General features: G+C 44.4%; 5 protein-coding genes across 9 annotated transcripts in view; 3 read left to right on the top strand and 2 right to left on the bottom strand.

Moving 5' to 3' along the window:
* The window catches only part of LOC307230261 (RNA-binding protein 38-like), a 9,538-nt gene extending 7,267 nt beyond the window's left edge, over positions 1 to 2,271 (bottom strand). For both annotated transcript variants that reach the window (XM_080000507.1, XM_080000508.1), the window contains exon 1: positions 1,854 to 2,271. In XM_080000507.1, the coding sequence (XP_079856633.1) occupies positions 1,854 to 2,066 (213 nt within the window). In that variant the 5' untranslated portion in view covers positions 2,067 to 2,271. The remainder of the gene's footprint in view (positions 1 to 1,853) is intronic.
* A 1,774-nt stretch (positions 2,272 to 4,045) lies between these two features.
* rae1 (ribonucleic acid export 1) lies at positions 4,046 to 10,346 on the bottom strand (the record flags this gene model as incomplete). Of its 2 annotated transcripts, XM_080001624.1 has the most annotated exons (13): positions 10,258 to 10,346; positions 9,359 to 9,461; positions 9,064 to 9,168; positions 8,789 to 8,881; positions 8,593 to 8,679; positions 7,861 to 7,947; positions 6,571 to 6,642; positions 6,221 to 6,328; positions 5,864 to 5,970; positions 5,572 to 5,647; positions 5,270 to 5,464; positions 5,107 to 5,192; positions 4,046 to 4,426 (listed from the first exon to the last, which is right to left on the bottom strand). In XM_080001624.1, coding segments are annotated over exons 2-13 (1,107 nt in total). In that variant the 5' UTR covers positions 9,449 to 9,461; positions 10,258 to 10,346. The 2 variants fall into 2 exon arrangements, with proteins under 2 accessions (XP_079857750.1, XP_079857749.1); XM_080001623.1 differs by lacking the exon at positions 4,046 to 4,426 and having other exon boundaries at positions 5,103 to 5,192.
* Positions 10,347 to 12,376: 2,030 nt separating this feature from the next.
* On the top strand, positions 12,377 to 31,014 carry LOC307230127 (LIM domain and actin-binding protein 1-like). Of its 3 annotated transcripts, none has more exons than XM_080000342.1 (10): positions 12,377 to 12,447; positions 17,973 to 18,115; positions 18,540 to 18,585; positions 21,322 to 21,756; positions 25,600 to 25,651; positions 26,720 to 26,817; positions 27,574 to 27,646; positions 28,405 to 28,436; positions 28,540 to 28,673; positions 28,877 to 31,014. In XM_080000342.1, exons 2-10 carry the CDS (start codon positions 17,994 to 17,996, stop codon positions 29,943 to 29,945), a joined length of 2,061 nt encoding a protein of 686 aa, XP_079856468.1. In that variant the 5' UTR covers positions 12,377 to 12,447; positions 17,973 to 17,993; the 3' UTR covers positions 29,946 to 31,014. The 3 variants fall into 3 exon arrangements, with proteins under 3 accessions (XP_079856468.1, XP_079856467.1, XP_079856469.1); XM_080000341.1 differs by having other exon boundaries at positions 28,378 to 28,436; XM_080000343.1 differs by lacking the exons at positions 12,377 to 12,447; positions 17,973 to 18,115; positions 18,540 to 18,585 and adding an exon at positions 20,270 to 20,354 and having other exon boundaries at positions 28,378 to 28,436.
* A 4,815-nt stretch (positions 31,015 to 35,829) lies between these two features.
* Positions 35,830 to 44,334, top strand: LOC307230213 (bone morphogenetic protein 7-like; the record flags this gene model as incomplete). The annotated part of the gene is made up of 7 exons (XM_080000447.1): positions 35,830 to 36,238; positions 41,326 to 41,515; positions 42,820 to 42,968; positions 43,477 to 43,683; positions 43,789 to 43,862; positions 43,976 to 44,086; positions 44,185 to 44,334. The coding sequence occupies 7 exons, from the start codon at positions 35,830 to 35,832 to the stop codon at positions 44,332 to 44,334; spliced, it is 1,290 nt and encodes a 429-aa protein (XP_079856573.1).
* A 12,425-nt stretch (positions 44,335 to 56,759) lies between these two features.
* Positions 56,760 to 67,847, top strand: LOC307231100 (dysbindin). Its single transcript, XM_080001666.1, has 4 exons — positions 56,760 to 56,969; positions 65,881 to 66,033; positions 66,159 to 66,299; positions 67,026 to 67,847. The coding sequence occupies exons 1-4, from the start codon at positions 56,924 to 56,926 to the stop codon at positions 67,238 to 67,240; spliced, it is 555 nt and encodes a 184-aa protein (XP_079857792.1). The 5' UTR covers positions 56,760 to 56,923; the 3' UTR covers positions 67,241 to 67,847.
* Positions 67,848 to 71,329: the final 3,482 nt, after the last annotated feature.

Genomic DNA, 71,329 nt, shown 5'->3' with positions numbered 1-71,329 from the left:
GAACCACAACAAGAGAATAGCTTTGGTAAAGTTTCCGAAAAAGATTGGGAAACAACTCCCTTGACAGTATGGCTGGCAGGGGCACAGCTGCTGAAATATGGATCTGGAAGAACAAGGAGCTGATCCAATTAAGGATAATTAAGGAGATTGTCGTCAGCCTGCCCACCCAAAGTACCTCCCGGTATTAGAAAAGCCCTTCTGTTTTAAATCCCCTCCCGTTTACCGCCTACTCAGGGGGTCCGGACACCTCTCTACGCAGAACGCCACATCTTGCGTCGTCGCGGAAGTGCTCTTGGAAACAATGCTGCTCTTCATACCTGGAAAGGTGTGGAAGGCGGCCCTGGGGGGGCCTGAGTCGAGAGCACGGGAGGGAAGGAGGTTGTGTTCACACCACCGAGAGCCCTGCTGAGGGGGTTCTACTAATCCACAGCTGAACTGCGTCTTTGCATACGTTTGTGTGTGGCTTGTTTAAAAGCAAACAAGACAACCCCCCTCCCTGGTTCAATGCTTAGCAACAGGATTAGCAGGTTACCCAATGGGGGGAGGGGGGAGGGGGGGGCTGCTGTTGGGTGTTGATCGCAAAGACTAGGCATTATCACCGAGTGACACCACACTGCACCCACATTACACCGAGCCCGTCCAACCTGAAACACAGGACCCAACACAACAGCCACACAACAGATTCACACGGGGGAAGTCTTTCCTCTGGAGTTGGAAAGCTGACATATAAACACCCGAGTGCAATTGTCTTCCATTTGGGAGTCAGAGGTAAACATGCACACATAACATTTTCCAGTCCATCTTTGGCTGGCCCGTGCTTTAGTGCGGACGAATCTCTCCACGGGGTTCTGGTAAATATTTGCATTTCTTGAATCGCCTTCTGTTCTTTGTGTCAAAAGACGAGACACGACGGCCTTTGTCCCAGAGATAAGCCATCGGACGCTTTTTTTTTTTTTTTAAATATTATTTATTTTATTTTTTTATAAATCAACAGTTTCCTGAAGATCTTGTTGTCAAATAGTTGTAATAGGGTTTGCCTGATCCGCTTCCCTTCCCAAAACCCTATGACCTGTCAATAAGTCTGTCATCACTCTCCATAAAGGGTGCAATGTTTGCTCGGGTGGCTTGGAAAGTCCACAACAAAGCAAGGGGTCAAAGGGTTGACTGAGCAAACTTGTCTACTACCCGAGCTCAAGTACTTAAATTAGGGATAAATCACAATTGGTATTGGATGACATGTACGCATCAGCAGTGGAGTTGGGTTATGCGTTTCCCGAGTTAACATAGTTGTTAACTCCCATTATTGAGCACCGTTCCAGTCCTTGGCAACAGGGGCCGAGTGTGCAAAGACCTCATCGTTCCCAAAGCACCATATAAAGCCAGAGACATGTTCAAAACGGTACACACACACACACACACACACACACACACACACACACACACAGATAAGCCTGCTGTTCAGGGGCCAGCACTGAGGGGTGAAGCACATTGGGGCAGGGGGGGGGGGGGGGGGGGGGTGAATCAGATGCACGTTTGAGATGTAATCTTCTTAGTTATCATCAACTCATGTGATCCCTCATCCTCATTAAGATAAAATAACAGCCAACAAGGCAAAAGAGAGAGCCCCCCCCCTCCTCCCCCCCCAAAGGATTATTTTTGACGAGAGAAGACGGATATGCATCAAGATGACGCATTAGTAGTCAGAATTATTAACCGTAACTTTGGGGATTTTCCCCTCGACAACCTCCATTTTGACAGTTGGCCGCACTGGCACACAGCGGGGCCGATCGGCGGACCCACTCAGCGGGGCGAGTCCGCCGCGACGGTCGCGCGGGGAGGGGCCGGGTACTTACGAAGCCGTAGCCCCTGGACTTCCCCGTCTGCCGGTCCGTGATCACCACGGCTTCGTCTATGTCCCCGAAGCTCTCGAAGTACTTCCTCAGCGAGGCGTCGTTGGTGTGGTAGGGCAGCCCGCCGACGAAGATCTTGGTGAAGGTGGTGTCTTTCTGGACGCCCGTGGGATGCATGGCTTCCAGAGCTCCGTTCATGAACTGGTGGAGGAGCATTTGGCCGCGCGGCGACGCGGAGACCCGACGGAGGTGAGCCGCGGGGAACTTCGCAGCATAAATAAACGCGGTCGCTGCCGTTCCTTCCTTGTTTGCGAGCGTCTCTTTCGCTCCCCTTGGAACTATTCTGGCTAGTCTGGTGACATCTGAGAGAGAGAGAGACACACACACACTTCTCGTTCCACTCCCGCGCACACGCTGCGTGTTGCCGTTCTAACGTGTGGAGCGCGGCGTGTTCCGGGATCAATATATACCTCGGCCGCCCGACCACGCCCGGTACACACCGCCGACCAATCGGCGCGGACCTGAACGTTACAACTTTGTTACAGCCCCTCCCATTGGCCCGCCCACCAAGCCCTCCCTTGCACCTGCTTTTGTCCTTCGCCACACAAAGGAAAGGCTCCACTGTGCGCCACATGTTGCGCTGTGCGCGGAGACGCAAAACCCTATTTGTACCCCAATAAATAGTGTTATTGAGTGTGCTCACGTCGTGCTCCAGATGTGACTATAAAAACATCCGATTCATATGAATTTATAAAATATAAGTTTCTTCCATTCTTGGGCTACTTTGGCCTTCAACCACAGTACACTTTTAACAGGTAAACTGCAGTACAGCTTCAGTTTGTTTGACTATGAATAAGTGTCTTTTCTAATTGTTCTTACACCAGACTTACAGCATATTCATTCTGTAAGCATAGTATAATAACAGCAATTATTCCTGTTATTATACTAAACCTACTTGTTATAAAATGAAGCACCAAAATACAAGTATACAAAAAAAGTACAAACGGGTGATAAATATACTTGAACACACTCTATATCCAGAAAAAAATAAAAATAATGTGATGTACATACACACAAACATATACACACACATACATACATACATACATACATACATACATACATGTAGATATATAGAAATATACTCTTCCAACAGCCTGAGATGAACAAGAGCAGAAACTGCCTGCCCTTTTTTAAGGAGGCAAAAGTTCAGATCAAAATGTAGGTGTTGCGTTGAATGCCTTCCCCGTTTATGTATTTGCAACCACCTTGTAAAATCAAATGCTTGGCACGTTTTCACAAGCAGAGTGAGAAGAGCGCCACTTCGCCCATGACTTGTATTTACTCAGCCAATTGATGAGTTCCACAGATCAACCAATCGGTCCGGGCCATGAGTTGGACAAGAGACGAGGGCCTTTATCATTATCTGAAGTAAGTAAACATAAGACAAGATGTTTTGGTGAAGTCCTTCACCCAACCTGAATTTCATCCAATGTGTTAAAACATAGTAGGAAGGGGGGTAGCGGTGTCAATATTGAGACACATGGAGTCTTCTCTACAGTAGAAGGGACAGTGGACTGGGCTGACTGGGACTAATAGCCTCGACAGAGCGCGAGAGGAGCAAGTGGAAAGCAGATCACAGAACATCTTCTCGCCCTCGGTGCCTTTGAGTTCCCCTGTTAAGTACCCAGCGCAGAGCTAACGTCAAGGTGACACTGTAATGACCTCAATAAAGTGCCCTTTAATTCACACCTTCTCCTCCATTAACTGGGAAATTTCTCACTCTGAGGGCCTTTGTAGGCGCCCACAGTTATTCATATCCTCCTGATATATTCCTCATTTTAGCTCTTTTTCCCCCATGTGAAAGGGCTTCTATGAAGAATCAAAGTGGCCTGCTTTGATCCTGTTGGTATGGCCTCTTCTTGCCTCCCTGACCTCAGCACTCATTCTCTCTGCAGGCAAGAGAGCGCCCCCTGCTGGCAGCCCAGTAAGCAGACGCAGGGCTTTCGGAATTTACATGCGGTTATAGATCGATTCAACTCATCTAGAAATGACTGACACAAAAAATATATGTAAGTAAATCATTCTCCACAAAACAAACTCACATATTTGTCTAAAGGACCCCGTTAAGGTGGAATGAAAATGTGAAAATTTACCGGTATGCGCAGAGTAATTTATTTCACATTTCAGTTTGAATATTTGAACTACACCACGGAGAAAGTGAATCGAAAGAGAACCAAAAGTCTTTGGGAAGCTGTGGTAAAAAAAAAAAAAAAAAAAGAGCGGCAGACAATCAGAATCCCAAAACATCACGATGAGAATGACAAATTTAAGCCCCTCCCTGTTCCACAATGACCTCTGAGAGCAATGTGTCATGCAGCTGCCAGTGGTGCCGAGGTGGGTGGGGCCCTCTTGCTTGGTCCATGCTCGGTACGCAGCGCTACTGCATTGGTCCATATTTGCCAAAAGGAAGGCGCTTCTGTCTTGAGCGTATTCACAAACACACACACACTAAAGCAGGTCTTCCACACGTCCCCCACGACGGCACGACGGCGACTCGGCACGGCACGGCGAATCTAAAGACAGGAGGAAGCAGTCGGTCACAAAGTGCATCTTACATGTTTCCACTTTTATTTATTTCTAAAAAGATTATTGTGGCGCTATTCACACAGAACAATCAGTTATCACCCTAGGAACAGTGACAAGAAAGAAAGTGCAAATCAAACGTGAAACAAAGGATTTCCTACACCCCAAGTCGATATCACTCATTAGCAATTCAATATTTTCACACTCAATTACTAAAATGAATAAATTACAAAGTGCTCAAAAAACCCTGTGTGAGCGTATGCACAGCACAAATTCAAGGTTCTGTGTTGTGACAGAATTGATACAATCTAAAACCACATTCTCAGTAAAGTAGTATTAATCCAGCTTCATCCGATAAAATTCCCAAATCTACCAGTGCGAAGCCAAGGTAACACTTGCAAGGCGGAAACAGCTAAAGCCATGAAATCACTTTCAGTCCACTAAGCACAACAGCGGCCTCATAAGTACACAATGAGCTTGTGGCGCTACAAGAGGAGCGCTGAAATCTCAGAAAAAAAAATCGTCCCCGTTCGCCAGGAGCCGCAAGGAGCCACAAAGGAATTGGACTCCAACACCGGGAGTCTGGGGAGTTTCTGAGGCGGCAGGACGGCCGCGTCCGGTGAGCGCCGTCTCCATGACTACGTGCGGCGGCTGGCCGTCCCTCTCTCACCATTTCTTGTTGCGGGGCTTCAGCTCCTCAGTGGCGTTCCGCAGGAAGATGTAGTTCTTTTTCTGGGGGTTGTAGTACTCATGGCCCTGGGGAACCGGATGGAGCAGTGGTTAGCGACGGCACGGCACCATTTGCTCTCAAATACCTTTGAAAACCTCCTTACCTTGGACCAGTCGTAGCTGGAGGCATAGGCAAAGATGTTGCCGTTGTTGTTGAAGCAGCAGGCGGTGATGGGCTGGTCCAGCTGCTCCGAGGTCTTGAGCTTGGTGCGGGCGTCTTTGTCCCAGAAGCTAAAGCGGCCGTCTGAGCCCACGGTGGCCAGCGTGCCGTGGACGGGGTGGAAGGAGATGGCGTTCACCTGACGGAAGGGAAGGAGGTCATTCACTTTGACGTGGTGCCGAACAGAAGTGACATACGTAGCGCTAACAAAGTCCAATAAGGTCTCGCATGGACGGAGTAACCTACAGCATAGATGTCCTGCGGGGTGGCTGTGTTGGTTCCGTTGGACCTGTGGCACTTGAAGGTGAAGTTGTCTTTGGCTCTGATAAGAGATTCAAGAAAGACATTAGACGGCTGTGCTTTTAGTTCGTCAACATGCGTGCTTCGATAAATGTGTTTCAATCCACAAAGCCTTTTAACCTTACCACCATCCCATACAGGATGAGGGTGTACATTTATTTTTATTTTTTTTTAAAAAGACACACGGCCATGAAAAGCCCCTAGCTCGTAAGAAAACTGATCACTATAGGCCACTCACGGGTTTGGAGGGTTGATGTAATGGATGGCGACACGGCCCTCGATACTTCCCAGGGCAAAGCCGGTGGGCTTGTTCTGTTTGTCCTTGAATATGGCAACACAGCGGTGCTGAGGGAGGAAAATACAGAGAGGTTAAAGTCAAGAGGCATTCACGCAAAACGCCAGCCGCCACTGGAAGGACTGGACTCGTACTCAGCACGGCGTCAAGGACAATGAATCACGACTGTAACTGAAGAAAGAGGGAACGAAGACAAGGCACGCCGAGCCAAAGACACAGACAGGAAACCAGAGAGACAAACTAGAGGAGAGGAAGATGGAAAGAAGCGGGTGAACACAGGAGGCTTCATGGAGGACTCACCTGGTGCTTGAGTGGAGACTCTATCCTGCGAAACTCTGAGGGCTGATTCTCCAGCTGATAGACGATGAGACCCCTCTCTGCTGTGGCCACCACCGCCATGGGATACACCTGAGGCAAACAGGATTCAAATACGGAAAAACACTATTTAATTAATCAGGTAGTGTTTACAGGCCACAGTATTCTATAATTTTCTATGAGACTCAACTGCGATACGCTGATTTCAAACAGTGATACAGTAGAATGGAATACAAACGGTTTTCAATCCCTTCTTAAAACTGTACTGGGCTAAACGTGACTATATTGGGAAAGGGAGTGAAATCAGTTAGAAGGGGGCTTTTAAAAAGACTCACAACATCTGCACAGTAGCTCCTCTCAGGCATCTGCAGAGACATCATGGGATTGGGAGAGCGAGTGTCCCAGAACTGACAAGAGAAACAGGCGAGGGATTATGTTTTTTGACACAATACATCAAGACATCCATTATCGCAAGGTTTTGTTTGCAGTGCTTTACAAAAACCAGCAAATCAAGTTCCTGATGATGCTATGAATGAATGATGAATACAATTGTAAATACATACAATACAAATACAAAGTGGGTTTAATTAAAGAAAGTTTAAACGTCTGCAAACCATGTTTTTGCAGGCACCCAGTTATTCAGAATATCCTGGGATTTCATTTAAGATGAAGGGGAGGATCATTGTTATGTATTGTTAGGACAGTAATGGTATAAATGTTTCAAAAGCATCTCTCCTGTATAGAACCAGGAACCATAGGAGTCTACAGTTTAACATGTGAATACACCACCATAGAGAACCACCCTCTCAAATTTGCATAAATTCAAACCTTACTTAAAGGTGCAGTGTTTAGAATTAAGTGGCATCCAGTGGTGAGGTTGCAGATCGCAACCAACTGAAAATTTCTGCCCATGGCGTTGCAACATGGTGGCCTCCGTGGAAGAGACAGTGGTCACGAAAACTTGCGAAAAACACAAAAGGCCCTCTCAAGGGCCAGTCTTTGGTTTGTACGTTCTGGTCTACAGTAGAAGAAACATGGCGGTGCAACACAGTGGCCTCCGTGAAGCGTTCCCGCACCGATGTAGATTAAAAAACAGCTCATTCTAAGGTAACAAAAAAAAACAATTGTTTTTTTCATGGAATTTTACTAGGGATGCTAATTTAGAATTTTTTCTGACCAACAGCTGACCCCCTCTAACTGATCATTCACGGTTATCCAAGAATATTAAAATATAAGGGCACTTGTCCCCAAAAAAAAAATTTAATCAGTCTTTTCTTTTTTACTAGACATTACAAATTTGAATTATAAATAAGGGGAATCATAAATATATTTTTATATGCGAAAACAACTCTCTGTGTGCCCCGATTCAATATCATAGCACAACTGGAGAGCCGTAAAGCCCTTCCTGCAAATAAAACAAGTAAAAACAGCGGTTTTTCGTTAAAAATTAAATAAATAAAAAAAAATATATATATATATTTGGAGGAACAGGGACGGTGCACGGAGGAACTTGGGCCCAGTTCCCCCGTTCCTCCGCTCATCAATAATGTCGAAAAATTGTTCACAACAATAATAATAATAATCGAGAGCATTTCGATTGTTAATGAATCAGAAGAGATGTGTACCTTCAGTGTTTTGTCCCAGCTCCCAGTCATGATGCAGCTGTAATTAGGGGCTTTTATCCAGTGGATTGATTTGATTGGACCATCGTGCTATGGGGAGGAAGAAAGACAGGTGTGAAATACACTTCAAACAGTCATATACAGTATAATGTTCCATATCAACATACCGGCGTCAATCATAATAAGGCAGTAATTTGATTTTATAGTGTTAACATGGATAGTATTTGTACAATTACAGCAACAACCACAGAAACACACTCAAACTTCCAAGTAGGTTTTCTCTGCTATGGACAAAATGTTGAGTCAATCGGAGCCTTCTATGCCTATACAGTCCTTTAGCTTGTTCTGTTAGAAGATGGGGGACAGGTCAGTTTTAACAGAATTGCCAGATCTAGAAGGTGTTTACATGTCCGAATATATCAGGGAATTGGGCTGAAATTTAGCTGCGTTGGTTGGATTTCACTTACCCTGATTTTGGAAATCAGATAAAAGGTGCTTGTGTGAACATTTCAAGAATCTGTATCGTGGATTAGGCTTATTTAGAGGACCGAGTATTTATGAGTGAGTGAGTAAATGAACTTGGAAGTCTGAAGTTTATATAGGTTGCAAATACATGAACTTGTGCTTTATCCCTAATTGTTAAGGAACAGCAATTCAGTATGAGAGGGCTACTCCTCATGGAATAAATTGTGTATTATATTATGTACATGCTTGAATTAAGGACCATGATCTCACCTGTGCGATCTGCATCGCCTGGTTACTGTTCAGGTCCCACATCTTGGCCGTCTTGTCACAGGAGGCGGTGAAGACTTTGCTTCCGTCCTGATCACACAGACCAACACATCATGCATCACAGCAACAGTTATATATATATATATATATATATATATATATTCTTGCATGGGGTTAGGTAAGGATCGTGGAGTCTTACATCGCTCCAGCAAACATCCAGCACCGGGCCAGTGTGCATCTGTTGGGCCTTGGGGACAGTCTGCCCATTGTCCTGCACCTCCCAGCACCGCACCTGAGGTCAGACCATATGCTATCATTTAAATGGTTTCATTTAAAGTATTACTAAACACAGAATCAGCATCAGTGGTATCCTTACTGCCAATTTAGGCATCCTATTGGGATAATATCTGAAAAGTGATTTGTTATGCTGTGCTTTAACAGACTATATGTGATGTACACATCCAACTCACTCACATCATTGGCCCAGGATCCCCCGATGAGGAAGTTTCCTGGCATGGTGGGGGGGCTGAAGGCCAAGCAGCTAATGCTGTCATCTGGTGGAGAGGTCACTTCAACATCCTGTAAGAGATGCTATAGTCAGGTATGGAAACCCCTAGCTTACAGACATTAAGATGAAGTGATGTAGTGAGAAAACTAGATAGATTGATAGATAGATAGATAGATAGATAGTGTCAAAAAAAGCCAGAAATCAACAATAGAAACTAAAGAGAGAATACCACGCCAAGTATGTATTCACCAGGTTGTTTACCTTCATGGGGTTATGGCTATCTGTCGTCGTGCTCCCAAAAACACCCGTTCCCCCAGTTCCAAATCCTGCAGTTGTACCAAATAAACTCATGGTGGGCTCCAATCTGCAGTGAGGGTGGAAAACAAAAGGGAGAATGTAATATTGACAGATAATATATTAATACAAGTGACTCTCAGTGGACCAGCCTGTCTTAAATTGCAATCTAACCTTTTGTCTTTTTTCTTTGTTTTGGTTATCATTCCCAAGTGTGCAGTAACAGTTCAACTGAGTTTCTAAATGGAATAGAGTCCGAAAGACTAAAGTGGGTGTGGGCTTGAGTCCCGCCATGTTTCAGTGTGTAGGTCCGTGTTAACTTGCACTTTAACAGGTGATCTCTGTGATTCTATTATGCGTTTAATATGCTTTTATATAATGTATTTTATGCCTCAAAGCACTTTGAATTGTCTTTGTGCAGGACATATACAATGTTCTACGAATAAACTTGCCTCCATAACAAATCCTTGGTCTTAGAGACCCCAAGACGTTAGCGTCGAGTCAAACACACGTTGTACAAGCAGGATAATTGGATACGTTGGTTATCTAGCAATAATTATACTCTCCAACTTGAGATAACCAAGGTCGGTCGATATTATTGTTGAGGCCAATGGTCAGTCGTCGCTGACTTGAGACCCTGATCTAACCAGCAGTAACAGAAGCGGCCCCTCTGGTGCTGACAGCCTAACGCTGACATCCCATCAATCACAACGTCAGTTCCCGAGGGCTACTTAGCTAACTGCAGTCTAGCATTAACAGCGGCCGGTGAGGGAAAGTAAACTTCGTCACATTTCCCCGAGCCAAAACGGAGGTATTAAACACGAACACTCTGCGGCTAGTGACCGGACTGCGCAGCAGATACATACTCCAAATATCCCCCCGGTGCGTCTGTGTGGAGCTCTGGAAATCCGGTTCAGTGTTTCGGCGCAACAAAAAAAAAAATGTGGCGCCCTGGTCTGTCGCGGTTTGGTGACGTCACGTCGCCCTGCAGAACGCAGTAGCAGGAACGGCCACCAGGGGGCGGGGGGGGGGGCAGTGTACGCCTTTCCCAATTCAATTCAAATGACTTTATCGTGCATGGGCAAAGTAATTGACCCTGGCAAAGCAAGTAGAAAACAGAAAATATGAATGCAAAACATAGACAAATAAGTAAAAAGATAACGTCAAATACAAATACAAGAATTAAAGGATTGCCGATTAAAAAAACCATACACGCAAAGCAAAGCAAAGCAAAGCAAAGCAAAGCAAAGCAAGGAGAAAACAAAATATATAAATACAAAATATATACAAACGTGTAAAGATAACCTACAATACAAATACAACAATTAAATGATTGCTGATGAAAAAATATACAACTATAGATAAGTGAGGATGACCAAAAACATAAATAAAAATAGAAAAATGGAAACACTGCTGTTAATAAAAAAAATAAAAATGATAATAATAAACAAATAAACAGATAAATACACTCATGAATAAAAAAAAATGGTTATACAGGTAGGTAAAGCTAACCTTAAATAAAAATATAGATGAAAAAAAAAATCTCTCTCTCTCTCTCTCTCTCTCTCTCTCTCTCTCTCTCTCTCTCTCTCTCTCTCTCTATATATATATATATATGAATACGAATAAGGATATAGAGTAAAATGCAGACAGAAAATGTGTCGACATTTACAGTAATGGAGCATAGATACCTTTCTTGCACAGTTAATGCAGTTTTTGCAATCATTATATGATCGAGTGGTTTATTGTTTTTGTTTAAATTGATGAGAATTGCAAAGGCTACAAAGGATGCTTTGGTAACTTTCGTCCATAAACGAATGCATGAACACATATTTTATTTCGGTAACTACTTTATTGTTAGCATATACCCAGAATCACTTTTCAAAATGTGTCTTTGTTGACCATAGAGCAGGGACTATCGGTCCACTAACATGCAGTTTTACAGCTGTTACATACAAACACAAGTATACACAGATATAAAAGGACCTCCATGCGAAAAGGAAGAGACAGAGCAGAGTCCACACATATACATATCGCTCCAAACATAAATATTTCATATATAAGGTCACAACTCTGAACAGCTCCATTCCATCAGACAAAATTTGCAAGTGGCCTGTGTGTGTTTGTGTGCGTGCGTGCATGTGTGTTTTTAGATGCACGCTATTACATGAATCCCTAACTGACCTCCGTTCATTGCATGTCTAGTTTCTCTTCTCGGCTGCACCCTGTGCAGCTGCTGAGGGGGTGCGGGTCAACTCTGACCTTCTCATCATGCCGATGGTGGGGTAGAACCCCACCGCCGGGAGCGACACCTCCCTGCGACCAACATGGCGCTCCATTTGTATTTAATTTAAAAAAGAAAACAAAAAAAAAAGATCCCTTTCTCGACAAATTCTGTGCTCTAACACCTGGATTTCCCCCAAGGAGTCTTATCTTCTCCGTGCCATTGAAAACAGGCGACACAAGTAATACCAGTACAGTCAGAGAGTTGTTTTTCAATATAATTACGTTAAAGTACTTGGGGGGAGGGGGTGAGAAAGTGGTCATGGGAAACAAACCGACGATGGCGAAGGGCAGAAAGGTATTGAGGATGTTTCTGGGTGGAGGAGGTGCGCAGGTGTATCCTAAAGGGGTGGGGATTCAGCCCCCTGCAGGTCTAAGCTGCGATAACTTACATTTCCCCTTGGAGATCGATAAAGTGCCGTCTTATCTCATCTATTGTGGCCATGTGCACTCTCTATCTCTCCCTTACGTGTTTCATCACGCACACACGCACGCACGCAGGCACACACACACACACACACACACACACACACACACACACACACACACACACACACACACACACACACACACACACGCACACACACGCACACACACACACACGTAGCGTTCCAGGTGAGCGAAATGCCTATTTCCATTGGAGCATGAAATCACATGACCGGCCTCTTCCACTCCCATCACACCTTTCCGCTCACTCCACCTTCCAGCCCCCTTCGAGGTGTCAGGTATCTCAAGGTTTCACAAGAGGAGTGACTCATCAGAAGGGCATAAAGGTAAGAGAAAGAACCAAATACGAGGCCAAAATGACCAAAAAAAAAGGCAAACTTAAAGCTTGGCGTTTTGAAAATAGTTGTGTTATGGTAGGGGTGGAAGCTTTGGATTTGTTTTGTAGTTGTGATCATATTCGGGACAACCTCTCCAGGCCAGTCGTTGTGGATCTGACCTATTTGTTTGTCAAAGCCCTTTTCTTTTCTTTTTTTTTTTTAATCAAACTGTAACTAAGCCCTTTTTTTTTTTTTTTATCAAACTGTAAAAATGCCTCACCAATCATTGAACTTCATTGGAAGTTAAAAAACATCCATATTCTATAGATGTTTTTCCGTGTCAAAACAGCCAAATAACATTGTACAAGGAGCAAAATCTGCCTTCAACACGGAAAGCTGCGTTTGACCATGGTGACAATCCTGTAATTACGTCTGCTCCACACAACACAGGGACTTCCAGGACATGCTGTGACTCAAAGTTGAAGCACGTAGGAGAATAACTGCATTTCTGGTGGTGTTCAAACGTCCTTTCAGATCTGCTATTGCACGAAATCACTTTCATTAACCGCATTTGAGACTGGTCGCTAGAGAACCACGGGCTTGCAACCAAAGCGAAAGATCCGTGTGTTTCCCCTCCAAGTGAGTTTGGCACGCAGGGGTTCCCAACGTGCTGAGGACCGACTACACAAAGGTCATTTGAATGTTTTACTTCAGTGATCCTCGGAAAAATACGATCGATTTTTCTCTGCAAATATATTAGCATGAATATTTGGTAATTCAGCGAATACAAAGGCCTTGAACCAGGAGGTTGGAGGAGGGTGACCAGTCCTCATTCGGGACAGGACAAGCATCCACGATACGTTCCATTGTGTGCTGCTCTCCTAGCGCATGCGGTGGGGGGGTCTCTCTCGGGTCACTGCCCACCCCCGTGAGGGGCCGGCTGGGTGAGAACCGGGGCCGGTCTTGCACCTGTTAATGATTGACCTCCGGGTCCTCGGATGTTTGTGCCAGGGAGCTGGTGTGTTGGGCCTGAGATCAGGGGTTCGTTTGGGACTCCCCTCGACACCCATTCCCTGTCCAAGGCCGACTGGGGGGCGAGGTCGGCCAACGAGGGTTTTTACCAAAATTGGTTATCTTGGTGTGAGGCGGACAGCTTGTTTCACCTCGAAAAAAACCCATTGAAAAACACGTAATCATGACTAATGTTACAACCCCATTAAACCAAGAAATAACTGAGGACTGTGAAAAGTGGTTTATAAGCTGTGATATGGAAAAGGAGGGCGAATATGTGTAGGGAGATATTTCGATTAGAACTAGATAAGAATAGGTGTTCCTTACGGAAATGCCTTATCCAAAAGTATGAACTTTGAATCTACAGGTTCCTGTCGGCTTAATGCCTTCCCATTAGGTACACCAAGCGCCACAATCTGTTATTATTTTGGAGCACATAAAGTAAAACGACTTCGGCAGTCAGTATCGCCAAGAACAGTTACCACACTTTTGCACATTTTTGTATTTTTTTCCGTTTTTATCATAATGTCCGCCAAAAAAGCATCGGCAGATTACATTTCACTGCATATATTACATTTCACTGCATATATGTATGAAAGTATGTATATGTATGTGACAAATAAACCTCTTGAATCTTGAATCACACGTTGTCTCGCTGTTCTCGTGATTCACTCAGAGACTGTTATTAAACTAAACGAAAAAAGGGGTTTACGAGCTGTATTGGCATTAGACATCCCGGTCAAAAAGCTAAGCGCTGGTAAAGGCCGTAAAATATGAAGTCAGATTAGTCAGAGGTGGTCTGCTCACGAACCAGCATCCAATTAGACCCGTTTTGAAAGGGCAGTCTTTCCCTCCCCGGCCGACACCCCGTTAAGGGCTTTGTTCATGTGTGATCACCGCCTTTTGAAAGAAATCTCACACTTTAAAATGTGACGACTGCTCGATCAAAGGACCAAATGTGAAAGCTTTATAAGTGTAGTCTCATAGCCCCACAGAACCTCTGTGCATTTAATGTTGCTTTTTAAAAAAGCAGACAAAATATCACGGAGAAAAGAAATGCCTTAAGAAGAGTATGACGATAAGCCGTCCTAGAAAACAACAGACACTGTATATTGTATTTAGGGTGATAAGCTTATGATTACATAGCTAATCCCTCAGAGATCTAGACCTGTTTTGTCGCCTTTATTCTAGAATAAGTGAACATGACTATTCCTTTTACTGCCGAGGTGACTTCCTTTCGAATCTGGGCTTTTATTAATATGTATAAGGAATATGAACAGGTGTTTATTTGTGAGTTTATGACTTTTAATGCATAAAGCGCGACAACTTGGGTGTGTTTTCTTTCTGACACACTGGCTTTGAGCAGTACCACTGAAAACGACACCTGAGTGTTATATCACCACATCAGTCAATTTCATAATGGCGCTGAGACACGATAAAGAAGGGGACGCCTTAATCATATGCACACAAATCTCGTTCCACCTGAAGTTCTCCGCGTGAGATGAGTATTGGACTCAGATCACCCCCTTAATTGTTCTTTGAACAGACAAACCCCTTCAATCCAAATCCGCTGAGCGTAGCAGCCTTGGTATTTTTAAACCAGAACCCAGACAACAGATACATCTTCTGAAATGCCACTGACTTGCCGTCGTTTACTTCCCTGACAATTCTACAGTTCTATATTGTTTATTTTTCTGTTATTTCTACTAGTATTTTCCATGTGGTTATTCTAATTTTCGCTCCCTATTTAGAACCATAAAGAAAGCATGAATGTGGATTAGGCTGATGGAAAAGAGGTGAAGAACAGTAACTAGGCTTATACTGTATATGGAATAGTTGTAGGCCACAAAACCCACTGTGAGTATAAACATCAAAACATAACCACTGTTTGATTTAAGAATACTATGAATTGCATGATCGGTAGCTAAGAATTGAAATATTATTTCAATGGTCGTCATATTTGTTTGCTTGCTATGTATCTGGGTGCTGGTCCACTTTAGCGTCTCTTTCACTGCGACAGAATCAACATCTGGTCGACAGCCAGTTCAGTCCAAAGTCCTCACACTATTTGTTGCCAGTGTCTCTGTCTCCAGGTGATAGTGCACTGGGCGCAGCTCGAGAGTCCACATAATCAGGAAAAAAAACAACGAAATTAATCATCTTCGAGCGATTCATTTCTGTCGGAAATTAAATATTTGCAAAAGGTGAGTGTCGGTCGCCCGACAAACTGTTGCTGTGGCAAGTGCGGCCCCTCGAGACGGAAGGCGCTGCCAGAGGTACTGAAAAATGCCTACGGTGCTCATTGGAGTATGTGTTTGTCGGAGCGTGGTTGAAAGAGCAGCCATCCGTGGTAGTAATGATGGTATGCTCTGGTTTGGAAGATAATAGTTCAGCTGCTTACATCTGCTTTCGTCTTCCAGTCAGTTCGAGTTTTTACATTTTGAAATTGAAATTTGAAGTGATGCCGCCCTGCCGGGTTTGGCTTTTAAGAAGTGTTTGTTGCATCTGCGTACGACCAGACATCCTTAACCCTGGTTTGGTTAAAACTGTGTTGGATGTTGGGGGTTCAGTGGTTGGCCAGTCAGCAGGCAATTGCGTGGATCAATGATGAAGTGGATCAATGACGTATTAAGAGTTGGCATCACCAATGCAGCCCATTTAGAAGTAATTGCAGGGTAAAAACAAGTTGGAAACCAATAAAGTATACGCTCCCCGGCCGAGGTGGTCCTTTCACGTGTGACATGCAACGCAGCACAAGTTGTGTTGTACTGTATGTGTGTACTGTATAGTGGAAAAATAGGGGGAAACACAGTTTGTCGGGTTTGCCTCTGCTTAGCACAGGGTCAGGTCTTTCTGTTCCCCTGGAGCTTATCATCACTTCGACTAGAATTTCCAAAAATATTTTCCGTGTCTAGAGTTCATTGAAGCATTTGGGCGCCAGTTTTTTCGATGCTGGAAGACCCCCTCCCCATGCCAAATTGTGGACGCATCGAATGTTTCTATGTGGGTAGGACCACACACACACACATTTTTTAGGAAAATAAAGACTAGCAGAACTTATGTGACAACACCAACAGGATTGTGCAGCATTTGGACCGACTGGAAAGATCACGCTCCCTGGTAGAAGTACAATTAAAATACGATTAGCTATATGAGGCCTGAATGGGAGGGGTGCAGTTTCCAGGCCACTTCTTTGATGATCAAATGAGTCTGAAAAACAAGCACGGCCCAAAAAACACCAACATCTCTCTATTGAAGTCTCAAAGAAAGTGTTGTTTATAGGTTATTGAAGATTTGACATTCGCGATTATAATCGAAGAGCTTATCGGTGGGGAGAGGCATAAAACGCTCACGTAGCAGTGGATAAAACCTACAGTGCAACGTGGTGGTGATGGTGGAACTGTTCAAGTTTGAGGTGTTACTAGGATGTCATCTTTGGGATCGTGGGCATTTGGATTATTTGGGTGGGCAACAACAAAAATGTTGGGCGGTGAAGGGGGGGTGAGAGAGTGACTTAGAAAGTCTCCCAGTTATGCACGGGGCTTTTGTTGTTTCATTCAACTCATCTATAACATCTATATCTACAATAAAAACACACTGTTTTATCAGTTTAGTTTGGAGGAACTGTTTAGGCGGAGCGATTGCCATAATCAGGGAAATTATTTTCTTTTCAGAGTTTTCATTGGCTAGGCAAATGATTCCTCTTATCTCTAGGTGGGCAACCCGTACACGTGGCCCTGTTTGGGAATGTTTTGCATATTCTGGAGATGGTGACATACAAAAGATCAACTACACATCGATCAATTCGACGCTCCACTCATGTCATCTGTTCTGACTTCAAGTTGTGGGGAAGATAATGTATTTTCCAGCTGTACAATGACGCTAAGCACGCATTGATGCTGTGCCAGGACTATATGAAGTACAAGGAAGAGCAAGGAGTGCTGACACACATGGACTTTCCCTCCACATTCACCAGACCTCAAACCCCAATGAAAAGCCTTGGGTACATTTGAAATAGGAAAAAGTGAAATATCACAAGACAATCTCTGAGAGGTTCTGGAAGAGTCCAGGAATAACAAGGAATCTGTTTTTTCTGCAAAAACGATCCCGAAGGAAACTTTATTTTTCATATTAGGAAGCAATTATGTCACATTTTTGAGGGATATTATTTGACAAAATTGACTTCAACGATGGAAAAAAAACAACAGATTTTGGCAGTGGACTCATTATGCTTCAAGTTAATAATAACTACTTGAGAGTATGACTGTAAAAGTGAGGGTTTAGGGACGACAACCACATGAAGAAACTCACAATGAAGGGTTAGGGGCTAGATTTAGAGCTGAAATGATAATGTAAGTCAATGACCCTAAACATCCCTTTTCACACTCCCCCTAATATACATTCCAGCTCTAAGGTCAATGACCGAGAGTGTGTGTGTGTGTGTGTGTATGTGTGTGTGTGTGTGTGTGTGTGTGTGTGTGTGTGTGTGTGTGTGTGTGCGTGTGCGTGCGTGCGTGTTACAGGGCGACCGGCATTTGGAAGAGATGGCATCTGGTCCGTTCAGCCGCCGTTCTTGGGCCTCACAGTCGCTGCGTGTCACCGCAAAGGAGATTTCTCTGGTCGGCGGCCGAGGGAAAAGCAATGCCATCGCAGAACGCTTCTCCAGGTGAGCAATAACAATTCATAGCTCACGATGATGCTGAAATAATATTGAGCAGTTTCCATGACTTACTTTTCTACGATACTATTATATTACGTAAACTGTGTATTGCATGCCTTTGCTATGGTCAGAGAATATGCCTACTTTCCTTATGGGATTTTAATAATATTGTATTAAACGTATATCATATTTTGTCAGAAATGTGTTGGCAAAACATTGATCTAACTGTTTTTAGTCACTGTAGGACTCACAAAACAATGGAAAACATAGGCAAAATGAACTCAGACCAACTTATAATTAGTATAATTTGAGATCATGAGTAGTTGTCTTGGGGACGTCTCCATAACAACACGGAGTTGAATGCGTTCATTGCTTTGCACGTTTCACTCGGTTCAGCAGAGGTCAGTGTTGTTCTCCCCTCCGCCCGCAGGTACCAGAAAGCTGCCGGCGAGTCCAGCGAAGACAGGAAGAAAGAAGTAAGTTTCTGTCCTTCGAAACATCCTAAAGGGGACGATCTCAACTCCAGACGAGCAGCCGTCTCAAACAAAGTCATTAAGAACACGAGTTAAATGTCACAAGGTCGGAAGAATGTTGTTTCTTAATGATATAAATGTCACCGTCTTGAATGACTTCATGGATTTCCTTTAAAACATTAGACCTTAAACAGCATTCCCCTTCATACTATAGAGGAACAACTGATGTGTAATGAATACATTTATTTAGCATATTTCAAATTTTATTGAGAATTACCTTGACTTGCGCTGAAAAGTACTTGTTTCAGAAGTACTTTAGCTCCTGTTCTTCGTCCAGTTTCGAAGAACAGTTTTTTTTAAGAAAACACATACGCATTTACCTTTACAAAATCCATAATACATTTTATTCTATAATTATTTATCTATAATATTATATTATGTGTATATACATATATATATATTTATTTATTTATCTATCTATCTATTTATTTATTTTCTATTTATTTTATTTTATTTATACATATAGCACATGCTTTGTGTTAAACTATTGCAGTGGTGTGCACGCACACAGGCACACACACACACACACACACACACACACACACACACACACACACACACACACATAAAGTGGGCTCGGACCCCACGCTGACAATCTGAGGCAAATGTCTTGTCTTGAGCGACCTCTCATTGGCCACTTGCTGCACCGGACAGGCAGTCAAGCCCATAATCCTAATTCAGAATAATCCCCTGGCATCGCTCTCTGCGGTTCCAACTGCAAATTAGAGTTCTGATGATTTGAAAGAGTGAACACACATGAGAAGCAAATAAAGGGGATCAAACCAAAATGCGGGAGTTCAAGGTAATACACCGGCTGATTTTTAAAGTGTTTACTGAATGTGTTCAACTGAGACTGAAAACATGCAGGTTATGTTTGATCCTTCCAAGACGCTGCAGCCCTCCTTTAGAGGGATTATAGGTAACTTTTAATACGCTGTGGTCCTTAAGGGGTTAGCTGTTGGTTTGGGGTTTATAGACCTTTTAGGTTAAATTTGCTTCTCCAATTCAGATTCTGGTGTAAAATATTGTAGATATATATATTTTCCTCCCCACAAACCTGCCTAAACAGTACAATATTCCACATCATAGATTGTTCACATGTAGCTGTGGATATGTGAGGTGTGTCTGTTTGGAACTCATTTGTCTGACGACGGAGCGATGGTGACCATATGTCCGCCTGTAAGGAGAGGGGTGGGTTGTGGTTTCGCTGACTCAGGGCTCACCCGGACGGTTTAATGAGTTCATATTTTTAGAACGTGGTTTCAATTAACCAAATTAACCGTTTAATAACGACTAGTCTGCAGCCAGGCAGTCGGTTTTTGTGTTACAAAGGCACATGCACGGCTCATAGCGCCATCAAAAAACACAAATATAAATGCAATATTGTAATCGTAGAAGGACTTATTACAGTGTAGTATGTATAACCGCGTGCTGGGGAAATAGAAATGTGACTGGGAAAACACCACAAAGCCAACACAACGAGTTAACATTTTCCTGCATGTATCATTTCCTCCTCTGGTTTCCTGGGTAGTCTCTCTCTCTCTCTCTCTCTCTCGCTCGCTCCCCCTCCTCTCTCCCTCGGTTGAATGGGTTGGGCTAGTCGGTCTAGATGCCGACTTTGGGGAGAGTTTCTCCTCTCCTAACCTCAGCTCGCCAGAGCAGCGGTAGCCAGAGGAGATCACACCTCGCTTCACCTTCACCCCCCGAACAAGGTTTTTTCATTTGGTTTTTGTTCGAATTTTTTCCTTTTCGTACTGTACAAGGGGAACAATCTATTCATTGTCGAGCCTTTCAAGCAGGGATTGCCTCACAAAGACAGGGATTGTACATCTGTTCCCTGTCTATGTTGGGTTTTCTTTTCTTTTCCCCCGCTTTGTTCGGTTTCATCTATTTTGCTGTTGATTTCCTTTTCCCCCACTTTTTTTTTTTTTTACTTAAACTCTCCGCAGTTATTTCTTTGACTTGCTAATACTAGATTTTTAAGGGATTCGTGTGTAGGGTGAAAGAATCCTCTACGTGAAAAAATCATATCGCCAGACGTTTCTTACAGCAAAAGTTCATCTTGGTCGGGTCAAAAGGTAATGCTGAACTAAACTGTCTTTTTATAAGTGAAAACAGCAATTGGTTTAGTGATCTCAGCATTTAAATGAAAATGCATTGTCCTTTCCAGACATATTTGTTAAAGTTTGATGATCATCTTATCATTGAGGAGACCTCTGCATGTCAGGCTGTGGCAATTGCTCCCCGTGGATGACCGGCCTGTGAAGAAGCCTTCCTTTGTTTATTTGGGAGGGGGGGGTGGGGGATTACATTGACGTATTGACTGGAATGCAGTCTATAAAGTGGTCTGTATGCTCCGTCCTGCCATCTCCAGTATCTGGAGTCTTCCCCTCTGCGGTAGCCTGTGTGCAGCCGAAACTCCTTCGCTGGACTTTCCAGAACAGCTGTTAAGCCAATCCGTCACCATCTTACAGCGCGGCTGGAATGTTTCAGTGTTCCCATCTTCCACTGTGCTGTCGTTGATGGGTACTTTTGCATTTTCATTTGGCACGAGTAGAAGTGGCCAGTCGGAAGATTGTTGTGCTTCTCTAATGTGATTTACAGTAGAACGCATTCTATCATCCACCAACATGCTGTTTGACAACGTTCTCACAGCGGTTCATGTCTTTTGCTCCTCAGCCACGGGACGCTGTGACACCAACTCTGCGTTCGGGTAATCTGAGCGTGCTGAAGAAACGCTGGGAGCAAGCAGCACCTCCTCCCCAGGAGAAGCCCTCCGTCCCGCCGGCATCCGCCAAAACCAGCGCCCACCTCCCCCGCGCTGCCGTGGCCAGGCCGGCCCCCTCCGGCATGCAAGGCCCCCAGTCCACCGCCCCTGGACCGCTGGGCGCTGAGGGTTCGGCCCAGGGTTCAGCCAGCCGCTTCCCCCTTCTTTCCGCGGCTCCGAAAGCGGCTGGCGAGGCCGAGGAGAGGGGGATGGAGAGGATGGAGAGGAGTCTCAGCGAAAGCTCTGAGAAGGTGGGGGACCCGAGCGCATTCGGCTCCGTTAAAAAGGCCGGCGTGCCGCTCAACGACCTGAAGATGATGTTCGAGAAGGGAGAAGCTACGGGCAAGGTAAGCACACACACAGGTTCTATACTACACACACACACACGCACACACACGCACACACACACACACACACACACACACACACACACTAAAACATACCTCATGCTGACAGTGTCTGTCCTGCCCTCTGTCTTTCTCTCTCAAATGTACTTCTAATCATCAAATTTAAGTGTCTGTCTGTGTGGGTGTGTGACAACGAGAGATGGAGAATAATTTGTCATTTCTAAACAGGTTTTGTTTCATCCATCAAGCCTGACTTTTCTGTTACATCTCATTTGTAAATGATCTTACTCTGACTTACTTCAGATGAACTTTATGACCTTAACATTTGTTGGATTTGCAGTTGTGGGCAGCAAATACAGTCATTGGGAGAAAGTTAGAAGTGAACACTTTGGTAGAACAGTTACAATCAATTCGGTGTAAAGATTGTAGAGCACTTTTAAACAGATACATCCCCTCGATTTAGAACAAGGCCCTGTGTCCAATGGAATACTGCGGCACACCAACATTTCGCGTGGCGTCTTATTTTTTTTGGACAGCTTTGACAGCTGCGCAGTTTTTTTCCTCACATCTCTCTTGGGCTTCAACTATCACCACAAAGTTCACGGTGAAATTTACCATGGCAGCGTCGGTCAGAGCCGTCTCACAGCTTCGGAAACCTCTTTAGGGAGAATGTGGGAAAGATGTGGTGCTGTTTTCTCATGCATGAAACTTTATCTTGCATATTATAATATAGTATAGTATATTATTGTATAGTATAGGATAGGATAATATAGTATAGTATAGTACAGGATAGGATAGTATAGTATAGTACAGGATAATATAGCATAGTATAGGATAGGATAGGATGGTATTTGATGGTATAGTATAGTATAGTACAGGACAGTATATCTTCCAATTAGGGTCCTTTCTGTGTGGAGTTTGCATGTTATCCCCGTGCTCACATGGAGTTTCCTCCATGTAACACCAGTAAGAACACCCACCAAAAACATGCACATCATTGTCTGACCAGCAATGGACATATGTGACCAGGTCTCCGGGCCTGTCGTTGAATGCTGCCCACTGCTCCTGGCTGCCCCCCCCAGAGGAAGGACAAGCCAGGATGGGTTAAATGCAAAGGAGCCATTCCACCACCCGAAGTGTGTGTGCGTGCGTGTGTGTGTGTGTGTGTGTGTGTGTGTGTGTGTGTGTGTGTGTGTGTGTGTGTGTGTGTGTGTGTGTGTGTGTGTGTGTGTGTGCGTGTGCGTGTGTGTGTGCGTGTGCGCATGAATGCATGTGTTGTTGTGTTGTGCTGTGTGACAATTAAAGATTCTTCATATAGTATATAGGATAGGATAGGATAGGATAGTAGTATTTTAATATTTCAGCATACAGCATGTCAATGGCAAACACGTGGTTGTTGCATTTATTTTGTGTCACTTTGGTTCTAGTTTGTAGTTTGGCCTATAGGCAAATGAGAAATATTGAAATTTTCAGGCTGAGCTCATCTCTGTTTGTCTCCTTTCTGTTTCACTTTTTTTAATGGAGATTATTCTTGAGTTATCGCTACTGGAGCTGTTTTCTTGTGGCGTAGTAATGATTCCATAATAAAAAGCCCTATTCAATCCTGGAAATATTGAATGAGCTCACAATCGTAAATCATAAAGTAGCTATTTGAAAAAAAAGATGTGGTAAAAGAGCTGCTTTAACGGCTATAAATAATATCCATTCACAACCATTTATTATTTTAGTACTTCGCCTCCCTTCATCATCCTTTTGAAGCCGTGCCTTTCTAGATGCAGCTCTTGTTTCCCACTCAGGTTGTGCGTCTTATCTCTCGCAGCTGAAAACAAGCTCCATCGCCCCGGGTCAGGAATGTTCCTGCATTCCAGCGTTCTGCTCTTTAAAGACCCACCTCTAGAGCGCTGCTCCGCTCCTTTTTTATGAGCTACTCAACATTTTCAGATCCAACTCTCTGGGCCTCTCCAGCAATCTCTTTACGGTGCGGTTATTGGGTTGGTCATTGTGAAAGCGTGGTGTCCTTGCGGCTAATCAAACTCTCTTACGTTACGTTCTACTCTGATGTCACAATCATTTTTTTTCCCTCTTCCTCTTCCGTCCCTCTGATGGAGGATCACATTGGGCAATTTATGGGCATGCTTTCCAACTGCCATCTTAAAAATTAAGAAAACTTCACATTTTACATTTACACCTACTCATCGTCAAAAGGAGAAGTTCAAACTTTACTGGGTGTGTGCGTTAGATGTAGACTGTGGGTGGTGGCTCAAACTGCTTCCTCTTCGGCAGGCTAATTTATATAGAACCCGTCGCTATGACAACCCAGTCAACGCTTTGACACAGTGTGCGTGTTCTGGTGATTTCATTGTACTGCTGTTTATGTGCATCTGAGGCTGAAGCAGAAAGCAGCGGGACAGGACTCAGCAACACAGTTGGAGGAGGCCAGCGGCGCTTTTAATTGTCCTTATTCCATCCACTCATATGTGTCCGGGATTAACTGCTAAGCCTGCTGCTTGTCCGCTTTGCTCATCGGCGCATCTGACACGCACACACTGGAGGTCCCTTCGTGTCCAGGGGTAATGAAATGGCTCGGTCCTCATTTCGGCACCTTAGAAAAAACCTCTTAATTTGTTGGGAAGCGGTTTAAGAATACTGTACTTTTTTCATGGAATGTAACTTTGCATTCATGGAATGTAACTTTGAATGTAACATGGACTGACCCATGAGCTAAGAGAATTATTTTTAAAATATGGTTGTATTTTACCAGTTCATGCAGGGAAAATCCATTGATTGTTTATAGATCTAAATGTATGAATATTGTGTTGGTATAAGATACTGCTCCAGCCTGTATTTCCATAAATCCATTTTCTCTGGAGCTATTAGGAGAGAGGGGGGGTAGGGGAAATAAGTAAATATCTCTACATCTGCATACAATCTCTATCCACATTGTACAAACATGTTTTAGATATTTACCTACGAATGCCTCACAGACTCCCTGGAAACAAAACACACCTAATGTTAACGTGATTATTACTGGGTGTTCAACCAAATCTAACACAAGACCCTAGACTGCTTTTTAGCATTCTCAAAATGACGGAATCTGTTTTAACAGCCAGACTATCAAGCGCATCGTTTGTACAGTCCTGTGAATACATGTCAGATAACGTTCCAATTGAAAAGCATGACGTGCGTCATCGCCGCACCTTGCGTATTGCAGCCGGTTCTCTTCGTCAGCAGATTCACTGACTTCTGCAGGAACTAACATGAACACATAGTTCCTCCACTGCAGTGTCACTTCCCTGGCTGCCCGGGTCATTTAGGGTGCCTTGCTAAAATTCTACTGATAATCCCTTCGGCACATTTTGAACAGGTGTGAATTTCACCAAACACGACCGGCACCAAGATCAGACATGATTTCCTTTCAGGCTCTTTGGCATGGAACAACCTGTCTGGCAAGACAAGGCAAGCCCACCTGGTGACTTCTTTCAAAAACCCCAAAATCGTCCTTTTTGCCTTGCATTTTCTTTAGTTTTCTTTTTTTTCCATCTTTAATGGTCTGTATTTCATTCTGTTCTTCATATCGTGCATTGAACCTTGAGTGTTTTTTATTCATTTTGTTATATCCATATATATTATGCAATCCTTTTTTGAAAGTGTCCTTGGGTTATTTGAAATGCGCGAATAGATTAAAGATTGATTCTTTAGGATTAGTTAAACATTTTGGGAGTGCAGTGACTAATAATTTTGAAGCAAAAATAAATACATTTTTGCAGTCGGTGCAAAAATATTTACTAAAGTGGTCTTTAAGGCGTCTGTTGTGTTGCTGGTTTAAATTCTCTCTTCATGTAGGGGGTCAGGGGAGCTTTGAAGAGCTCATCAGATGACACCGACCAACAGAGAGGTAGAGGCACACACACACACACACACACACACACACACACACACACACACACACACACACACACACACACACACACACACACACACACACACACACACACACACAGTTATTCAACCATTTTTATGTATGAATAAGAACAACTAATTCCAATTATTGATTGTCGAAGCCCTAACTCCTGCACTTACTCCCATGACTGTACACCCATTGCTAACCTTTAAACCAATAACCCACGCGATAAGCAAATTACAAACTTTCTGAACTAGTCCAGTGCTAGAAACCTGGAGTTAAAGCAGCACTATGTAACTTTTGGAATTTGCGATTTGGCGCCCTACAGTTTCCGAGTGCAATTGCACTTTTACAACACTGTTGTAGAACCCGCTCCGATTTCCGAATATAAGTTATTTTACCGGACAAATTTGAACTTTACCGGTCACGTTTCAATAACAGTCTGTTACAAACGCAGATTTAATGTATACCGAGGTTATAGCGCCCCTTGCACGGACCTGCTTCAGTGAGCACTCAGTCCATGGCCTTGCTACCGGTGCTACCGGTGCTACCGGTGTAGGTACCAGATGTGCTCGGCCTGGCAGATCGGCTCGCACACGCGAGTCGGAGGGTGAAACAAACCCCGTCACGACATTGAACATGAGGGCGGGCGGGCGTGCGTGTGGGGTGCACCACTGGCCCGTCTCATCCGTGACGTCGGGAGCTGAAGCGGCTGTGTTTTGTATGAGCATTATTACCGGACATTTACACCAGCAAGTTTATCATTTAGCGGTTTATTTCTTATAAATTTTACCAGGCAAAAATAAACGGTAATTACTTGAGCCAAATATCAAGGAAGTGACGTAGTGCTGTAAAGCGTAATGCACTTTTCCCAAGGTTTCGTACCCGAAACCCAAAGTTACATAGTGCAAGTACATGGGGGGGTGAAAGAGGTACCATTATCTATATTACAAGTCAGTGTACCATCAGAATGATTTTGAAGCTGTTATTTTAAGGTAAAATATTTACACAGTGTTGCTTTAAATCATGAATCATTTTTGGCGTATCACCCTCTTTTGGTAGGTCTCACCTCGCCTGTGAAGCTCCTGGAGAAACCATCTCTGAAGGAGAAGATGGCAAAGTACCAGGCAGCTATTTCCAAACAAGGCCTCTCGAGTGCTGTGAGTTCCTGCCAACTGTGGACCTTTTTTATTGTTGTTCATTACATAATTTAAAAAGGCCATATGTGTGAGTATTGCATACCATGGTGAAATATCACAAACCAATGAGAAATAGATCTTCTCATTTTTAATGTGCTGCTTTGTCAAATATATTGATAATTTTAATCAGAGATGTGACAAAGTCCTGCCAACATCAGTCAATGGCCTCGTAGTAACTATCCACTGACAAATATTAAGGATTTTATTCAAATTTTTAACCAACAAGGCTCCGTGCTATATTCAAATGTTTTAATCTGTCAGACGATTTATATCTCTGCTTTGCAAGGTATTCATCACATAACATTTGTCAGTTCACACATCTCAAGTGAATAAGTAAAATTCACAAAAATATTTTTTTCTGATTTAAAGAGCCAAAATTAATAGTCTTTTAGAAGCTTGGACAAAACTACGTGGACACCGTTATTATGACAGCTATCATCATCAATGTCATCTTTGGCACCCTCTGCTGGACGTTTAAAAAATACCGCCCGTGGAGACTAGCTTTTGAGCCACCTTGACATACATGGAAAATAAAAGGCATACGATATATTCCAATAATACAGTTTAAAGTTTTGCCATGTTCTCATTTTTGTGTTTATGGAAAATGTGAAGAAAGAAATACAACACTGTAACTCGGAAGAACAAATACAATTTGAAATCTTAATAATATATGATGTGACAGTAGTTTCCCTCTCTGTCGCGTCACCTTTTCTTCAGGGCATGGCTACAGAGACTGTCACTCAAAAGGTGTCTACAACCCAAAGAAATACACCTGTACCTGACTGCAATGGTGAGTGTACTGACAATTCAACATGATCTAAAACTGAATCAAGAGACACAAGGACTGCGTCACATGCTGAGGAAGGCACAATGCCGAAACACATCTCCTGGCGCTCCGAACATGAAGGCTTTCAGTTGTAACTCACAGACTTGACTGAAACTGTAGAAAACTTCTACTATTGTATACCAAAGAGTCCCAGATTGTTTTGGCCCTGATATTTTCTATTTTCCATTTTGGCCATGGCAGGTTATTTCCGAAAAGAAGAAGAGGGATAAAACTTCCTCTTCTTCACCTGACAAGAAATCGCTGTCTTTTCCATAATTCTCATGACAACTCCACGCAAATCGTTAACATCCATAATGGGGATCGACTGATACCACTTTTATCAATTCCAAGTCTTAAGCATTAATGGTTTCCCAGGCAGAATATTGTTCTGATCCATTATTTTCACCGAACAATATTGACTTAGACCACTTGTTTAGGATCATTAGAACATACAGTAAGGACTTACATATAATCCATCTATGCAGTTTGTCTTCCCACTAACCTGACAGTCTCTCTTTTCAATGAGCTATATCATTATCAACACACTGATACTGTTTCAAACCATTGTCTGCATAAAGTTACTATTAATGTCAAATGGAAATTTCACAAAGGGCCAAGAGGAGAGAATGGACTAATGGACTATTTGACTGATTCTGCTCCATATTTATTTCAGTTAACCTATTATTTCTTTATAGCCGTTTTGTTCAATTGCTTTCTTTCAGGAGATACCTGTGATGCATCCAAGGTATCCAAGGTAAGTCAGTCCTCAAAAACAAACACGTGTCAAGCGTTAATGCCGATCAAATTCAGTTCAAATGAAAAATAATCTTGCGATATTTGCTCGTATGTATGTTCAGAAGTTCCGCTCACCAGTGAGGGAGACGTGCATTGCGTGCTTGGAGACCGTGTACCCACTGGAGAGACTGGTGGCCGACCAGCACATCTACCACAAAATCTGCTTCTGCTGCAGCCACTGCAAAATGAAGCTCCGGTGGGTGCATCAATGTGACATATGTTATGGTACTCAGCATGACGTATTATATCTATACTCCTATATTAATGTACTCCTATATATGCCTGATATTGGCATCATTAGTGGCTGACTGTTCATTCGTCTGACTAAGGACATTTGTGCCCACAAAAACATTCCTAGTGCCGAGTATCTAATAACTGTTTTCCACCTCTGCTTTTTAGCCTTGGAAACTATGCCTCTCTTCATGGAAACGTCTACTGCAAACCCCACTTCAAGCAGTTGTTTCAGGCCAAAGGAAACTATGATGAAGGATTCGGCCATCGGCCTCACAGGGAGTTATGGGCACCCAAGTCCGATAAGGAGCCAGATGAGGACGAAGACAAACCAAGAGATATAGAGGAGCCATCAGCATCAATGCAGCAAGCCGATAGTACCGCAGATAAACAACCCATCACAAATGTGGAAACAGCTCCACAAGCCAAGGTGACAGACTTAACTGCTCGACTGGAGACACAAGCTCGTTCCGCCCCAAACACGAAACTTCAACCCGCAGAGAGGTCAGCCGAGACCCGCAGACTACGGGTGGCCTGGCCCCCTCCGGCTGGAGAGGACCAACCCGGGGCAGGGTCGCAAAGGCCTTCGCCGGGCGTTGAGGGAGTCGGTTCAGGTCGACAGTGGAAGGCCAAATGGCCCCCAGAGGACGAGTTGACCCCATCTACCCAGAGCCAAGAGAGGTCTGAGCTGAAGAGCCTCAGGAGGAGCTCTTCCTTGAGGGAGCGCAGTCGGCCCTTTACCATCATGGCTCAGCCCAGCTCCAACAGCTCAGGTCCTAGGGAGCCCTGTCCCCTCAAAGCCCTGCTGGAAAGGAAAGGTTCACTGGAGGAAAAATACTCCTTGGAGGAAGTGTCCAGGAAAAAGGAACCACAGCTACAGCAACCAAAACAGGAGAATGGAAGAGAGCAGGAGACTCTTCCCCTGCAAAGAAAAGATGTGATAGCAGCGATGGAGGAAGAGGAGAGCGTCACCGAGCAGCAGGAGCAAACGGATGAATTGGCGAAGGGAGATCATTCAGCAGCAGAGAAAGGTGTCCCGGTGAGTCTCTCTACCTCCATAGATAACTCATTGTCTCCCTCGCCGCCTCCGCAGCCCAAAGATAACCGCACCTCCCAGGACGTGGGTTTCTGGGAGGAGGAGAAGGAAGGGAGCGATGCTGAAGAGGAGCTGTCCGTAGAGGATATGATCAAGAGGAATCGTTATTATGACGACGAGGAAGAGGAGGAGGATGTCTGAGCCAAAGCCTTGTCTAACTCTCTGTACAATGCTATGTTTTATGCAATAACCTGTTTGCTTTTCAGTTGGTTAGTCTACATTTGTGATTTAATATAAGCATGGGGGACTTCATAAACCATAAAATCATAATATCTGTGTAGATATCATAAAGTTAGCACTGTTTTTCATGCAATTTTTTATTATGTTATTAACAGATACAACTCCTTTAATAATAATGGAATTTTGGACTTACCGAGCAAGGATCAATTGATTTATGTACATGTGTTTTCTCAAACATATGGATATCGGCTCAAGCATTACTAAAATGTTCTTATGTAGCAGGCAGGTTTTTGTCCTCCATGGAGTAAAACGATTGGTGGTTATGGGGATTTTCCACGACTGTCTACAATGTGAATGAGAAAATTAGATTAGTAATGAGCTAATGAAAATTTGTCAAAATATATAGAAAAATAAATTTTATGTTTCTGTTTAGTATTAGGCACTATGTGTATTGCTTTAAAGATTTGGCAAAAGTCTGTTTTTATCCCCAACATTCCATTTAGACTATGCATTTTGGGCTTCAATTGAAATACATGGTGCAAAATATACTGTGGACATTGCTGATGCTTCCCTTAGCCTAATCATTCATGACCTCCTGATTTCTGTCCTCAAGTGTAACATCTCAACATGCCTCATGATGTGCCATTTTTTGCTGTATATAAAAAATTGTTAATGATTTTTTTTTATATGTACCAGCGGACATAGGAAGGCTCATTTGCATACATTTTAAAAGGACTTGTTCAGACTTGTTTACGTTGAAACAAAAGGACACGTAAATATGGTTAGTCAAAAATATATTTTCAATGGATTCAGTTGATTGCATGAATAACGATTCTAAGATTTGCACACGTCGACAGAATGTTGGTTCTTTACGTTCTTACTAACAATGCCTTTTTATCTAACTTGTTAAGCTGGCTCTTTTTTTTTTTACTAGTCAGGCTCTACTCCTATATTTTACACATACATACCCGTAATTAGTGTTCTTAAGGTATAAGAAACTGGGAAAATAGTTGCAATAAATAAACTTCCCCAACCCCACTCAAGGCTGTTGTGCTGAATCATTAGGGATTGTAACATCTAGTCCTAATAAGCATTCTGTCATTTATGAAAAACCTGCAACATTATTTGACTTCTTGAAATAACATCACATGTAGCCTCTTTAGTTTACAACTTCATACATATTTTTCATACTTGATCTCCATATAGAAAAGAATGCTACTGAACTAAAATTAAATAAATTAAAATAATCAAATTAATTCATACATTGGTAAACTAATATGAAAACACATCATTTTATGAGATAGACAGCTGTGTCAGAAATCAATCAAATAAAATAATCTGCATGATTCTGTTTAATTTAACTTTTTTTATTTGTTAAGTATTTAAACATTGTATACATTTGCACAATTTAAAGATGATACATTTATACAGCACATTACCATCGCTTGTGCTTTGAAATTAAGTATTTCAAGGCTGCGGTTAATATTTGGACAAAATTGTCGAGCCCACGGCCTCCCAGCGCCACTAGAGGCCGCTCTTGCCTCATGTGCTGCTCCTCCCTCCGGCCAATTCCGCACACCCGCGACGTATTACCTTCTTCATCTACCGCAGTATTTATTCTCCTCCTGGTTCCGTCCTAGTCCGGAGATCCTAGTCTGTTTATCCAGGTGTCTTGGCTTCGTCTTAACCTACCTGTCCCCCACCCCCCAAGTCTGTCCGTCCTACCCCGTCCAGCCCGGTTCTCCGTCTCTCCACCCGGAACCTGGATCCCTCCTTCCCAGTCGCCGCCGGTCCTGTCCTGCTCCACCTGGCCCGGTAGCCTCGGCGGCTCGGACCCCTCCGTTCACCTCCACTCCTCTGTCTACGGCCTCTGTGTCCTGCGTTGGGGTCCCTTCTTGCCGAGATCCTGGCAAATCGTCCGTTTCGAAATCCTCCTGGCAGTCGTCTTCGTTTGAATTGCACAAAGTATGGCTTTCGTTCCTCTGTCGCCAAATGTGTTTTTTTTTTTAAGGTTTGTTGCGCTGCTTTATTCTTAGAACTTTAATGTGGAACTTCATAAATTAAAGTGTGATTGCGCAGGCACTCTTAGAAATGGTGCAATTAACGCGAGCAAAAACCAAATTAACAGAAAAAGGCCTTTTACATTCCAAATGAAAAGAATCACCGAATATATTACTCCATGCCCTTTCTGATAGTGGCAGTTTGCAGTTAAAGTATGATTTTGGCAGTAATACAAATCAAGATACTGATCATTTAAAACAAAATGATACAATTTTACACTATTTTTGGCATCGAACATTTTCAAACCCTGACGGGAAAACCTAGGTTTGCTTTTATTTAATGAAGCGCCACTTTATAAGTGAACGCCAAATACAAAAAGTTGCCATCTATAAATTGCGGGTAACTTAAAGACATGTTTATAATGGGTGATTATAATCATCACCCTTGGAGAAAACCCATGTACTGTTCAATACGATTAAAAAAATGAATAAGTAATTTCAGCATATGTAGAACCTGAGAGTTGCTAATATGTGATTTCAGAATTAAACAGTAAAACAAGTGGCACAGCCAAGTGGAGTAGCTACTTAAAGAACTATTATACATCTGATATTCAGGTATCTCATGTCTTATTATTTCTTTACTTTTGAATGGCACAATTAAAGATGTCAATTGTAAAATTTACAGTAAAGCCTTTCAACCAACATTACTGTTAAGTTGGACTGTACAATTATAGTGCTATACTGCTATTTTTAAGATGAATTGGGCTTTAGTACATTACGTAGGTGACTTTGGTGTTTTTTATGCAATTAAATGTTGAACTTATATGGGTTTCATTAATTCGATGGAAATTGACATACGGGTGTTAAATCATTAATGGACATATACTATTTCAGACATATGCCCAGGACTTTTCTGAGATATTAAATAGTATAGTAATAATCCAATCAACCGTTGCAGGTTCATGACGACATGAGTTTACAGAATCTTTGGGATAAAAAGGTATTTTCAATGGCCAGGATGGTTGTACATGGTAACAAGTCGTCAAGCCTCCTTGCATCATACAGCACTGACCTTTATAAGGCCAGATTTGATTTGTATTATTTACATTTGTATAATAGTTTGACGACCACCTACTAAAGATAAATGAGCTACTGTAAACAGCACAAGGGCAGGTGTGATCTTTCATCCTGTCTTTCAATATTTCTTGAACACAAACTTTGAGATAAAAAACATTTTTACCACTCTAAAAGATTAGTGTGAATATTTTTGTGAAGTGCTTACAAAAAATGCATCTAGCTCATGTTTTATCAGTAACACTGCCAACAATGTTGGTCAGATTTTCTTCCCTGCTGCATCATTGTTCACCAGACAAACCTGGCTATGGTGTCATGTAGTGTCACAGTGAATCCTTAAGATTCACACATTCTGTAGTTTAGGTAGCTACTGTGTTCAGTCTAGAACATATTGTGCCTAATGGCCGGGTGCGTTGCATTGACATTTCACTGCATTTATGTATGGAAGTATGTCTATGTATGTGAATGAATAAACCTCTTGAATCTTGAATCTCTCTGGGAAATCAAAATAAGATAAATTGTCTTTCGCCAATTCTCCTTATCACCACTAGGTAGCAGTAATGCCCACAATAACTCCCATCGACAAAGCTTTTGCAAATGCGCCTTTATCTTTTTGTCATTTAGATTTCAGTGGGATGGGACGTAGATTTGTTTTATTTTGTGATCCAAATGCCAAAATCAGCGGCATTGCCAGTGGTATTCAAGTCTTCTGAATTATTAAATAAGCTCCCATCTGTACAACATGTAGAGCTGTGTCTCGCTCCGCAAGGTCTGAAGTAGAAATATGGCAGATATAACTTTGTACTTTTTTGACGTTTATTGACATTCTGTTTACAGTTTAATTTTAAGTATATTTTTCTATATTTATTTTAGGCTTATGTCAATTTTTTGGGGGGCATTAGGTTATTACCATTTTCCCCCTCATCTTAGCTTCGGCTTCCTGGTTCACTGCTTTCTTTATTTAATTGCATAATCTCAATATATTTATAAATTGTCATATGTTTTGTTGTTAATCATTATGTTGAGTGTGTATTGTCATATTATTGTGCTCAAGGAACTACACTGTGCCAGACCCGCCCGGTCTGTTTGACGGTCACGTCTGGCCCATGTACGTCAAACACAAGAACATCATTCTTCTTTTGTCTCCTCTTCTATCCTGTCCCTCATAACATCCAGTGTCTTCCTCCCTCTCGGCTGGATAGTCTTGAGCTCCCAGTGATGATAAAGATAGACCATTGTTGGTGAAAGAATGGATCTAGTTCTGGCCTGTTGAATTATTTCAATTGAAATAAAATGTTATTGTAGCGCGTTGTGACTTTAGACTCGAGTGGAATGTGTTTCTTTTAAGAAGAAAAAAAACAACAGCTTTTACTTATTTAAGAAGCTGCATTGACAGCGAGGTTATGGCACAGCAGACTGTTTTCCTTGTGGTTTTAGTTTCATGTGCTTGTTTAGTCACATCTGTTTTGAAACCTAAGTAAGAAACACAAACACGTGCATTTCACCGGGTTACACTGTAGCGTTTATCCCCAGCCCCACAATCCCGCCTTGCACTTCTTTTCCGTTCAGTGGCTCCATCTGGAGAGCGCTTTACACCATATTGTAGGTCTATAGTCATTCATGTGGGCTGTTGGCGTGTCCCTTCACGTCCCATCACGAGCCCCTGTTAATCACTCCAAAAACAGCCCATCAACAGGGGTGGGCCCTGGTTAATGGCTTGAGCTCAAAAAGGTGTCTGTCTAGAACAAGGGATTTGAAGATTATCCATCATTACCCTTTGAGGTGGAGGTACTCCATATGTGAGATGGGTGATGTGTAACTGTGTCAGGCGGGCCGTGGCAGCATGCTGTAGGACGAGCTCATAAAAAGGAATGAAATAATCCAGCATAAATGACTAAAGACATGCATTCACAACCTCTTATATAAACACACACACACGTGCAAATGCCCTTTCTATTGTCTGTCTCTCACTCTCTCGCACACACACAGTGATTGAGGGTGACATTTCAGCCCTGTATTGTCTGAGTTAGCTGAACTTTTCACATGACCAAAAAAAACCAAAACAATGACATTAATTCCACACCCTCTACAGCTATTCTCCATATGAGTAAATGGACGAGTGGGACACATTTGACCTTTTGAGCTGCAGGAGCAGAGGACTGGATGATCCCTGTTAGTGGCACAGCAAGGGGCTGGTGCCTGCTGCCAGAGCATTCTGGCACTCGCTATGGGAACGTGGGCACGGGCACACAGCAGGGATGGTCAGTTTGGGTGTCTCAGTGCCGTGTGTGTGTGTGTGTGTGTGTGTGTGTCCCATTGTCCTTGAATGTAGAAGTGTCCAACTACTAACTTTCAAGTTGAAGTCATGGCCCCAATGTTGCCAATGTCAGTCCATCATTAGAGAGGTGCCTTGTGTGTGTGTGTGTGTCTTGGATCATTGTTTTGGACTCTACTGCATATCTCATTGAAAAGGACATTGACACACTCTCGTCCCACTTGCACCGCGTAAGTCAAGCCCCTCAATAGGCGACCCCCCCCCCCCCCCCCCCCCGTGGGCCCTCCCCCGAAGCAGCACCTCAATAAAAGCCATTCCCAAAAAACTCGCAGCACCCTGCGCGCACAACCCCCATTTGCATAACTTGTAGGACTTTTACGCGCGAATTTGTTTGAAACTGACATCCCAGTTAGTACCAGACACAGGAACAGAAGCTCCTCCATGTCGGTGAGTCCGCGTTGTCTCCTTATTTGACCATAGCCGCGTGTAATAGAAGATGGTGACGCGCGGGTCCGGGCTGATCGTGGGGCTCCTCGCCTGGACTTGCGGTGTGTGCGCGGCACAATTCCCCTTCTCCAACTTCTCCACGGACTTCTCCGAGGTCCACTCCGGCAGCTTCATCCAGAGGCGGCTGAGGGGCCAGGAGCGCAGGGAGGTGCAGCGGGAGATCCTCTCCGTCCTGGGGCTGCCGCACCGGCCGCGGCCACAGGTCCGCGCCGAGCGCAGCGCGGCGGCCCCGGTGTTCATGCTGGACCTGTACAACGCCATCTCCACGGACGCGGATCCGCCCGCGGATCCACCCGCGGATCCGTACGACAACCCCGTTGTCACCGCTCCAGTGATGACCCCGCAGGACAGCCGCTTCCTGGAGGACGCGGATATGGTGATGAGCTTTGGCAATCTGGGTAGGTTTGGGATTCTGTGCACAATAACTCAGAATAAGAAGTGTGGATTTCTTTCACAAAGTATATTTCTATTATATACAATGTCTTAAAAGTAATTAGTGCTTCTTGTGTGCATACTTAAGGTGTTATTGGTACTTCTTATTTACTTTATGTGCTGTGCTTTATAGTTCAACATAGTTAACATTAACCTTGGTCGTCGAAATTAACCAAAAGTACATGAAAAGTACTCACAATTTTAGGATATTATATATATATGAAATATGTCAACGTAAAAGTATCAGATCCCACACTAAGTATGACTTCTTTTCACTTTGAATGTCATAAAGTACCTACTACTTTATGACGAACATCAGGTAAAAAAGGCTTAAAATGTCTTAATTTCAGGTTCAAAAATAAGAACCCTTTAAAAGTCATTAACAGTCTTTCATTTTAATTTAGGAGATCTCAACGTTTTGTGAGATTTTATTCATTATATTATTTATGAGTCAATTTCTTGTGTTCTTAAACCGAGAGCCTTTCGCTGAACCTTGATACCAACCTTACCTTAACCCTACTCACTTTACGCCTTCTTCAAATAAGGAAAAAAAAATGTATCGACCGGTCGGAAGTTCTGTGGAAAAGGGTCAGATTTGTTCCTAATCACTTACTTTTCTACTTCCCAGCTTAAAACTTCATTGAATAGGAGAGAGATGATTTGTCCAATGTCTTTGAATTTTGTTCAAATTTGTCTTCAAAAGTTGTAGCTTTGACTGTGATACTAGAAATACAGACACCCCATATAGGAGGTTTGAAACACCCAAAACAAAACTAAAATTGATTGGTCTTCTTCTTGGCTCTCTTGGGGCAAAGCTCCAAGAGACTCGGCTTTGCACGGCTGTTGTTTCTCATGACTGAGATTGGGACGGACATTTTCCAAACCCCCGAAGACATGACCAAGACACACAAACTGCATCCAAACATTCTTCACGGAATTACTTTTTAATACCGCCTGTGCACGTGTGCTTATTTGTTTAAGGGGTGTAAATTAGGCAGTCACAGGTGGGAGTGTGTATATGTGTGTGTGTGTGTGGGGGGGGGGGGGGGGGGGGGGCAGACATTATTGCATTCATAAAAGGCAAATCCTGCTTTTGTTTCCCTTGGAGATCCTACGGCAGCTCTGATATCACTATGGTGAAACAGCAGACGGCGTGGTGCCTGTGACGGCCGGCCGGATGTGGGGTTCCATCCAAAACCAACCGCCTCCGTCTCCCAACGCCTGGGGGGGTGGTTGGGGGGGTGTGGGGGGGGGTCACAGGTTGATATGAACGCGAGGTCTTCCACCAGGAACCCGTAGCCCTCCACTGTATGTGGATTAAAACGAGCTCAAGTTCACAGAGTTCTCTAACATCTTCAGCGGCCTACGAGCTAGATGCCGTAAAGTCAGCGCCAAGATATTTTAAGTGGGAATGTGATGCATCACCTAAACACACAGTCATGACACTGCGCAGCTTTAGGTGGTTAGATAACAGCAATCAGAGCATCCATCCATCCATCCATCTATCCATCCACCCATCCATTCAGGAAATCACGGAACTCACTTAGCCAGAGATGAGAGGAGGAAGAACGGTGCAATGAATGGACATGACGTGTCCTTTAATGGTCCTGTGTGCGTGTGTGTGTGTGTGCGTGCGTGCGTGCGTGTGTCCACCCCTTGGATGAAACGACTCCAGCGGCCGCTCGCTCTGCGTTGGAGCCCGGAGTCTGGCTTGGTGGTCCCTACAGTGATCCCTCCAAGACCAAACTGGAGTAGGGTATTTCCCCTCCACAGACCACAGCTTCCAGTTTGAGGGAGAGCTGCTCTGCACGGCTGTGCGGCGCCCGCAGCTAGCCTCGTCTCCACACACTCGGCTGTACTTCTGGTCCGGAGATGGAAACTATTCTCGAAGTAATCTGCGGAGGCCTCGCAGCTAAAATCATTTGCTAATGAAAGAAGCATTTCTGCTTGTATCCCCCACCCCCCCTCTCTCACACACACACACACACGCACACACACACACACACACACACACACACACACACACACACACACACACACACACACACACACACTTCCTATAACAGTGTTGAAAGGATCACGTTGGTCGTATTCAGTCAGCGTGGTAATTCCAAAGTCCTCAGAAAAGTTGAGTTGGGAGTTTCACCTGTCACTGTGCACCACGGTGGTCCTGGGGTCCTTTGAAGTCGACGCAAAATCCAATGGGCTCGTGTATGTATGCAAACACCGTCGGTGAGATTCTTTGGTCTGACACCCAGAGTGTTACCGCAGCACCCTTCCACTCCCATCCCTCTCCCCCCTCTGTCTCCCCCCCATTTACCCTGCATTCATCTCACGGCTGCGTAACACCTGTGGACCAGCAACATCTGGCGCTTTTACCGCAATATTGATAATAAAGACACGGACCGAACGCGGGGTCCCTCCGAGCCGGAATTCCGCTCCTATCAATCAACAGGGAGTTCTCCTCCACAGCTGGCTGCTTTGTCCATCCCCGGGCGCGGGGGGTCGACCCTCCCTACATCTGGGCTGCGTGCCCCGTAGAACATGGGCGACGGGGCCTTACGCCATGGGCGCCGCCGCTTTCCGCTGGGAAAAGGAAGCTCGTGCAAACGGTTCTCTCATCACTGGCTGTGTGTGAAGCGCTCGTCGCCGTCAGCGGAATCTGTGGTTAATTGCATTGAACCGCATCGTCATTTAAAGTACGATGATGACATTTCAAATATATCATCATGGGAAATTGAAGTCCATAATCCCCTTATAAACAATGATAATGATTTAATGCCCGACCGCAGTTGCCATCTTTCCCTGGAAGGTACAACACTGGAGGCCCCCACCCCACCCCACCCCAGTATCAGCAGGCAAAAAGTCTTTTGGAGAACCAACAAGTCGAAACCTGATTGCTTGTGTCGATAAGCCGCTCCGCAGGCAGTGTAAAGGAGATCAGACAACTGGTTTCTCTCCACCCCTGCTCCTTCCAATTATTTTCCCAGCTCCATGTTCATTCATTTGGTTTGTTTTGGTTCCAATTTGAAAAATCCCATCAAAACTTGCACAGATTCTGTGCCACACGTGTAGTCGGTTGTTGTTGCTTTGATCGATTTGGACGCATATCTTTATGCATCGACTTAACGCAGCATAGCTGGAGATACATCACACATAAAGACGAATTGCCTATTATTTTAAAGGATATTAAAGCCACGGCCATCAGAGTGAGTTTAGCTTTCGAAGGCGACATGGTGCAATGTCTCTTCAGCACAATCTGTTTGGGTCAATCTGGTAATCCGCGCATAAGGAGCTTAGCTGGTAAACCGGTGTTTGTTTTCATGCTCGTAGACATTCATGAATGTGAGGCCTGTAAAAAAGCGGTAATTGCTTCAAACAGATAAAGCATTTTGTTTTGAAAATTCTTAAGATCGCTCGTGGGGACAGTAATAGAGCTAGTTAAATTTGTATGCAATTACGCTTACTCTTGAAAAACAAACACGTGTTTTGTATTTTGGCGTCCCATTTTGTTAGCATTTCATTTTTATTTGTGGTGGGGTGGGGGCGGGGCAGGGGGCGGGGCGGGGGGGTGGGTGGGTATAAAGACGGTGCCAAAAAAACCACCCACCTCAACCAAACCATTCTCATTTTTAAATTGCACCAGATTAATGGCAGCGCTGTGTTGGGATTGCTCTAAAGTGTTGAAAAGCCTCCCACAGAGAAGTTTGCATATCTGAGGTCTGATCTCTGGAGTTAATGGTCCCTAACGTAAACACACCAAGCCCTTACAAGCAATTACTGCTTTCATAAAGAACGCCCCCACCCCCCTCCCTTCCCTTCCAGAATGTAATTGCGGTCAAACAAATGACTTGCAGGGTTCAGAATCCGCCCCCATCCCCTCCATGATGCCCCACTGCCGTGTGTTTGCTGTTGGACGTGTTTCTAGAGACCTTCATGAGCCAGGCGCGGCTTTCCTTTTTTTTTTCGTGCGATCGCACTCGGGGTTCGTGTTTCTACGGCTCTCGGCTCTCGGGACAGACTTCTAGGCGTAGTGACCTCATCATCGCCGGCGCTGTCATGGCGTACGGCAGCGGGCAGGATGTGTTTCAAAGATGGCTAATTGCGGCGCCCGCTTTCCCAAGGACAAAACCGTACCGGCAAACGCTGTGAAAACACAACACGCCGCACTCCGGGGGGAAAATCTCAGGGTCTTTCCGACCACGACGCCGCCGGAACGTCTGACGGCTACGACTACGTATAGTTCTTCGGCCGGCTCAGAACCGGGTGGAAACCCTGCGCACAGCGCTTGAAAAAGACCATCGTGGCTCAAGATTGGGACGAGCGGGACTCACTCTCTCTCTCTCGGATCACTGTAATAAAGCCAAAATTGCCAAATAATATACCTTTAGATCGGGAACAGCCTGAGATTGTCACAGGATGATGCATGGGACGCACAGGGGGGGCCCGGGGGCTGGTGGTTGACGAGCCTACATCCTATGGTCGCACAAGTCGTGGATTCGTTTCTGACGAGGCCATCGCCGGCGTTTCCAATGTGTGTGTTAGCATTAGCCGCTGCGGTTTTCCAGGCGGTGCCATAACCGGCCTTTTCTTGTGGTCGACAAATGTGTGCAATTTAAACGGAGAGCGTACTCAGCCCGGATGTGGCTCTGCCCTCCGCGTTGGCACATACGGGAGACTTGACTTGTGATGTTTAGATCAATCACTTCTCCCGTAGAAGCCGGAGTTCGGCTATTTTGGACCCCGTGCTTCCGAGATGTGGGCAGAGCGATGTGAGGCAGAGCGCCGTTTGATTCAGTGACAGTTTGGAGAACCGCTAACCGCACATCTGAATGTACTCAGAAGCAGTTTGGCTTTGGGTGCACTTGCACAGACTGTACATTCAAAGAGGCATTCATGGTGTATTTATATACACGCACCACGAACGTGGGAATGAATTGTTTCAATGAAATATATCAGAGCCCCAGTTTAACGTCTGTGAACTGCTCGTCACCCTAGTCTTGACTCTCAATGCTCGCAAATCTATTTCTACTGTCTCCTTCTCTACTCAAAGTGGAGCGGGACCGTGATCCGATGTATCGCCGCCACCAAAGGGAATTCCGCTTCGACCTGTCGCGTATCCCGGAGGGAGGGGCCATAACGGCGGCGGAGTTCCGGATCTACAAGGACTACATCCAGGAGCGCAGTGAGAACGAGACCTTTCAAGTCAGCGTCTATCAGGTCCTGACGGAGCCCTTCGACAGGTACGGCCCGAACCGTTGATTTACTGAGCGCCGGCGGAGACGCAGGGTCTACCTCGTGAGGACTTGTGAATCCCGGGGTTTTAATCAAGGTGGGCGGGAAGACACTGAAGAACAAAGAAGCTGAGGGAAGTATCTGATGCAAGGCGTCTCTAATGGATAAGAACAGCTTCCCCGACAGCTTCTACGCCTGCTGATGTTAGTGGCAGCACCGGAGCTATTTACATAGACATTAGTGCCAATTACAGAAACCGAGTGGTTCCCTCTCTGGGGCGACGTCTGAGCTCATACAGTCCATTAGAACCGAACAGAGAACAGTCCCCCGGAGGTCTGCGTTTATCATATGGAACCCGAGCCACAAATAACACCCTGGTTGCCCATGAAATCATTTCACTTGCGCTCTTTTCCATAGGTCTGTCTGTCTGTCTGTCTGTCTGTCTGTCTGTCTGTCTGTCTGTCTGTCTGTCTCTCTGTCTCTCTCTCTCTCTGTCTCTCTGCACGCCTGTCTGTGTTTTATTTCACACTACTTTTTTTGCGTTCAAAAAACCACATCTGAGATTATGTATAAAAATGCCAGATGTTCTGATAATTTGACCATAACCCCTTCCTTCCTCCCGACTGCAGTCACAACTTCGCTCGCACCTTCCAACCCCCACCCACCCAACACCCACCACCCACCCACCCAACGCCTAAAGTTGCCTGATCACCAGGAAGATTTTAGAGACATTGGGGTGGTGTGGGGTTAGGGCAACACCATTGTCATTCACAGACACACTCTGCAGACACGAGAGGAGACGGCGAGATAGAGCCTCCCCCGATCTGCCCCGGGGGTCCGAAGCCTCATCTGTAAACACGTCGGCTGTGAAAACTGCCCTCAAGCAAAGCATACCTCAGTCTGGGAATTTGATAGGTTCAGTCATATTTCACTTTGATGTAAAAAATAAAAATAAAAAAAATGCACGGTTACTAATGTCTACTCATGTCAACTGAAAGATATTTGGTGGGTTTACGCCGTCGGGCTTAGTTTTTGCTCCTAATTGCCGTGTGGTTAGATCACTGATATTTTGACTTGGGCTGCAAAAAGTGCAACTTGAAAAAATTAAAGGCCTAAAAACCGAAAAAAACACAGTAAACTTCTAGCATAATGCAACATCTGATTTGCTTCAGTTTTGTATTGCTCCAGTGTATTGTTTTTAGTGCAAGCTGGTTTGCGTATTAACAGACCACCTCAGCGCCAGAGCTGTGACCCCATGTGGAGCTGCGTTGCATAATTACCTCCTCCGTAACCATGTGGTTCTCTCCTTCAGCGACAGGGCCTTGTTCCTGCTGGACCACCGAGAGGTGTGGGCTGCTGAGGAGGGATGGCTGGTCTTTGACCTGACGGTGACCAGCAACCACTGGCTCATCAACCCCCACCAGAACCTTGGGCTGCACCTAGTGGTGCAGGACAGCCAGGGTAAGGCTGGGCTCTCATTGGGGGCTATAGCAGCAGATAAATGACTTTGAGATAAATACATTTTTTAGGTTAATTTCATATTTGTGTATTGTCAAAATGTTTTTGTTAATAGTTTATTTAAGGATTTTTTTATTGTAATTGTTTAGGCTTATTTTTATTGTTGTACAGTATATTGCCATTTTTTTTCCATGTTTTTTTTATTGCATTATCTCTCTACAATATTTTACGTAGTTCGATTATTCTAAGAGACTCCTGCATACTGCACAATTAAAATATGTATTAGTGAACCAACCCATGCTCCAGTCCTGCAATACCTTCATTCGGAAAATATGCAAGAGAATCTTTGCACAGTTTGTGTGTTTCATGTGACATAGGAGTGCAAAGAATCTAGTTTTATTTGAATAATAGTTACATTAGAATAAACATACTTATGGTCTGTGACATACATTTCAAAGTGGTGATGGTGGAGCTCAACTCTTGACTGGTTGTTGCCCTTCTCCCCCTGCAGGCCACAGGGTGAACCCCGGACTGGTGGGGCTGGTGGGTGGCGGCGTGCCCCAGGACAGGCTGCCCTTCATGGTGGCCTTTTTCAAAGCCACCGAGGTGCGCTTCCGCAGCGTCCGCTCCACCCACGGCCATAAGGGACGCCACTCCGGCCGCTCCAAAGCCCAGAAGACGCCTCAGGACGCGATGAAGGCGGCCGAGAGCGCTGCAGGTCGACCGATCTCTGAAAATCTGCTCATCTAGTACACTACTCAAATGTTTAATTTGGTTTTTATTTATACCAGTGTTAAAACGAAAAACGTATTTTTATTTGCAGGTAACCTCAGTAACTCTAAACAGGGCTGTAAAAAGCATGAGCTGTACGTCAGTTTCAGAGATTTAGGATGGCAGGTATGGCACTATCTTCAATCTACCATTATATCATTTCCGTTAAGCATCATTTAATCTCAGCACTTGATGGATGACAGTTACAGTTAACTCAGCTCGTCTCTCGCTCCCCCCAGGACTGGATCATCGCCCCAGAGGGCTATGGGGCATATTACTGCGAGGGGGAGTGCGCCTTCCCTCTCAACTCCTACATGAACGCCACCAACCACGCCATCGTGCAAACTCTGGTGAGTGTTGGAACAGTTTAGCACGCCTTAACTGCCATTTGAGCTGCCGTTTATTTACCCTCCTGAATCATGCCGGTGGCTCCGTCTTCAAACTCCAGGTGCACTTCATCAACCCGGACACGGTGCCCAAGCCCTGCTGTGCCCCCACCCAGCTGCACGGCATCTCGGTGCTGTATTTCGACGACAGCTCCAACGTTATCTTGAAGAAGTACCGCAATATGGTGGTGAGAGCCTGCGGCTGCCACTGACGGCACACCGGCCGTACCTTCCGCCCTTGAATCATTGATGTTTCGGGGGTTTTAACAAGGAGGAGGGAAAAGGCACGAACACGATCGGCAGCCTGGCGGTGAAGGAGAACTGTGCCGTTCTTTATCGCGTTGAATCTTTGTCTCCACGGCGCGATCGGAGCCACTACGCGGTTTCTTCTCGCCGTGAAGGTGTTACCCCACACAGACTCTCCGCCGGGGGTCTACTACGTCACAGATCCCCAGAAGAAGAAGAAGAAGAAGCCCTATCCTTTCCAGAGAGCTCAGCATTTAACAGAGACGAGTGACAAAATTTTGGTTTTGTTCTGAGGAATCACGTAACGCACCCGGAAGGGAAACCCAGCGTTGGGAGTTTTGAAGTCCGACAATCATCTAGCAGCTGACGGTAAAACATTCCCCAGATGGAGCCGGGCATTTTACAAGGAATTTTAATGGCACATAAGAGTTAAGCTCCTGCATCATTCTTCCTTTTCAACAACTGTACCAGCTCAACTTTGATCCTGAGAAGGAAAAAAAAAACCCGCCTGAACTTGGGCTGCATCGTTTCTTGGCCAGTTTGGTTCGGGTCAAGTGGAAGACATCTGGTGCACGCAGCGTGCCTCGGACCTGCCGGAGATCTGTTCCAGGCAGCTGCTTGTGCACCTTCACTTAATGTCAATTACATATTGAAGTCTGTTTCTGTTTAAAAAAACCCCCCATCATATCGCAGCTGGATCTCACCGTAAAGCAGCAGGTGCGCCGACTTTACCTTGGTCGGCCGCCGCCACGTTCCTCGCACTGACAATAAAAGAAAATCTGGTACCATCTTTCATTGTACAGTATGTTGAATTCTATGTGTGGGGGAGAAAAAAGAAAAGCAGACAAACAATTCAAAAACGAGCCGGCAGCGGATCTCAACTAACTGCAATTTAATTGACAATCAAACTCTCGTGTTTAACAATCAGGCTGAAGTAGTTTGAAGTGCACCGCGGCGCCGCCAAAGCCACTCTCCACTTTTAACGGGTTTTATGGGGTGAGTCGCTGAAAAGGCAAAGAGAAGTTCACCTCCAGAATGCACTGGCTGAATGAAAGCTTTCCACAGAACCCACAGAGCTCTGGATGCAGAGTTACTGTCAGTTAGAGGTAGAAAGATAAAAGGCGCCGGGGGAATTATTTTAGGGGAATACTCGTGCGTGATAAGTAACACGGGCTGCTGGCCATTGATATTTTAAAGTGGTTTTTATGTTGCCTGTAAAACGGTGACGTTTTTAGAGGACAATGTATCTTCCGCTGTGAGCAGCCTATCCATGAACGATCGCTGAGGGACGTTTCCTACGGAGCTGAACCCCATAAAAAACCCCTCTCTCATGTCTCAGCCGAGTCTGGAGGTTTTTCACTCATTGCCTACAGCTGAGGCTCCTGGAATGCGCATCCAGTGTCTGACGCAACTGTTAGCACTGAAATGATGAATTCCTGTTGTGCGTGTTTAGGTCTTAACAGCTCAACATTCCCTAAACCTGGAAGACAAGCCTGCATCTCATTGGCACCTGAATTGACCTCAACCTTATTCAGATCTCCCCCCCCCCAAAAAAAAAAAACCCCACACAGCTTTAAGCCTTGATTCCCTGTTTTCTTATCAAAAACGATTGGATTGTCCTCGCCATTTGTGTTTTTAGTTTGGATGTCATCACTGGTGTTGAAGAAAGACTGATATTCTGTACATTCAGTCGTGTGCAAGTTTAATTCAAGCAAATTCTGTTCATCCCTGTTCTGCCTTGTTCGACTGATCCCTGATTTACCTCAACGGTGGAAAGTTACACTTGTTATATCAGTCCTGAGTATCATTACCTATAAATCATTCAGTCTGCAATACAGGGGAACAGAGGAAAATACGAATCAAGCAACAGAAACATAGTGGATGTACGAGGTAGAAAATATTTGCAGATGCGACTCCATTCTAGCTCAGGAGGGCACGGGGTGTGTCCCGGTCCATAAAACGGTGCTCGGTCTCAGTGCTGTTCAACTCCGGAGCTGACAAATGTCTTTTCCTGCCCTCCGTCTGCCCGTCTTGGGCCGTCTGGGAGGGTGGGGCCGCCTGCTTTTTGGGCCTACCATACCCACCTGCCTTCCTGGGTGTGGTGCTGGGTGTCAGGGGGGCTGGTGGTGGCGGTGGAGGAGGACGGGAGCGAGGGGTCCCAGAGGGTGGCACCGGGGTGAGAGCCAGGCAGACGTCCCCCACGCTGAGCTGGCGGCACCGCAGGCCGCACAGGCAGGCCGTTCTTTCAGGGCGGCACGACGACCAACCTCGCCCGCGCACGAAGAAGGGATACTCCTCATACACGTCTACATACTCCTGCAACACAGAAAGACGTAGCGGCAATTGAGGCAGTGCAGCTCCTTTACTTGGCCACTAGGTAGCAGTATAGCTCCAGACTTGGCAAAATAATTGGCATATATGCTATGTGGACATAAACATCAATACACACTGCAACACTCTCACCCCCCGCCCCCCGCCCCCCCACCTCACTCTCTCGCTTCACCTGGGAGTTGTGGTCGTGGAGCAGGACGAGGAGGCACGAGAGGGAGGGACGGGAGGCGGAGGGAGTGATGCTCTGCACTGTGCAGCAGCTCAGGCGCAGGCCTCGGCGCACCAGCGATCCCAGCAAGAAGTCCTCCGTCCGCAGGTCCTCAACCCTTCTCAGCTGCCCGTCCCAGAGCTCGATCAGTGAGCCGGCCGCGAAGTGAGGCAGGAGCCAGGGAACTGCTTCGGGATCGGGAGAGGGGGTGGAGGGCAAGGATGGGGATGAGGGGTAGAAGGGAGAGGGCCGACTGGAGATCGAGACTCGGAAGTCATCCTTTTTGACATAACCAGGGGATACTTTGAAATTCGGCGAGGAGAGGGGACGTTGTGCTAAAATGAAAGGCTTAAACAACTCGTGTGGGGGTTTGTTGGGTTTATTGTCCCAGATGGCAGAAGGAGATTGGCTCGACGTGGTCATGGTTGGCGGACTTGTCCAGCTGTAAGGATCATCCATCAGCCTGTCTCTCCTCTTCACGTTGTGGCCGCTGTTCCCTCCAAAAGCCTGTCTCTGTGCAGTCAAACTGAGCTGTTGCCCTAAAAGCGGCGCATCACACCTGTAGCTCGCCCGAAACCTGTGCACATCCTCATTGAGGAGGGTGAGGAGTCTGGGTTCAAAGGGGAAGTGCAGGTGGCCCGGCTGGAGGGCCGGTGGGCGTGCGTCCCTGCCCTGTCCAGAGAGGGGCCCACGTGCCTTGGGATGGTCCCATCCAGAGTGAAGGGGAGTGATTTCTGTCAAGTCTGCTGCGAGATGTTCTCTGTTCTTGGTGTTGTGTGTTGTGTGCGTCTGGGTCCATGGCTGGTACAGCGTGGTCACTCTTCGAGGAATGGGTTGGAGGGGGAATGCGTTCCTGGATTTCAACACGTCAGAGCCATGGCGAGGGTAGGGCACCTTGAAGGTGGCGGCGTCTGACAGCTGCTGCAGCGCATCTCGTCTTTGGTCCCTCTTTTTGGGCGGGGGGGTGCCCCTGTCTGGAACCAATTGGCCACTCATTGGCTTGACCTCGCCTCTCTCACGCCGGCATCTCACGCGCTCCTGTGGGACGTCCAGGCGCTGCTTTGACCTTGGGACTCAGATTGCATTATTCTCTTGCCAAACCTTCTTCAGGCGGACAAATCTGAAAAATAAGAACACGGGAATTTGGAACACCCTGCTGCTTCATAAGGATGCCATGGAGCTGTTATAAAGAATTTCAATTCAGATTATTGGTTTTCTTTGCTCTCAGACTAGAAGCACACCGCCTGACTTCAAAAAATACCCATACGCACTTTCTGTCTGTCTTTATTTGCTTCTCTGCATTTCTCTCTCTCTCTCTCTCTCTCTCTACTTCTACACAAATGTTAAAGAAAAATGATTTTCTCTCCTCTTTGTCAGCAACCCCGTGAGTTTATAAAAGGTAAATAAGCCCCTATGAACAATAATAACACCATCATGTCAAATTGAAAGCCTTCCCGCCACCAATGGCTTCATAAAGAGAGATAATGAGGAACCTGAATTCCTTTCAGGGAAAAAAGTAACTATGGTGACAAAGTACTTTACAGCATAAGAGAGAGATATTGACTTTTTGGCAAAGGGAGGAGAAATTGCTGTAAACTGCTGTAAAGCTTTAGAACACGTACCACATACACATACCGTGCTATTAAATCAGTGATAAATTAGTGTAGTGATTAAAAGATCACACACAGGTTCCACACACCTGCCCTTGGACGTTGCTCAAGTATTCAAGGTTTCCCCGGCTCCATGGATATACAGTGTGTGTGTGTGTGTGTGTGTGTGTTTCTGAATAGCTAATTAAGGAGCCAAAGGGAGGGCGAGGGCAGCAGAGAAGTTTTCACGGCTGGCGACGCAAAGCTCATCTGAATGGCCGGCATTATGTCACCATCATACCGCTGCACCCGGCATCACCGCCTGGCTGAATGGGCCTCATTCACTCCTCCTGACAGGCACGTCTGTCATTCTAGCCCTCGCCCCATTGTGCGCGTGTGACCTCATTGTGAGATGGCGAGAGACAACACCCTCACATAGAAACACATTCCTGAGAGAGCGAGCTACTTGTGGCTGGTATTGACTGACAGTAACCTAGACGGATGCACAGACAAGGAAGCAGAATCGCTCTAGATAGGACGGGCATAGAGAGAGAGAGAGAGAGAGAGAGAGGCAGGTGAGACAAGACAGTACAGATAGAGAGGGTGCGCAGGCCAAAATCACCTTATGAGGCAAGCAATTCACTACATACCACTAATCTATGGAAATTAAGTGCATTTACAGCAGCGCTTAGCAGGTTTGGAGCCAGCGAGATAACTAGAATCCTCTCTGAGGGAACAACCGGTTTGCATATCACCTGCCATAGCGGTCCATGTACAGCCATGTCCAATCCACGCTATTATCAGTCTTATCAATAGGCATTCTGCGCCCAAATTCAAGCTGAGATGCTGTTTCTGTGTCGTACAGGGAGTCGGATGAATTCCTCTGCAGACGTTCGGCATTCACATAATGTATAAATGTATGAATAGGCAGGGTCAGCGCACCCCGGTTATTTTTGGATTGATATGCGCAGGCGGAGTGGATTCAATGGTATTTTCTTCCATTCCACAACGTCCTTTTCACAATCCATCCCATTGTCCATCAATTCATGAAATGATCGGTCCATCTGTCCAACCATCCAACTAGCCAACCATTCAACAGCACGTTCAATCAATCCATCCATCCCTCCATTTAGACGCTCTCATGCATTCATCGTCCATCCGTGGTCTCACAAAATAAAAACGTTTCTTTAGTCACATGTCGTCCTACTCACCTGTCTTGTTGCTGTCTATCCACCACTTCTTAGGCTTCCCAGCACTTGGGAACATCCAGAGCAGTTCAACAGACGGCCAGACACAGCCCTCTCTCTCTCGCTCTCTCTCTCTCTCTCTCTCGCTCTCTCTCTGCTCCCTCCTACTCACTTTGGCATTTTACACCCACATTCCGTCAGTCCTCATAACCTGAAAGAGATTTCACTCTCTTTTATTCTTTCCTCTCTCTCTCTCTCTCTCTCTCTCTCTCTCTCTCTCTCTCTCTCTCTCTCTCTCTCGGTCTGCGTCTCTCTCCCCTCTTCCCCTGCAATCTCTCACGTCAGGGCCTACCCCTCTCGCTCTTATGTACGTGACTACTCAGCACCACTCTCTGCTAAGCAAACTCTCACCTTGTAATCAGCCTCCACTTCTCCCTCTCCACATCCACCTCTCTCTCTCTCTCCCCCTCTCTCTCTCTCTCCCCCTCTCTCCCCCTCTCTCCGGCTGCATGTATAATTAGACGCGAGGCTGCTGTGCGACTCCTCAGCTGATAGTAGGTGGATGGCTGCCCGATGGCTCTGGCGCCATGCCTGGCTGCAGAGAGGGTGGTAAAACCATGCCGTAGCTCCGGACCCATGCGAGCACGCACAAGTATGAGGGACGCTTACACATCATGAGTGAAAAGAAGGGAGATGACACTGAAAACACAGCTCCTAATTATCTACCAGAGCAGCCTTTTGGGGAACGCAGACCTTCCTCACCTGATCAACATAGACACATACTTTATATGAAGCCAACTACAACAGTGGGTGCACAGCAGTGTGAGCTGGGAGACATCTCATCCACTGATGGACCTGTCTACCAAACAGCATCTCATTTCTATGCAAATTCAAAATAAAACCAACATGAAAGGTAAATAGTGCAAATGTGGACGTGTATGGCAATCCGTTGATTTAGGATGAGGTAGTCACTTTTTAAAGGTCACTGGTTTTTCATATTTTAGTTTCTAGTTACTTTTCGCAACAGTTTCTAGTAACTACTTTAGTTTTACTAGTCAACATGTATTAGATACTAGTAATTATTTATTAGGTACTAGTAACTATTCCAGTTGTTACTAGTAACTATCGCAATTTTACTAGTAACAATTTTGCCATTAAATCCTATGGGACTCCATGTTTGAGATATCAAATATTTGTCATCTATATATATCATCTATTCAGATTGTTACTAGTATCTATTCCCATTGTTACTCATATCTATTTAGATTTTACTAGTCATTATTTGGGTACTCGTACGTATTCATTAGTGACTAGTGCTTTTGCCTGTCGTTACTAGTAACATTTTTATTTTTACGTGTAACATTTTAGATAAAACTATCAACAAGCTGTTATGAATAGTCATTTCTCATGTCGGGTAAAAATGCATCGTTACTGGTAAAACCAAAAATGTTACGAGTAACAAACAGTGAGAAATGGCACTAGTCCCTAATGAATAAGAACTAGTTCTCAATATGTTGATTCGTAAAATTGGATTTGATACTGGTAAGAATCAGAATAAACACTACAAACACAGAGCCCCATAGGATTCAATGACAAAATTGTCCAAATTGTACATTGTAATAGTTATGAGTTACAATTTCAATAGTTACTAGTATAAAATAAACAAGTACTAGTACCGAATACACAGTGTTGCCAGGTCTGTGGTTTTCCCGCCGAATTGGGCTACTTCTCAAGTATTGCTGTGGGTTGAAATTGTTGTCCGCTGGTTGGGTGGAACTTTTTTTTTGGGCAAATAACATTAATAATATGTATGAATAAAAATGTAAAATAAATAAAAAAGGGGCTGGGGATGATGTATGGAACGGTACGGAACAAAACTGCACACACAACACACACACACACACACACACACACACACACACACACACATACACACACACACACACACACACACACACACACACACACACACACAAATAAATTGATGGATTAACACAAACGAAAAATGATTATTATTATTATTCCATTAATCCACTTTCTTGGATTAAATAGCTATGTACAGTTCCTATCTATCTATCTATCTATCTATCTATCTATCTATCTATCTATCTATCTATCTGTCTGTCTGTACGTCCCCTCTGTCAAAAAATATCTCTCTATCGCTCTTTCTAACATCCTAGCTCTCCCCTCCCCCGCTCTCTTTCTCTCTGCTTCCTATCCGTTACTCATTACTTTTTCGCGGCTTTTTGCAACTTGCATTTTCACCTTTATTTCAAATTTGTTTGCATTGTTATTTGGAACTGCTCAAATTTGTGTGTGCAACATTTTTAGATCAGCGCTCACAATAACACCATCCACCCCCCCCCACCCCACACACACACACACATATGGTTATGTGCACTTCCCTCGTTCAGTCATATCACTCCTCTGCCCACACACACACACACACACACACACACACACACACACACGCACACACATGCACATGCACAAACACACATAAAATGCCATCCTGCCATCCATCCAAGCTGCTACGCAGGCCCGAGCACTGACATTATACAAAAAATGCAACTAGAGATAAGTTGTCTCCGGTTCCTCCGACAAAACCACCAAAACCTGATAATGTCAACTGTGATGAACCATCTTAACTGGCAGTCATGAGTTTTTGATTTGTCAAATTCCCCATTGTCTTATTAACAAGAGTTATCTGTAGCAGTTATCTCAGCTGTTGATCACTGATGTTCTATGTAGTATCTGTTGATAATACTATACTATATATATATATATATATATATATATATATATATATATATATATATATATATATATATATATATATATATATATATAAATAATTGTTTTTCTTTAAAAAAGTATTTGCATATGCTGAGTGCAATGATGTGTATGTATGTATGTATGTGACAAATAATCTCTTGACTTGGAAACTTGAAATCACTCTCCAAGGCATGTGCGCAAGGTTTTCTAGTTTTCAGATATTTTGACCACTAGATGGCGCCACTGAGACAGCCAGTTAAATTCTTATGGATGGTTTACACCAGGGGACGGGAACCTTTTTGGCTGGGAGAGCCAAATATTTCTAAACGTATTTCCTTGTGAGCTAGATCATATTTAATAATGCAACTTATGCTTGCATTTTTTTCAAGTAAGGCATACATTTTTAATCTATAACACATCTCTGAGTACTTAAAAAAGCGCTCTATATGAAATGCTTTTTACCATTAATGCGACTTGTTGGTGCTGCATGGTTTTGCTGATGGCCTTGTAGTCTGGTTCATACGTAGTGAGGTCAAGCTTCATGCTGCGTTGAGGCTTCATCGGTTCAACGTGAGCGTTGGTTGCTCTTAATGTTTCTCAGATGCCAGAAAGACTGCTCACATGCGTATGTAGAGCCAAACATGGTCAATACGGCAATACTCACACGCTGCATTGTGTGGCGTGTGACGGGAAGCTCGTTCCAAGTTTTAAGAATCAGCTGGTCTTCAGGTTCAAGTTCAAGTTCAAGTTCAAGAGATTATTTGTCACATACATATTGAAGTTTTTTCCTTCTCTGTCCACTTGTGTTCAGCTGATTGGTCCCACTCGAGGCAGGGAGTTTTCTTAATGTGTGTCTGTCGTACAGAGGGGATCGGCGCACGTGCTCGTAAGCAGCCCAGCAGTGGAACGTCATTCCCCCTGCGCCCAATTGCATCATAATTATCCACCATTATTAGTTATTATAATCCTCAGTGATATATAGAATTGTGGCCTGCGTTCCGCATGTTGAAATGAATAATAAAACTCTCGCCATGTCGGCGCACCAGGGCCAGAAAGAGACCCGGGAGGGGCAGGGCGGCGAGTAGAAGGCCCCCCCGGAGTCTTTCTTTCAAAATTGTAATTTCTCTTACCTGTTTCACTTTAAAATGACACAGAATAATTATTTATTACTTGTTCATTGTGAAGTAAAACATTTTGCCCAAAATTGTCTGCAGGCCGTATACCGTCATCGAAAGAGCCGTAACTGGCTCGCGAGCCATAGGTTCCCGACCCCTGATTTACACTACAACAGTAGTCCTCAACCATTTCCCCCCCCCGCTGTGTGCCCCCTTCACTGGCATTGGGAGAAAAAAAAAGAAAATTAACATAAATTATGTACTGTATGTGTTTTTTTAAATCATTATATAAATATATATATATTTTTAAAATATATTTTTTAACACATTTTCTTTCATTTTTGGAGTACCCCCTGCAGTACCCCTAAGGGTACCAGTACCCCATTTGAAGAACACTGTACTATAATAACTGGCAAAAATCATTGCTATCATTACTATTTAGTATTACGATCTCACAAGCACGCAGCGCTGGACCCTTAATGATAACATATTGTTATTGCTCAGCCTTCTTTTTATTTGTCATCTTGGCATTTTCTGGGCTTTAAATTTCTGAACCACAACAATGATATGGTTAGAGGTCTCGTTAGAACCGGGACATTTCAGACATCTTGTTATTCAATAGTGACATACATTCGGAGCAGAAATGACATAAAAACGTTGTAATTTCCTTAGTTTCAAGAGCTGGCCACTTTGTGACATCATCATCCGAGGTCATATAAGTCAAAACTTCATCTCTCGAAAGTCATTCTCTTCCAGCCACTTGTGAGTGCGACGCCTGGATAGACAATTTGAGCCGTTGCTGCATTTAAAGGAAACTCGGAAAACTGTTGAAACTCGTGCTGCGTTTTACAAAACAATGGGACACGAACAGCCAATCGCCCAGCAGGAGTGCCGCTGCTTCCTCCGCTCTCTCCCCGTCCGCGGCGCTCTCCAGCCGGCATGGCAAAGAGGGGAAGAGGCCCCCTAGAGCCAGTCTTACTCAAACACCAACTTGCACTCGAACTCGCCCTCCTCCCAACCCGAGCCCAGAGTGGCCCCTATCCCCGCAAAAGGAGAGCGATTGAAGAAAGAATCCGCAATTTTCAGTGACGTCTCGTCCGACACAGAGTGAGTCCCTCGGTCCCCTCCAAACGTCCTGCATATAATCACAGAGCGCAGATTCGGGAACCGCTAATACATACTTAACATGACAAAACAGGACCCTGTCTATTGCTGCCTGCAGCTATATTTATTAGGGGCCAGCCCCAAAGGAATACGATGTGATTTCGGGGCAGTTCCAACATGGCGTCATTTGAGTTTCATTCAAGATTCAAGTTTCAAGATTCAAGATTTTTATTTGTCACATACATATACATACTTCCATACATATATGCAGTGAAATGTAATGCAACGCACCCGGTGATAGCGCACAATAAGTCCTAGGAAAAAAAATAAAAGTAGAAAATTCCTTTCTAATAGACCGACTAACTGACTCCTAAAACGTAATACAGTAAGTGGAATACTTATAGAATAAGATAAAAATATAAAGAATAAAATACAATAAAAATAAATTCATTCATAAATTCAATAAATTCATACCGATCGGTTCAGTATTGTGGAAGGAGTTTGTGGTCAACAATCGCTACCTCACCAAGATGGCGTCACACATGCTACAATGGAGAAATCATTGTGCACATGGGCGAGTTGACAGAGTACACAAATCACACGACTCAATAACTCAAATCTTACAAAAATCCTGTCAACTACAGATAGAGTCACAATTGGACTTTCAAAGAATATAAGATACAAATTCTTAACCATATGAAGTTACAAATTGACTGGTATTATTTCACCAAAAAACAATTTTATTGAACAAAGTGCAGTGTATTTTGCATCATACAAATATATACGCTTCTGAGGACAACTGACACGCACCAGAGTAAGTACAAAAAAACTCCCCCAATAACATCACTGTCAGAATTTAAGGACATTCCAGAGATATCAATGTATACAAACTTCCTGAATTATAATTACTCGTAACAATAACTATAAGAAATTACATAATACAAGGCATATGTATTTATTGTGTATGTGTTTTGAAATAATTATATTTTATACATACATACATATTAATACATATAATTATATATATATATTTTTTTTTAATTTATATATTTGTTGACACATTTATTGACATACATATTTATTTATATAATTATTGACATATTTATTACTCAGTGCGACCCAAGCAAGTCACATTGCCCTGGGCGGCCTGCTGTGGTCCACATTTAATCCACATCGGTATATATTTCAGGCAGAAATGAGTGAAATACTGAAATACTGAACTGTGGAATAGTGGAAACTCGCAAATTTGTAATTGCTGTCGATACAAAATGATGGTGTGTTTTACCGGAAACTTTGAAAACTGGAATATGTACCTTACACGATCGCAGTGTATTGCTGCCTGCAGCTATTACTTATTGTTAGGGGTCAAGCCAGCAGGCAGGCACGGTTTATATCCCGTTTCAACCGCTAAGTCACAAACATCCCGTGGTTCAACTTTCATCCAAATCGATCCACATACGGAGCAGACTGGCACACAGTGTGTTGTTGAACAAAGTTTGGCCAATGATCCAATTTCTCCGATTGATTGATTGAACGTCCATCCGTACACGTGCCTGATCAGTGCGTTCTTCCCGGGAAAGGCGTACCCCGCCACTAAACAACGTGAACACCTTGGATGGTGCCAGTTAAACAAATATAGAATACATATCAAATACGATGTGTAAAATATGTTTAAAAAAAAAACCCCATTTATTTTGTTTTCTTTCGCTAAATATTACCGCTTTAAAGCCGCTGATTGCGCCTGAGAAATGGTAATTTCTTCGATTGAAAACAGACATTTTCCGGATCAATTGATTATGAATAAAGTGAGGGTGCACCGCGTGAATATCACAACAGAGAACGGACAAGAAAGTAGCGCAGGCAGAAAAGCCAGAGGGGAAACGGGAAGGGCGGCGAGAGAGACCCCGAGAGCCAAACCAAACCAACAGACGTGTCGTCGCTTGGTATCGTCCAAATTCTCCCTTCCCGCCGCTGCCCACCCCCCCCCCCCCCCCCCCCTTTGCCGGACAGGCCGAGATGGTACGGTCCACAAACCCGGGACTGGTTGGCTCCCTCCTTGAGGAAGCTCGGTCCAGGCGCTGCTCAGGGACGCGGGCGGAGGGCAGGGAGGCAGTCGCCTTAAAGCCGCGTTAGCGACCGTTAAAACCCACCTGGACACGGGAACCAGGAGATGACTCACCACTAAGTCCGTAGTTCAGCCCATATCGGAGTGAAGCTCGGTCCCAGACACCGGCCTGCCCAGCACCATGAACGCGTCCTCAGCAGCCAGCCTCCACAGCAAGCGCCTGCCCTGTGAGTAGCGCTTTATTATTCCCAATTCATTTGTATTCATCTGTTTTTATTTTTATTTTAATAGTATACACTTTTACTTATTTATACGTTTATTCATATTTTATTTGTATTTTATTATACTTACGTTTTAATTTAGGATAGAACTATATAAAAAAAAAAAAAAAAAGAAATAAAAATTGAAAAATAATTTCTCGTGTCTCAACATCTCGACTCACATCTGTGGTAGACACGAACCCATGCTATTGTGTGTGGCAAATATGCATAAAGTCAACTACCTCCTAACTTTTTAGGCAATTCTATCAACAGTTCTGAGAGTGTCCATATTTGGGTGTAGGCAGAAGAGTTCACACTGGGATATAAATCAAAGACACAATCCTTAAGTCCTGCTCACCTGGTTTGGTTAGAGTTAAAGAACAGCAACAAAAAAACAACTGTGTGTGTGTGTGTGTGTGGTTCATATACATTTCAGGGAAGATGGAGTGTATCCCCACTCTCTGCACGTGTGTACCGCTGTGTTTTTTGTTTTTTTTTACCTTTCCATTACAAAGAAAGTGCAATGTCAAAAACAAACCAATGCACAATTCAACAACACCCACTAAAGCCACAACACTCACGTCAGTCCTTCTCCAAACATTCTCCCACACCGACTTGACACGACACAACATAACATTTAACTGGGGAACATCTCCTTGTCTTCTTGATTGCTTCCCTCCTTTTCCCACCCGGTCGTCCCCATTGTGAGTGTGCGTCTGCCTGTTCATCTGTTCTGTGAGGTTTAAACTCCAAAGTGGGACAGAGAGCCAGCGACTGGAAGCTTTTTTGGCAGTGCTGACTATTCAGCCTGTGTGTTAAATGGCTGCTGTAGTTTTGATGTCGCCTGAAGTGATGCAGGCTGATAGAAGTGCTGCGCCAGCCCAAATTCAGACAGGGATGTTGAATCGTCGCCATGACTAATGTTCACTAATACCAATTGAATGGGTCACACACACACACACACACACACACCCACCCCCACCCAAGCAGCCCTTGGCCGGACATGATGACACTAATGCATAGGGACATGCACACAAACACAGATAAAGACCTCGATACGAAGAACACACATGGACACACTCACGCATCTACAGTCACTTACTCAGACAGACAGATACACACACAAACACACGGATACACGCACACACACACACACATACTTTTGTGTGTCTGGATTGAGGCGCGGCCCCCAGACAAAGATCTGTTATTCCTAATGGGATTGGGTTTGTACATCGGTCCTGCTTGATTACAGCAGGGATCGGCAGATGTGCAGGCCAGCACCATAGACGTGTCAACCCAGATAGCACTGACCAGAATGGTAATTGAATTAGTCCCGGTGAGATCAGCGCATGATTGTGTACAGCTAAACAGGCTCAGGCCGTGACTCAAGATAGGGTGTCCCCCTATCTGTTGCTCTGCCCTGCCCTGCCTCCTTGTACCGCCGCTCCACTGGTAAAGGTCTCGATTGTGTTGGAATGCCGCTCATTGGGGTATAGGACTGTTAACAGTTAAACCAGCTGTTGCCAGTGTGTTATAAAGTTAGATGACAGGCAGGAAGATAGAAATTGATGGATCTCTGTATGGTCTTAGGCTGTGTGCAGTGAATGGAATACACAGATGGAATCCGAGTGATAGAATGGTTTAGACTGGGTTGGACCAGTGTCCAAAGACTTTAAGGTTATGAGTTAAAGTGGCAGGAACGTCAGTAAAGAATGACAACCCTGCTGTACTTTTTGGCCAGTTTTTTGTTTTTTTTTTTCTTTTCATATCAGATACTATACTGTCTTGAAACAAACAAGAAGATGTTTAACGTCCAACGAGACGAGGCAGAGTCTGTGAGTCAGAGACTGAGAAAAGGCTTCCTTTTAGTAAATACCAAGATCATTTGGTTTTGAGGTTGTTTTGGTGTGTACGTCTGTCTTCACCAAACAGCCTTGACTCCCAGTGACTCTTTGCCCAAACCACTAGCTGTGTCGCTGCTGTGACCCAGTTCAGCTCCCCTCATTAGTACCCCTACATATCTCCTCTCACGGAAATATCCCATCTGGAGACCCAAGGTCAAGCCTTCAGGAAAAGGCCCCATGTTCTTAAAGGGAAACACTGCCAGTGTATAACTTCCAAATGTAATACATTTGAAAAATAATTTAAATAACTGGAAAATATTCAACAATATTTGTTCAGCCTTAAGAACTTGAGATCATAGTGAGTTGTTTTTGTTCTTGGAATTCACTCACACTCAAGGTTGGGACAAAAAAGCTTTTAGATGCTTTATGGAGGAATTGCTCATTTGGACAAGAACTGATATCCGACCCATGTTTAAATCCTTGTCACAAGTCCGTTTTCTTTATGACAACAGTTGTGAATCGGGAATATCTTTAGCTTTAATCTCAACCCAGACAAGATTCCAGAGGTATGCCCAAGCATTTTGAGCAGTTCCCCAGGCTTAATTCAAAATATACGTTAATCTCTCTCACATGCAGCTGTTCTTGGAAATACCTTTTTTAGAAAGCAATGTGAGGGTCACAATCGTTTTCACTGAAAAGCTCACACGTAATCATATGAAATCTGACATGCGACTGAGGAATGCTTTTGTCTCGGCCCCTCGATGTTCCTTTGAGCAAAGCGCCGGATTCGCCCCCCCATTAAAAACTGCTCATGTGTCTAACACGGAAACAATACTGCCAGGCATCTCCGAGGCGTCTGGATGAGGGGGGAGCCGGGCCGTTTGTACGGCCCTCCATGGTCGAGAACGCAAATGATGGGAGTTGTGATGAAGGTTCGTCAGAATAAGGAGCAACATGTACTGAGAGGGTTCTACAGGGTAAACTGTTTTTCTTGGCTATGGAGAGGGGGGCTCTGTTTTCTCTGCCTATACCAGCGGTTGAACTTAGGGATACTTGTTGGAGAGGGACGTTTCATCATCCTCGTGTCTTGGAGCTGTTGTTTTCATCCTTCCACGGGTTGTTATTGGCTCAATATGCAAGACGATGTCGTTGGCCGTCCAAAGTCTGGTGTATATGTCAGTCGTTAGCTGGTTAATTATTTTGCGCCGCCCAGAATTAATGCCTTGCATTATGCCCATATCGAGGGTAGTGGGACGGGGCGATGACCTACAAACATTCTTATTGTCTGTCAGGGGGGTTTATCAGTGATGTCATTGTTGTCCCCAAACGGTCGAGCGAGTGGTGATGGTGCTGGGCTCGGCTTTGCCACTCTGAAAATAGACAGACTGACACAAATAAAAAGACACACATGCCACGTCTATGTGCACACACACTCACATGGACAAGCACACATTAGAGTGCTGGAACACTCACTCGTGGGAGCGTGCGCGCGCGCGCACACACACACACACACATATACACACACACACACACACACACACACACACACACACTTGGTGTTTAATAATTTACCCTCCTTGCAGTCGGAGCCTGGTATCGATGGCAGGTTTGGGACAAACTCACAACAAGGAAAACTTTCCGACTCTTTCAAAGACAAAGCGGCTTTTAGCGGCCATTGTTAGTTTAAGGTGAAGTACTGTTCTCTTATGCCTTTAAGTGAAGGATCACAAAAAAGATTTTCCTTTATGTTGTTTGTTGGACCCATTAGACTCATTGCCAAGTAAAAGCATCAGTTTTGAATGACTGTGCTAAAAGATGCCCCGATGTGCTAATAGCTGTGAGAGAGCTGTCAGCAGCCTGCAAGGCACAGGAGACACAAGTCAATAGAAAACAAAAGCAAAACAACATGGTAGCTTCCTGTTCACCCTGTGAGCACATCGAAAAGTCTGAGAACTGTTTCGCTCTCCATTCTGCATACTCCATGCTGGATCGTTCCCTCCCTTTTTTGGCCAGTTTATCTCCCCATGACTCAAGCTGTTTGACTTCCAGCCTCCTCCCCACCCTGCAAGATCCCACTGTTGGTAGCTGTCCAATGAAAACCTCTGAACTCCGATTTGAACTTTTTTGGCATAGATCAGAATCTGAGGATCCTCTTGGCATCCCCGCCAACATTTCACAAGCCCCTGGCCAATAAAATATGTTATCTGTGCTATTCTATCTATGTAATTTGTCAAAGTGTGTTCTTGGATCTGGGATTTAAATATTTTTCTCTTCTTGAAATTTCATCCAGCAACAACAGCATCGTTCCTTTGGGATCTCTCAGCCTCTCGCTGATTTTTGCACCGCTTTCTTGTTCCCCCCCTTTTTCTCTCTCTCTCTTTCTCTCTTGCTCTCTCTCGACCCACCAAGGTGCCTGGGCGCACGGTCTAGTCACGCCCCCCCGTTACGTCACTGTTGCCAGGTCCTTGGGACCCACACTACCTTGAAACTCCCTGCAAAGCAGAATGTCTGCTGCTGTTTACACAGGGACCTCTGCCGAAGCTGAACACTTTAGCCAATCTAAAAAACAAGTGGATCACCTGGAAAGACAATCCAAACTGCTTGATGGCCCACATGGGGCCCGTTCTTCCTGGGGTTTCTGCTTCTGCACTCTGACTTAACTTAACACTTGCTTTTGTGCCTCCAATGTAACCTCCAAATCAGGCAGAGACTCACATTAGGAGGCAGCATGAGCTTATAAACCAAATGTTAACTGTATAGCACCAAGACCCTAAAGACTGTAGGTATTGTTGAATAAAACCAGTTCCCACTGTACTTGTATTCATAACCTCTATCAATGTAATAGGCGACACTGGCTTTCATGTTTTTTTAATTTCAGGTTTATATATTTATTTAAGGTGACTATAGCCACGATAAAATCCCCAAACATATCCTTGTGAACACATTTTTTTTCCTGGCATCAAGTATGTCTAGTCCGATGATTCTCAATAGCTCCTTTCTACTTGTCCCTTTGAAGCGTAGGCTCTGGGTTTGTCTTTATGTGGGAAGGCAGAGTGGGAACACGGACACGTCTGGAACCTCTCTGTCCGTTCCAAAATCATTTTATTTTGGCCTTCTCAAATGTCCTTAGTTCCCCCAGTGCTGAGAGGAAGAAGGAAGGAAGGAAAGAAAGAAAGAAAGAAAGAAAGAAAGAAAGGGGCAGTGAGTAAAAGAGAGACTTAGTGAGAGAGAAAAAATGGGAAGCGCATTAAATAGAGGGCTCAAACCCTTTGTCAAGCTGGGACTATTGGACAAAGTGCCTCCAGCTTGTTTATCTTCATCCACTCCTCTGCTTGCCTCCTTTTCCTCCTTCATGAATAGACACTCTGTAGCGGCTGCTGGCAGGGCCGCTGGATGTCATGTGGTTTAAAGCCAAGGGGCTTTGGGGGGCCGGCCACGTGTGACAGATCGGGAATATGATCTCATCAGTAGTGGACATTGTTGCCGGTTGTTTGGGACGTTGACGTCCCTTGTGACTAGTTGCACTAATCAGAGGTCACAGGGATCATCCGTGGCATAGTCACGCAGCATCGATCCCAGCGATTCGATGCAAGAAAGAATTGGATAGGGGTGAGGAATCGATACGTAGAACGCATCTCTGTTTAGCCTCCTAGCTCACCGCAGGCCGGAGTCTCCAAAGGAAAGCTTTCAAATGAGCAATCGATGAGTGTGCAATTATGTGGGAAAGGAGCAGTTAATAAAGGATCGACTCTCCATAATCTGCTCTCCCCTTTTCTTTGAAGAGAGGAGTGAAAGTCACTCATGTGTTGTCCACAAAAATGTCCTAATTGAGGACAGATGAACATTGAGGCCTCCGACTTGTGATGCCATTTTAGAACCAGTGCCAGACTTCATCTCTCATCATTCCATCTATAGAGCTGCCGCTCACTGGATTTTTTTTTTTTGTTTTTTGCACCATTCTGAGTAAACCCTAGAGACTGTTGTGCGTGAAAATCCTAGGAGATCAGCAGTTACAGGAAAAACTCAAACCAGCCCTACTGGCACCAACAATCATGCCACGGTCGAAAACACTGAGATCACATTTTTTTTCCTCATTCTAATGCTTGATGTGAACATTAAGCGAAGCTGCCGACCCGTATCTGCATGATTTTATACATTGCACTTCTGCCACACAATTGGCTGATTAGATAACTGCATGAATAAGTAGCACAGTACAGTGTACAGGTGTTACTAATAAAGTGTGTGTGTGTGTGTGTGTGTGTGTGTGTGTGTGTGTGTGTGTGTGTGTGTGAGATATCCAGACTTTGACAAATACTGCTCCATAGGGCGACGTCCATCTTTCTTATGAAACACAGACACTCTTGAATTTATGAACATATAAAGAGGAAGCTGATGTGACACAAACAGGATTATGCAGACACAAAGTGCACATACAGACGTCTGGTGAAGAATGACTTATCGTATATACAGTACCGTATATCTGTGTTGTCTCTATAGAATGGTCTCTAATACACAAGCAGCCGTGGTCACTTCCAAGGGAACTTTCAACTGTCAGGCTGTGAGTACCTGCATACGCTCAGCCTACATTCAATTACATAACCTCAACCTCATCTCTCATCTGCCTCTTCCTGCAGAGGGACTCAAAATGTCACCCTGGCTCCTGTCTCCTGCAGGTTATGTAAAGAGAAGTGGCTGGAAATGACTTGACCTTTAAGAAAAGACTAGAAGGAGATGACAGTAGAAAACCGTCCTGCGAACTGCCCTGGGAACAGCGCGGCGTTCTTGGTGTTTATTTTGATCGCTATAGTGATGAGAAGTGGCTACAGGCAGGAGGTGGGGTGGGAAAGGTAATGACGGGAAATAAAAGGAAACAGAGTGATGGGGAGAAAAGAAGCAGATATTGTAGCAGCACTCGGCGCTAACTGCCTGTGATTTATTGTCTCGAGGTCAGGAGGCTGAGACTTGACATGCTGCGTGAAACCTGCGAGAACTCACAAGCTTTCCATAGGCAGGTGGTTCAAATTCACTCTGACTCAATTCATCAGCGAGGAGTTTTTGGAAATCTACTACCAGGGCAGGCATGGAGAATCTTTTCCGGACTTCAATACACAGTCAATATCTGCAGTTTAAAATATGATATTCTGATAATGGCTAAATATTGGAATTGTTTCTTTATTAGGGCTTGTTCCATCACAAGCCTTTTATTGATTTTTCTAACTTTATCTATTTGCAAGGCGACAGCATTAAAACTGTTTTACAGATAAATGACTGAAATTGAAATAGTTCAAGGAATATGTGCAGTGATGTTTACAGTCAGAAATGTTTACGTGATATGGGCTATATAGCCAAACCAAATAGAATAGTTACTCTTCCAGCTCTGTTTGTACAGCAAATTTGGGGCAATGCATAGAAAGACTAGAAATTAAATGACAGATTTTGAAAGATGAATCCGTCAAATATGTGTGTTTTGGAGTGGACGTAACTACTGTGCAACATTTCCGGCATTCTTGTTCATGGGAAAGACGCTTTAGTCAGAAATAAAACCTGATAAGCTACGTTTGAGACCCAGTCACCTACAAAGAAAAATGAAAAAGACAGAGGATATTGGAAATGTCTGTGACACCTTGATCATTGTGTCATGGCTCCTCACATTCTCTAGTGACACGTGACATTTTCACCCTGAGAAGATGAGTTTTGTGCATTCGTTTTTGTGTGTGTGTGTGTGGGGGGGGCGGTGTTGGTAGCGTTGTGTGTTTAAGACATTCCCTTGCATATGCAAGGTGCTGCTGTCTCCCAGTCGGTCCCAGGGATTGAGTTGCCCGCTCATCCTGTTTTCCAAATGGCCGCCTGTCTGTCCTAGAGTCAGCTAGAGCCCGCTGCCCTGGAGATGGGCTGTCAGGGGCGGTGACAGGGCCCTGTTCTGTCTCCACGCCGGAGCAGGGGGCTGACAAACGCAGCCATTCTTAAGAAGACAACCTTGCTGGTTGCTCTTAACGCGGGCCCCCTTCCACCCGCCACCATAACTCATGGCTCTCGTCGGAACAATCAGCAGTAGGAAGCGGCGAGGTGGCGTTTGAGCTGGATCTCACATCCTCTGAGAGCCCCGCGGCTATTTTCCCCCTATTGTGGACATCCTGATCCGTCTCCACCACTGGTTAGGACGGTTTCGGAAAAAAATCAGTCACGAGCCGCTCTCTGGCCAGATCATTTTGACGTGTCTCCCAAATTAGACTCCAGGGCTTTGAGCAATTAGCGCAATCCCCCGCCCTGCAGCTTCTAATTATACCTCCAACCCAGACGGGTGTTTTTGAGGGAGGAGAGGAGGGAGGGGCATCGATAGAGGGATCTTAGGAAGTCAGGCAGGAAAACAGAGGGCTGCGTATGTCCTGAGTATCCCAAATATACTGAATGCTACTTCACATAGCCAGGCCTAATTCTAGTTAAATTGACGTTTAGAGTGCATTAAGAACCGCAGCTTTCACCTCGTTTGCCTGTTTAGTCACAACCAGTGCTAAAAAGAGTGCTTTCGGGAGTTGCTGTAAGTAATTAATGCGAGTAATTCGTATTGAAACTGCTTTCCACTGCATTAATGTGCAGTTAGTATCCTAGGTATCCTGGTTGGGGCTCAGAGACTAAACGGTGCCATTTATTTCTGAAAACAAGATAAAAGATTAAGTTTGTAAAGAGAGCCGACGTGAAGCCCACTTCATGAGGCTGTACGGCGTAGACATCTGGACCGTTTGAAAACGAAAATAAGATCATACAAAAATGAAAAGGTGCATAAAAGTCTTGTACGTTTGAAGGCCTTACTGGTGTGATATGCATCGTATCTTTTCTCCTGTTCATTATTTTACACATTTACGCCGAACAGACCTAGGCGCAGTTTGTGCCCGGATCGGCTCCTCTCTCTCTCAGCTCAACGTCACCCCCTTCAGGCGACGCTACCTTTCACCCCTGTGAACCACTGCTGCCACCAAACCCTTCAGAGCTGCTGGTTGAAACCCCTTGTCCTCCCTGTGGTTGTGTTGCTCCAGCGGAGATGGAGCAGGGCCAGAGGGTCCCGGACATGGACGCCACGCAGCAGCTCAAGTTGAAGGAAAGACAGCGCTTCTTCGAGGAAGTCTTCCAGCACGACGTGGACGCCTTCCTCTCCTCGGCACACCTGACCATCAAGGACTACAGGAGACGTGAGTCCAGCCGACGCCTTCCCCCACCAACTTTTTTTTCCAGATCTGGATTCACAAACACACACACACACACACTAGATCCTTCAGTCGTTGGACCATTTCTTTCTCCTCCCGTCTTTGGGCAGCTCCCATCGGCAGCATTTCCTCCATGGAGGTGAACGTGGACCTGCTGGACCAGATGGAACTCATCGAAATCTCAGACCAGGAGGCCCTGGACGTGTTCTTTAGCTCCGCAGAGGAGGGAGTGCTGAACCCCCCCCTGCCAGGTACGGGATTGGGCTGAGGCAGAGTCAGGAGGAGTTACAGAGAGAGAACCAGGGTGGGAACAGAATTAGGGTCAGGGTTTGGTGGTTCAGTGCCGACTGACTCATCAAACTGATGGTTTAGAAAAGTAAACGTGACTCCAATGTTGTCTAATCAAAAGAGTCAGTTTTTCCTGCGGCCACACTCATTGCTCTCTTCAGTCAATTACACTTTGCTCTCTCACATTCTTCCCAAGGACTGTACATTTTTTAATAGTCCCGAGGTATTTTTCTCGTATAAAAGTTGGCGAAATTAAACACTGTTCGTCGTTCATCGAGAAAATGAATTTAAAAAATGAACAAAAAAAACAAAATAAGAATTTAAATGCAGTATGTAAGAATATAAAGATGGAGAGAAAAATAATGCTACAATGTTAATTAAAAAATATTAATGATGCTTTAGAATTTTTGGAAATTGATGAATGTATTTTGAAAAATATGACGGTTTTACCTATTTTCATTTTCACTGGTGTGTGTGTGTGTGTGTGTGTGTGTGTGTGTGTGTGTGTGTGTGTGTGTGTGTGTGTGTGTGTGTGTGTGTGTGTGTGTGTGTGTGTGTGTGTGTGTGTGTGTGCGCACACACACACAAACAATGTAAAAAATACTTGGCAGCTTACACCATATAAGAATCAGTTTTTGAAACTGGTTTAAGGACCTTTTAATGTTTCCTTTTCCCCCCCTTTCCCCCAGGAGCCAAAAACAACAACGGACTCTTCAAACACGTCTTGGAAGGCTTGGATGCCAAGTCCCGCATGTCCTCTACGTCCTCCAGCTCTTCATTCAGCAGCCAGAACGCCAACGGCCAGGAGACGCCGGTGGTCCAGTCGGAGGAGGAGGAGGATGACCGCGACGCCGCGCCTCCGCAGCAAGCTGTCGCAAAGACTCGCTCCTCGCCGCCATCGTAAAAAAAAATAAAATAAAATACAATTTAAAAAAATTTAAAAAAGACACTTCACTGGCTCTCCGAACTTTGGGGACGATAGCGACACGAGAGGCAGGAAGGAGTGGCAACGGCGTGGATATTCCAGGGGGCGCGGTGCCGTTTGGCCTCTCCGGCACCCGACGTCTTCCAAATTCTTTAGATGCTCTGGTTTTGTAACTGTTGTTTTGAATTTCTTTCCTTGGATTTACGACGCCACCGAGTGGATGTTTTGGAGGTGGGGTCATTGTTTGAACTGTGTTTTTGGGTTTTGGGCAACCCCCACCCCCACGCTTCTTACGCTGTAGAAAGTCAAATTCACGAGTAGTCGCTGCTCCACCAGATCCATCTACCGGGCTTTGTACTGCGTTAACAAGGCCTGAGGGTTTTTACAAGGCAATGGATGAAGCATGCGTCAATCTACCTTTTGTTGTTATAAGTGTCGCAATAATAATAATAATTACTATTTTAAAAATCCACGTTTACATATTTGTTTTTCAATAAACAACCCATACACAGAATATTTGCAACTCACCTTTTTTGTCTCATGTTAGATGACAATTTCTTCCAAAGTGTTGGTCTTAACAATAAAAGGCAGAATGAAACCCTTCTATTCTACTCTTGATTTCTTTGCCTCTAGCTTTCGTGAGATAAAAGTCATGGTTATGTTCAAGATAATTATGTTGTCACGTGCGTTAGCGTCGCCGGATCGCCCAGGGAGAAGAATGTTGGCGTTCTCCTCGCAATCCTAGTTTTAATAACACCAGTCCAAAGTCAATCAAAATCAAAATGGAGAAGCAGGAGACGTGCGGACATCACTTTATTCTATTGAGTTACTTAAAGTTGAGTTAATTTTAGTTTGTTTTTTTTATATCAGTTACGTTGCTATCCCAGTGACCATAGGGGCGCTCGTACAATAAAAACCCTTTACTTCGATCACCCCACGCAGGAATGCGGCTGGACTTCATTCAAAACATAAGGAAGATCTGGAAAGCCAGCATGACGGGCAGAGGCAGATTAGCATGTGAGAATGTGTACAACACCAGTAGTTGACATGGGTGTGAGAGGCGGTAAAGGCAGGGTCGCTGCCACCTGTGCTCAAATGTGAGAGGACCTAACAAGGTGCACGCACCCCGCCGGCATGATGCTCTGCTGCTCTCCTTTGTACATACGTTTCTGAATTAATAACTCTTATCGGTTCATTCTGTCATTTTAAAAATGCCTCCAATGTGTTGACGTCAGGCTCTCACGCAAACAACGTTGAACTCAAACTTGAAGTGGAGTTACAAAGTCGATGTGCCACAGTTCTCATTGAGTCGTCTGTGGGAATGCACGGTGCAATCCACATGGTTGAGTTCAACTGTTCAAAGTTATGGATCAATCTATCTATCACTCAGTATCAACCCCGGGACTCAAAATACATGGTTTAGAAACATATGATAAACACACGACAAGGTCTCGGTAGGAGGAGGAGAGATCAGATAATTCCCGCTGCGTTAAATATTCAGCGACCTGTGGGGTGTAATTTGACCCAGAACATGAGATGCTTTTCTGCATATACAGTATATGTATGCAGACCTGCCAACCTGCGTGCGTTTTGTGTACCAACCAAGCAATTTTTTTGTCAAAATAAGCAGGTACAAAATGCCAGCTAAAATAAATAAGAATATATATACATATAATTATTGTACTTTAATTACAGAAGACAATAAATCAATCAATACCAAACTATACCGTACATTTATTGGGTATTTAATTTAGATCCCTGGGATTGGACATGATGGTTCTGTAAACCCTCCCTCTCCTCTCGCTCAACATCCGCTGATACGCAGCATTGAGCGGTACTGTTATCCACCGATGCTGCGTTGCTGAGGTAAAATGGGAAGTGGAGGAGTAATAATCACAAAACATGTAGCCGCAATGTTAACTTATAAAGCGTTGGTAATAGAGATGCACCGATCAGCGGTTTTCAGCTTGATCGGCCATCCACATGTATTTTCCGACTCTGTGCCGGTCAAACTGACACGCCCGATACTGAGCTCATGTACTCGTAAAAATGCTTAAACCCGGTAGGAACGAAATGTAACGTAGTTGACGCTCAGAGAAGAGAGCGAAAGAAAGAAAATGTCAGCAATTTGGAGGTACTTCAAGGTAAACGAAGACTGGATAAATATTCTATCGCCTGACAATATTCCAAAATCGTGCAGACTGTGCATTTATCGCTGCGACTGCAGCGGAGCGTCTGCTCTGGTTGTTCCTAGTGCACAAGCTCCGATTGTGATGAAAACTCTTTTTGAGACTGTTCCGGACGAGTCACTCGGTCAAACGAGTCGCTCCATTGGATTCAGTTGGTTTAATGCACGGTGAGCTCCAGTGTATGAGAGTAAGAGGAGTCGCTCGTTTATTATTATTCTTTTTCTTTTGCAATGATTGCAATTTATTTTGGAATGGCAAGTACCATATAAATATAACAGAAAGGTATATTTGCACTTAGACGTGAAAGAGACTTTCATTTGAAGTTTGAAGTGGACATTTCCATGTTAGTTATATGTTGTGTTCTGTTAAAACTCAGTGAGAGTTACAGGTTGCATTAAACTGAAACTTGGTGACCGTCCATATTCTGTTTTATAGGAACTCAGTGACCATTTCATGTTGTAATTTATTTGATTGGAACTCAGGGACGGTTTCATGTTCTATTATATTTCCATAGTGAATAATGAACAATAATAGACACACCGTGTCATAATCAGCAATCTCACTATTGTGGGAACTGAAAATTGCAGCAGCAGTCCATATGTGCAGCTGTACAATCACATGAGTGTGATCAGGTCACGTGATGTATTTGTCATTGACGTACAGCAGATATACCCAGTGAGACCAAATGATAAGAACATTTGATTTCTCTGATTGCGGATATAAACTCAATAAAAATGATCGGACAACAACGTAAAAGTAATTTAATCGTCAATGTGTTATTATGAACACACATTTGAATGAAAATCTGAATGGGCCGGAATCGGCAGGTCAGACTTCGGAATCGGAGCCGACCAAGAAAATTGCAATCGGTGCATTTCTAGTTGGTAAACGTGTTCTGTAACTTAACAAGATGATGCAGGGGGTATATCCTAATGATATCAATGTGTATACTGTATGTAGTTAGCTGTAGTGGCTTGCATACAAGGTGATTATCCTTGTCACAAGACGCCACGGTGTGATTAACTGATGGGAGTTACTTAGCTGCAGTAACTCAAACACAGAGGAGACTCCCTGTCACACTGTTGTGGTGCTCAAAATATTTCCCCAAGGTTGGCAGGTTTGTGTATGTTTTGGAACAGACAGGCAGTGACGCAATGCTCAAACACACGCCGCAAAACAATGTATTTACAAAAAAGTGTGTTCTCCGATGGGAGAACTGTTTTCCAACCAGCAAGCTCCAAGTTCACGCACAGACAAGGATCCGCAAGCGTCAAATCACAACCTGGTGGCCGTGGATGATCCCTGACAAACTGTTCAGGACCAAGTCTATCTATCCAATATATTGTTATATTGCATAATTTACATGTGTGACATTTGACCCTTTGAGCTGTATAGCTTGTTTTGTGCAAGCGGCACAAAGCTGCTGAGTCGGGAGAGAAGGTCTTGGATTGTTGACACTTTAAGCATCGAGGAGGAGCATCCTGGTCCCCTCCCCTACGTCCGGGGCAAGGTGAGAAAACACTCAACGCTGGATGCTATACACGGCTCTCCATAGTGTTCATAAAAAATCGATCAAAATTGTATTTTTAAATTATATACTATTGAAATTTCTCTCCAAAATATTGTTATTGTCAAACAAAAACATTGACATATATATTTTTTTCTTCTAATTTAAATGAATATAATATCCTGTACTTTAACAATAACTGTTTCTGAAGTGGTAGTGTGGTAATAATAATAGTACATATAGTGGCAGGCAGCAATACACAGGGTCCAGAGTATTTGTTTTAGGTAAGTATTAGTTTTCTTGATCATTTTGTACAATGCATCAAAATTTACTTAACAAACCGTGGAGTTAGGTTTGTGTAGTTACAGACAT

This window comes from Zeus faber, assembly GCF_960531495.2.
Source record: "Zeus faber genome assembly, chromosome: 5".
Classification (NCBI taxonomy): domain Eukaryota; kingdom Metazoa; phylum Chordata; class Actinopteri; order Zeiformes; family Zeidae; genus Zeus; species Zeus faber.
Note: the sequence above shows the minus strand (reverse complement) of the source record. Positions and strands in the feature narration are given on the sequence as shown.

Bases quoted from the DNA above. Each gene is read 5' to 3' on its own strand.
- LOC307230127 (XM_080000341.1), top strand. From the start codon at position 17,994: ATGGCATCTGGTCCGTTCAGCCGCCGTTCTTGGGCCTCACAGTCGCTG. The intron at 26,818-27,573 runs GTGAGTTCCTGC...CCTTTTCTTCAG, and splicing joins AACAAGGCCTCTCGAGTGCT to GGCATGGCTACAGAGACTGT. The intron at 27,647-28,377 runs GTGAGTGTACTG...ATTTCTTTATAG, and splicing joins ACCTGTACCTGACTGCAATG to CCGTTTTGTTCAATTGCTTT.
- LOC307231100 (XM_080001666.1), top strand. From the start codon at position 56,924: ATGAACGCGTCCTCAGCAGCCAGCCTCCACAGCAAGCGCCTGCCCT. The intron at 56,970-65,880 runs GTGAGTAGCGCT...GTGTTGCTCCAG, and splicing joins CCACAGCAAGCGCCTGCCCT to CGGAGATGGAGCAGGGCCAG. The intron at 66,300-67,025 runs GTACGGGATTGG...CCTTTCCCCCAG, and splicing joins GCTGAACCCCCCCCTGCCAG to GAGCCAAAAACAACAACGGA.